Consider the following 72089-nt stretch of genomic DNA (forward strand, 5'->3'; position numbering starts at 1 on the left):
TTAGTCTCCTAGGGCTGCCTGAACAAAATCCCACAGACTCAGTGGCTTAAACAATGGAAACTTATTTTCTTACCGTCCTAGAGGCTGGATGTCTAAGACCAAGGTGTTTGCCGAGAGCTTTTTTTCTGCCTTGCATATGGCACCTCTCTGCTGTCTTCTCACATGGCCTTTCCTCTGTGCATCCAAAGAGAGAGGGAATGGAGGAAGAGAGAGAGAGAGGGATCTGTAGTGTTTCTTCCTCTTCTTCTGAGGACACAAGACCTATCAGCTTAGGGCCCCACTAATATGACCTTATTTAATCTTAATTACACCCTTAAAGCCTCTAACCCCAAATACAGTAACATTGGGGATCTGACTGTAACATGTAAATGCTGGAGTAACACAATTCAGTCTATAACAGCTTGTTAGCATAGACTGATGATGATGATGATGATGAAAATAGATAATTACATACATACACACATCCATACATATAGCTAGCCATCAAATTATTAGTCTTCTGCATAATTGGTTTTTGACATAAGAGAAAACTGAATTTTCTATTCCAGCAACAATATTCACCAAAAAAAGAGAAATATTATTATGCCAACACGAGTGTTCACCATCAGTATGTGTTTTTGATATATTTGAAAGCACATTTTATGACAGTAAGAAAATGGATTTACTTCTGTTTAACAATTAATATTTAATGAATTTAATGTTACAAAATCAAAATTTTTTTCTTCTTGTGATTTTACATTTAATTTACAAATAATCTTATTTTTTTATTAGTATAACCAGAAAAAGTATGTAAAAGCTCATAAGTAACCTTTCAAACTTAAGTTCCATTACCTGCTTTAAAATTTATTTATAAACTTAATGTGTTTATTTTTATTTTTAAGTACTTCAATTTTCTAATAAGCTAAGTTTCCCAGGTACTTAACCAACTTTTATAAATTTAATAGATCAAAAGTATAAATACCTTGTAATATTTTTCACAGATATAGTAAAATTGTCTTAGACTATTCAAATAAGAATGACAAGCAAAATCAAATTGTCTAATCCACATTTTAAACTGGAATCAAATTAATCTGTTACTCTAGAATGTCAAATTATACTTTAATATGCCAAGTTCTTCTAAGTTATAAGTGATTAAAATGTCAAATGAGCTCAGGTTATTTCCAAACTTAACACAAAACTATTAGCACTATGAGTTACAATTTGCATCATCATGATCAGAATTAAGTCTAGAATTTCCTGTGGTTAAACTACTCACTCATGCATCAATTCGTTCATACAACCTTCAGAGCCTGCCATGTGCCAGGCACCATCTAAGATGCTCCATCTAAAACAGCAGGGAAAAAAAATCCAGCGTCTCCAACCTCATGAAACTTAAACGCAAAAGGAATACAAAGCAGAAAGACCAACAAAGAACTGCTAATTAAATCATGTGTTATGTCAGAAGGAGATTACCATGAAGAAAGGAACCTTGGATAGAGAGTTTCTGAGGTATTATGGTGGCACTTTTACACAGCACAGTCTGGAAAGAGCGCCTGTCAATGGTGACCATTGAGGAAACACCTGGAGGAGGTAAAGAAGTCAGCCCATGGATATCTGGGTCAGAAGCACTCCAGGCAGAGGGATGAGCAAACACAGAGGCCCTGAGAAAGGAATGCAGCTGGCATGGTGAAGAGTGGCCCAAAGGCCAGTGTGCCCCAAGTAGGGGGAACCAAAGGAAAGGGAATGAGGTCAGAGAGAGAATGAGATCTAGGCTGGCTGGGGTTTTCCTGACCATTGATTCTGAATGAGAAGAAAACTCAGTGCAACGCACTGAGCATAGGAATGGCATGAGGTGGCATGACGTAATACAAGGTTAGCAGGATAACTCTAGCTGCTGTGTTAGGTGAGACTGTGTGTAGAGCGATGGGGAATGCAAGGGCAGAAGCCAGAAGGACAGTCAGAGCATCCTGCGACATTCCACACGAATGTTGATGGGTGTTTTGACCAGGGAAGAAACAGTAGAGGTGATGAGTAGTGGTCGTATTCTGAATATATTAGAAAGGAGACCCAAGGAATTGACTCCAAATTCTAATCTATTAGTGAAAGATGTTTGGTCTGAGCCACCAGAAAAGAAGACTGTAGCAGAAGCCAGTTTAAGGGAAAGGAGGGGATTCAGTTTGGGCTGTAAGTTTAGGAACTAAAATTAAATATCATGTGGAGATATAATGTTGACGTTAGATTTGTGAGCCTGGACAAAAACAAAACAAAACAAAAATGTTCGGTACTTAGCAAACTTGAGATTACCGATTTACCAAGCAAACTGGAGTTTCATATTAACCAACATTTTCACAGACACATAAGAATTAGAGCTGCAGATAGTAGGAGTGATTTCTTTTTTAGCATCTTTATATGGAGAAATGTGAAGAAGATCTCTAAAGCCGTGATCGCCAAATGATGTCTAATAGCTCACATTCCTTGAATTCAAGTTTTAGCTAATCTAGTTATTAAGCCAGTGTTTTGTTGTTGTTATTGTTTTAACAATAGGATATAGTTTGTCCATTTATTGTCTGATCCTATCCTGAATATGTTTTACATTTTTCCTGTCTAGCACAGCTGTGATTCTTACTGACACTTATTTGATTGAGTTTTATATTCACTTCTTTCTCTTTCTGAATTTAAGTTTCTACCTCTGAAAGTCCAGTATAACTTTCATCAGCGTTTCTTTTTCTTTTATTTTGTTTTGATTTTGGAGGTAAGCTCTACCCTCTCTAGGATCCTATTTGAAAATAGCAAATATTGTGGGAAGATGAAATACATTAAGATCAATAATGCTTTACTTTTTCTCCATCTGAGAGTTAAGGTGGCAAGAAATCCTTTTGGCTTTTTCGAAAGTGAACAGAAGTGTTCCATGTGAAGAATTAGGGCATCCAAAGACCAACTATGCCTGACTAATTGTGCTATTAGCCAGATCAGCAAAGAAAACTTTTCCAGGCTATGACATGTACCTTCTCTTAGAGCTCAGTTACCCAAAAGTCTCCATTATGATCAAGATTGTTGAAAGAAAAATGCTTTCTAAAGAGTCAAGTTAGCTTTATATAAATCCATATGGCAAAGGTATATCCTCTACTTGAAATAACTCCCCACCTTCCCAAACTACCATAAGATGGCTTTTATACAAGTTTAACCAAAGCTTGCTTATAAGAAGAAAGACATCAGCTGTTATACAGAAGAGCCATTGGAAGCTGGCAGTCAAATGTGAGCAGAGGCAGAGTGTGAACTTTACACACAGACCTAGACTGTAGAATCACAATAAAACATCATGAATTTCTCAATTCTTGTAAACACAAATTTATTAAGAAGAGCCAAAGGCATTTAGTATCATATACATAAGAAAGCAGAAACCGGATTATAACATGTATATGCTAAAAATAAATCTAGTAAAAATGGCTGAATGATAAATTTTAGCACTGAAATGAGTACATTTTCAATGATATGGAAAATGTTTTCTGAGAATTCCAAATAACCAGAGGTTTGCTATAGAGTAATATATTATTATCTCTAAAAGTATGCTTCAAATTTATTTTCTTACAGTACAAACAGGTCTAAAAAGGTTAGGTGGTGTTTTCAAGATTGCATAGCATGTTAATGTGAATACTTGAATTAAAATTGAATATGACAAGAATATCCAGGATTGAGATTTATTCAATCACATTTTGGGTTAAGATTTAACTTCCTGTTCTTTTTTTAACCACAACCTTATTGTACTGTAATTCTTTATAAGCAATTTAAAATGACAGTTACCATTTTCTATACTTACTCCATAAAATGCTTTATTTATCTTAGTTTGTGGTCATCTGGATGTCTCTTCTTTCAAGGACCACATACCCTTAAACCAATTTTAGACTTGGCTATTTTTACCACATCTTTAGTGTTCTCTAATTAACCAGATTGCTTTCTTTTCATTTTTCTTGTTAAATCCTAATTTTAAAAAGCATTCCGTATGCAGATTAGTGCATTTCTCCATTAAGTAAATCTGCCTTCTGATTGGTTGACTGTACTATGTTCACTCCAATTTCTCTCATGTCAAGTAAAGAGTTTAAGAACTATTTCTTTTAATGATGCACTATGTGTCTTTATGGGCATATATTTTGTTTCATTTACATTCCCTTTCCTTTATTCTTAGTGTACATTTTTCAGGCCTATAGATAAATTTAGGTATTCAAAATATTAATAAAATAAAATAACTTAGCACTATATAGGGTCTAATTTCCGCATCAGTTAGATAAGGGTCTAATTTCTGCATCAGAATTTTTTCATGGAGATATATTGGCAAGTGGGAACATTTACAATGTACAAATCTAACATTTTTTCAAAGATACTGTTTCATTTCATTTTAGGTGATATCTTTCCAGAACATTTACATGTTCCATCTTCTGATAATCTAATGAAAGAGACACAATTAATATAACCAGGAAATTCAAGCACCACAGCCTATATGACAGTACTGAGGACTAACTACACTTCTCACTTCCTCTTCCCCCAAAGTATTCCATTTTTTCATGGTTCTGTATGGGGACTGGTGGTCAAATTGGTCTCAAGTCTGTTTAGAAACCTGTCCTTATGATAACAACAGCAACATCAAAAATCAAGGAGCAGAGAAAGTAATGTTTTCAGTGGATATTATCTAACTACTGAAAGTCCACTTAATAAAATAGATTTTTTTAAACATTTGCAATGAATTCCAGAAGTATATCAATCAGTTCTATGTATTTTTTCAAAATAAACTGCACATGTTGCAACCCTTCCATGATGCCTCAAAATCACAATCCCACACTGTAAGTTATTCTGTCTAATCCTATGTCATTTGTAGCTTCTTTTCACTTAAGCTGGAGATGAGAGCTGCTCAAACCTACATTCTATGCCTTGTGTGAGGTTTAATGTTTTCCTTAGTCAGTACTGGCTGCTATAATAAAAATACCGTAGACTAGGTAGCTTAATGACAAACATTTATTTTTCACAGATTTGGATCTGGTGATTCCAAGATCAAGGCACCAGCCTTGGTGTCAAGTGAAGATCTGATTTCTGGTTTACAGATGGTGCCTTCTTGCTCTGTCCTTACGTGGTGAAAGTTATGAGGGAGCTCTCTGAGGTCTCTTTTTTAAAATCACTAGTTCCATCCATGAGAGATTTACCCTCCTATCCAAATCACCTCTTAAAGGTCCCCCTCCAAATACCATCCCCTTAAGGTTAGGATTTCAACATATGAATTTTGGGGGAACATAAACAATGTATAGCAATGTTCCAACCAAAATGTATGCAGACTCAGAGAGCTTCAGTGTCCTCCCTCTGCTGGGTTCTCTTTCCATGCGATTATCTTCTCTCCACCGTAATCCTGCTCATTTTTCCTCCCAGGCATTTCAAACAAAGAAGGGAGAGAATTGCAATGAGTTTCAGTGCAGGAGTTTAGGAGAGCTGCGTTCTCAGCATAATCAGGTTAGTAGAGTGATTTCGCATTTGCTTACGAGTAGCAGAGGGAGGAAGGTATCTAAATCATGCCTGCCACTGCAGCACTCACTAAAGCAGGGGAAATTGTTTATCTTCTATCCATAAGCCCCATGAAGGTAGAAGCCTGATTCATGTTTTTCAATTCCTGACTTCAGAACTGTCTGATACGCACAAGGGACTAATAAGCATGTGAATGAAAAAAAGAATGAATAAGTAACAAACAGATAGGGTCTACCTCAACTGCTTTATTTGTACTCATTCGGTCATCACAGCAATACTGCAAGGTAAATGCTACTTCTCCTGGTTTTCAGATAAGGAAGTGAGGTCCAAGCATTTTAAGGTACTTGCTCAAGAATATTTATGTATCCAGGACCCAAACCCAGGCAATTTAATCCTGAAGTCTTTTCTACCCTTATCTTACAGGTGATTGTCTCTTCTGTCAATTTATCTCTGTGTTGGCATTAACTCAAGACAACTTGGACATGGCTCAGTCTCGATTTTTACTCACTGAACTCTCAACACTAAACACAGACACACACGCACACAACGCAAACATGCAGTCACACATGCAGAGTTTTATTCAGTTTGTCCTGTTTAAATGTATATGCATATACAAATTATATTTCTGTGTTCTTAGAGCATATATATGATATATATGACATATATATGATATATAACACATATGATATATACGATATATATTATATAACACATATGATATATACGATATATATCATATATAACATATGATATATATAACATATATATATCATGTTATGTATCGTATGATATATATGTATCGTATATATATATCATATAACATATATATGTTATATATATCATATATATGTTATATATGATATATGATATATGTTATATATCATATATATGTTATATATTATATATATCATATATGTTATATATCATATATAACATATCATATATATCATATGTTATGTATCGCATGATATATACGTATCGTATATATATCATATAACATATATATATGTCATATATATATGTTACATATCATATATATATTTATTCTCTCTATTACAGTCAAAGCTACTCAAATTTATTTTTGGGCCTCCATTTTTGTAATTCAAATGACATTCTTGTCAAATGAGAGAATCAGCTTTGTACTAAATAGATTCTTTGTCTTTAAATAATATATTTTATTTTGTGAGTTTGATAGTTTCTGATTTTTTCTTATCATTGTCAGATAGTCAATGTCAGTTTATCATTTCAAACCTAACTCAACTCTTAAATCAGTGATGAAGTTAAAAATATTCATGTGCTAGTATTTGTGGGTTCTATCATTTTCCAGTTTAGCAAAGACAACCTTTCAATTATTGGCTTGTTTTTCTCCACTATTTTTTTCTTACAAGTCTGTTTCTATGCTATAGTGATTTTCGGAATGTTTTATGATGGAAAACTCGGTTTCTGGCAGAGAAGGGCATGATCAGATATCTGGTTTGAATCATGTTATTATTTGCACAGTCATGGGTTTTGTCTTTTGTTTTGCCTTTTATTCCTCCAAGCATAGAGACACTGTTGTTTTGTTGGTTGTTCCAGTCTCTGTGCCTAGAAAGGTGACCGACACATAGAAATCACTTAATAATAAATAAGTCTATTTTTCAACTCAATTTATATTAATTACATGCTTGCTGTTTCCTAACTATGAGCATGGTGAAATTTAATTTGCCCAGAGAAGGAAACCAAGGTAGCAGAATGACCTGTTATTTATTCTGTGCCACTTAAATTTCAAGCACTGTGTTAGGCATATCATAGCTATATATAATGTATAATTTAATTCTAATAACTGTCCAATAAAGTGATAACACTTAGAAATAAGGAAACATTAGCTTAGCTGTATTAGGTACTGTCATAGATTGTAAATGGCAGAATAGACTCGGAATCCCAAATCATTTTTCCTGATTCGTACAGGTTTTTCACACTGACGTTTCTAAAGTGATTACTGTAACAATTCCACAACAGCATGTAACAGTTTTCTGACAGAGACTCTGATCGGGGAGAAAAAATAACCTGTCCAGCATGACATAGCTGATAAGTACTTGAACACAGCTCCAATGAAGACCTTTAATGGTAACCTTGAGTCTTGTCCATCAAAGTGGAGCATATCATCTGTATTAGCAACATGGGGTAGCTTCCTGGAAATATCATGTCTGAAGTCCCACCCTACAAGATGGGGTGTCTCTCAAGAACAAAATGAGTTGTCTGCATGGTATGGATACAAAGCAGAATGGCAGGTAAGTAGGTCAATATGCAACAAGACTCCCAAGGTAACACATCTGCCCCAGACCCATCCACTACAGTGCCTTATGCTGATTCCTTAGAACGGTACACATCTAATCTTCTGTGAGCCAGAACATTAGAATTTAAGGCAGGGAGAATCCTGGCATACAGTTTCAAGACAAGGCACAATTTATTATAGGAATCATAATTTCTTCTCTATCTAAAGTGAGATGAAAAGCTGATGGAAGATGCTCTTGGCACTCTGTTAATGGGTGCTAATTAAAGTCCTGCTTTGGGCAAAAGAAAACAGCTGAAGGAGGATTAACACAATAGAACCTCACAGATGGCTTCTAGAATAAGCAAGGTGGGCCAGAGAGGCTATGTGATTAAGACACAACATTATGGAACTTTTAGCAGCTGAAGCTGTTCTGTTCTCCTCATGTGTACACAGTATGAAAGTAATTATTCATATGTAAATTGTGTGATTTTGTCTCTCTCTCTTCTTTAAAAAATGCTTATTCATTGTAAATGCAAACTCTTAAGAAGTAAATCCAACTGAACATTAGTACGTGGTTTCTTTTTTTAAAACTTCCTTCTCTTTTTTTAATGCCACCTCTTTTTAGACGTGTCTTTACAAATAAAAAGCATGTAACATCTGGAACTGCTTAAAATCAATTTCTTTTCTCCTTTATTTTTCTGTTCTATAACTAAAAATGGACTTTCCAATTTGCATCATGCTTTTTTCCTCCCTTTCCTTTATAAAATAAATAAATAAATAAATGCCATCTGGTCTAACAGCGCGGTTGCCAATTATCAGCCTGAGGCAATCCAAAACTGCCAGATAGTCAACGCAGAAAATATGGTTTCAAGAAGAAATGCTAACAGAGCCTTTACTGTAGCATGGCTTGGCACTATGCCAAATTACCGCCCCATGCAAATACTGTCTTACCTCCTGGGGACTTGCAGGAAATCCTCACAATCTGCATTCTGGTATATCAGCACCTTGACTAATCTTAATGAAGATGTCGTGAAAACCCAACTGTTTCATAGTTAATGAAACATATTGACAGCTCAGACAATCAGATGGGCACTCCTCTGATGAAGCTGTGGAGTTCTCAAGTGAACGGATTTTCAGTTTGTTCGTTTTACTGAGATCACAGTAGTTTTTTGGCCAGCAAGGAATAGAAGTCTTTCCCTGTTGTACTCAGCTGAACTAGGGCTAGAAAACGCAACAGGTATTTTAGTCACAGATAGTCTCATCAAGAAATAAGCAGTTGGCCTATGTGACTTGACTGCTAGTTGGGTTGCTTTTTAAAATTATAGCAGTGGAAGTTTTAGAATCATCATAAAGATCTTGATCCCATGAATTCTGTATATTTAAAACTAATTGAGTCCCAGAAATTCTACTGCCAATACTATTATGCTATTTCTGTCTTCATTGCCACTATTCAGGTCCAAGCTGATAATATCCGATGCCTGCTTTCCATTCAAAACCTTCTATATGGTCTTTTATTGTCCATTCTTCCTCCATAGCCAGTAGGGGCTTCTGAAAATATAAGTCATACCTTGTAATTCTTCTGTTTGAAATGAGCCACTGTTTTTTCATTGCATTTAAGGATAAAATCCAAAACCTTTAAAAATGGGCTCAAGGATCTCTGTGATCTCACCTCTTGAACCATTTTGATTTTCTTCACTATTTCTCTCCACAAACTGGTCTGTTGGATCTAAAAGAGCAAATATTTCTGCTTTGTTCCTGTCCATCATTCCTTTTTGTAAATTTAAAAATAATTTTATTTGTGGAAAGTATAATATCTTTAAAACAACAGATAGATGTATTCAATTGCAATTCAACACGTATGGATCGGGGTCTACTTTGTTCAAGACAAAGTACCTGGGTTTTATTCTGAATTCTTTTTAAGTTTTTGCAATGGACACATAAAAAATCATACATATTTGCACGGTGCATAATGAAGTTACCATACATAAAATGTATAGTGATCAAATCAGGGTAATTATCATACTCATCATCTCAAACGTTTATCATTTATTTGTGTTAGGAACATTTAATAACTTTCTTGTAGCTATTTGAAACTATGTAATATATTATTGTTAATTAGTCATTCTGCAGTGCTATAGAACACTCGAACGTATTTTTCCTATCTAGCTGCAATTTTGAATCCTTAAATCTCTCCCTAACCCTTTGTTCCCCCTCTGTTCTACTGTTTTCTTCTATAAGATCAACCTTTTTTAGTTTCCACATCTGAGTGAGAACATGTAATATGTATCTGTCTGTAGTAGTCACTCAAACTCTCTCTGAGTTAATTCAGATTGAATGTTGATTCTATCACTTACTATGTTTGCAGTTTAGGAAAACATTCTGAAAAATCTAAGCCTCAGTTTCCTAATCTACAAGATGAGATAATTAATTACTCCTCAAAATTTTGCTAGGAGTTTTCAAGTAGAATATGCTTGTAAAGCTCAGTCAGTTGGTTTCACAAAAATGTTACAGAATAAATTAATCTTAAACAACTCTTTTAATGTCGGCTCTTTCATCTACTATCTCTACAAAAAATTTAGCTAAATCTCCTAGACTTGTTAAGTCTCCTTATCCTTAGATTGGGATAATAACATTTTCAGAAGAGATTTCTTGTGACCAATTAAATCATAAAAATACTGGTAGTAGAGACTAGCAAACAGTAAGTGTTCAATAAATGGTGCAACCACTGTTTAACTGTTATGGATTTGTACCATAAAACAAAAATGGGAGTTCACGTTACCTCACTAGTTTCAGAAAATTTTCCTCTTATACTCCCCCCTGCATCTTTGTCATGCCCCTCACCTCCTCGGTCTATTAAAGATACAAGGCTACATGCAAAAAGCCTGCACCACCATGTTATCGAAAACTTATTCAGGACCCTAGATTTAGATTTCTCCAAATAATCCTTTTTATACTCTCTCCCTGCTTTCTGTTCTTATCCTGCCTCCCATTCCCCAGTCTCCTTGGTTCCACATACATTGTATTCATACCTTGACCCTCATCTGCTTTAAGCTCCTCAAACAGTGACCTGTGAAGTTTCCCAGGTGGGTTTTGCCTTTCCTCTAAGATGTCTCTTTCAGATTACATCTTTTACATTTTGTTAAGTAACCTGCATTTGCAGTCCTGTAGGCGTTCCCTTCAGACACTGTGAGGTGTGCTATATGTGTTTTCCTAGTAGTTCCCCTCCACACCAGCAGGCATCAGACCACACATATATTGTCCACTATGCTATCTTCCTTTTGAGGATAAAGAACTGACCTATCTTGTTCACTTGGCACAGTGCCTGCTACGTGGATTCTAAATAAATATGTGTTAAAAGAATAAAACCACAATCTTGATAGATCCGAACTTTTTGTCCCCAAATACCCATGTGAGACATTCAGTTCTGTCTGAGCCAGTCCTTCTGGCAGCTGATCAAATATATATTTGAACATTGAGAAAAGACTTCTACATGGGAAGGTTAGTATACACCCTACTTGCAATTTTTTAAAAGAGAAAGAGTAGGACTTATGTTACTTATCAGAGCATCATTTCTTCATCTGAGTAACAGAGACTGCAGTGGTAACAACATAAAGTTGTGTGGATTAAAGCATTCATAAAGTATTTAACCGAGACATGTACATTAATTTTGTTCTCCTCTCTTGCATTAGAGTGAAAACGAACGTCTTACAAAGAGTAAAAAAATATGCCAAAAACATTTTAAATTGACCATTGATATTCATATGCCTGTTTTATAATAGAATGAGGTTGAAGTTCCCTCTTCCTTGAAGTGCTGTGAACCATATTGCATCCATATATCCAGGTGGAGATAAAGGATGGAAGAATGTCCTTCCTGCCACTCACAGAGAATTGCTTTGAGCCTCAGGCATAAGACCTAATTATTCTTATGATCTCACTTTGCATAGATAAAATGTTGTGATTGCTCATGAAATGAAGTAGCATCCTTTTCAGTGTGTTGGCATTGATTGGCTTGATGTCTTAGTTTAAAGGATAAAATGAAAATATGAGAACGGAAATGAATTCCTGGCAGTACTTTTTATAACCAGGAATTTTCACATTTCAGGAGATTAGATCATCACTTTGCACACAGTAACATCAGGAAGAGAGTGACAACGACAGTTGGAGAACTTGCATCATGTTTGTTAAGTTATCTGGCTATCATAAATATTATGGCACTAAAAACATTTCAAAACTAACCAAAACCTAAATTCTTTCTTTCTGCAGACAATAATGTTGCTATCCATCATTCACTGTGACACAACTGACTTTATCAATACTATGGCTTTCTATAAGGTGACTATACAAAACACAGCATTATCTCATCCATGAACATGTAACTGGAGAGAACACCTGTTAGGATTGTAGAAATTTTGAATGAAATAATTGGTGACACTTTATTTGTCACAAGAGTATTCATGCACATATTGCAACCTGAACTAACAAATTCTATGTCTTCAATACCTTTTTTTCTTTCTTGACACAGAGTTTCACTGTTGTTACCCAGACTGGAGTGCAATGGCACGATCTCGGCTCACAGCAACTTCCGCCTCCTGGATTCAGGCAATTCTCCTGCTTCAGCCTCCCAGTAGCTGGGACTACAGGCACGCACCACCATGCCCAGATAATTATTTTGTATTTTTAGTAGAGACGGGGTTTCACCATGTTGACCAGGAAGGTCTCAATCTCTTGACCTCGTGATCCACCCGCCTCAGCCTCCCGAAATGCTGGGATTACAGGCTTGAGCCACCATGCCCGGCTGTCTTCAATACATTTTATTGAACTTCTTTACTGATAAAAGACCAGAAACTCAGTAACTAGCTATTCAAAAACTTTTATGTTACCTAGTCTCTCCCAAAACACAGTTCTAGTGTCTGATAATACACAGAGAAGCCATTAAAAATGCTAACAATTAGGAAGTTTACTCTTGGGCTTACAAGAAAATTGATAATAACAGGAATACATGGTACTTTTTTATCATGGATGTAAAATGTAGGAACACTGCAATGTCATCGAAATGCAAGAGGGACCCAGAGATCTGGGAGTAGGACACTGAAGTAGGGGAAGTTTTGGAAAAAATATATTATTTGGGCTGAATCTCAATAACCGAATAGCAATGCCAGGGCTGGTCATGAGAATGGAAGTGGGAAGGATATTTTAAGCAAGAAGAAGAAGAATTCAGAAGGCATAGTTTTATCAATTTGCTATTTTCATGAAATTTTAAATCACTTCTTCTGGCTGCAATAGTACATGTGAATTAGAGACTGGCCGAAGGTATTACTTGATGTGACACATATAAATTATAAAGGGCTTTCCACATTAAGACAGGGAGTTGAAACTTTCCCCAGAAAATTATAAGGAGCCATAATTATTTGCAACAGAAATAAGATGACACTGGATATTTGTTTTAAATTATTAGTTTGACAAACGTGTGCAAGGACAATTAAGAAAATAAAGGCGTCAGGCAGAAGCCCAGTGGAAGGTGGCATTGTAGTAACTCAAGTGAGAAATGATAAGTCTTTCAGTAGAGGGATCAATGCATTAAAGAAATAGCCTACGTACTTTAAACATTGAATGGCTGTGGTTGTATTTGGTAAGACTTGGAATTGCACAACTTGATGGGTACTGCTACAGTTAGGAAATGTGACAGGAGGAGATCCGGATCAATGAGATGAGGAGATTAAATTTTATATCTGAAGACGTTTTATGCTATTAATTATAGCTGCATATAGTTTTTAAAAATTAAATCATAGTATACTTTCCTTATCTTCTCAGGAAATAATTGGGTTTCAAATTAGTGATGCTTTGCTTTTGTTATATAAAAGAATTAGTAATTTAAAGTGAAATGAGCCATCATGTATTTTTTTCAGCCTTATTTTACATATAACCAAATAAGGTTTAAAGAGAGAAAAAATATGTTCAGTTTTCATGACTCCTGAGAATAAGAATAAAGGCTACCACAAATTAAATACTGGCCAAATTATCTACTAATTCCGTGTCAACTAAAGTTCAGGGAACTCTATAGTCTTGTCCTGATTTTTCCCCGCTTTCCAGCACTCTGAACATAAAATTATTCATGCGGTCTTGTCTAGGTGCCATTTTTGTTTCTGAGCCAATCCTGAAGAAAGCTAACAAACAAATGATAGTCCCAAACAAAACATGATGGGACTTAGTTTAAAATCTGTCAGTGCACACAAGGCAAAATTTCTATGTGAGCCTAAATATACCTAGTAGAGTTTGTTTTCTGCAAACAAACTATCTTTCCCCACTTCCATTCTCATGACCTTTGTGACCTGTAGTGTTGCCTCTTTAAGAATAATTCCATTTTTTTCTCTAGATTTCATCCCCATAGGAGTTGCTTGCAGAGGGTGGAAGATACAGACTGCAAGTTTCCGCAGGTGAGAGTACAACTCCCCAGGGGTGATGTTGGGTAAAATGCTTAACTTATCTAAGCTTCAGTTTCCTCTTCCATAGAACAAGAATAATCAAGGTGTATGGCTCTCAAGAAATGCAGCTGAGATCATATATGTGACATGACATAAGTTTTGGAAAAGGGAAACTGCCCATTCCCTCACTTTAACACCACCCATTAACTAATATTTTAACTCGGCACAATATTTTTGTTGCTGTTAAACCCTTAAGTTAAAATCTCTCTCTGTGTGCTTCCACATTGCCCTGCACATATTCCTATCACGGTACTGATAAGACATCATTGCAGATATTTGTTGATGGTTTCAGACCTGGCATTCAGGAGATGAACTTCAACACAGAGTTTCCTGATCATCTGCTCAACCCATTAGTCTGTGTTCCAGAAATAATACCAAGTCCCTCTTTGACCCTGATTATAGTCTGTGAGATCATTTTTCTCTTTAATATTCCACTTTCTAGTTTCGTCCTGTTGTGAGACTGGATCTCTACCTGGTTGTCCAGGCCCTGAAACACCAAATGTATCTGCCATCCTTGAGGTCATTTCAGTTCCCAGTGAGTCCAGGCACAGGAAGCCACCACATCAGGTATGGTCAGATTATCATCATTACAGCTATAACCAAAGCTAACCTATGCTAGCTGCCCTTATGAACAGTGCTTCCTTTCCCAGGGATTTCTTCAGCTGCACGTAGTTTTTACAAATATTCTTTGGATAGTGCATTGCACTCCTGGTTTCCATTGCTGATGCTATCATGAGGCATAGCAGCCTCAGCATCTTCTGAGCCTTTGGAGAGTCTTGTCTTCTCCCAGAAATGTCAGAAAATCAAAGGCATGGGCTTTGGAACCAGACAGATCTAGGTTCAAGTCCCTACTCAGATTGTGTAACAGGACAGTGGGCAGCAACTTCCCTTAGTTAAAATGCTAAATCACTTTGAGCCCGTTTCCTCATATTTAAATTGGGGAAAATGAAGCTACCTCATAAAGTTATGATGAGCACAAGATATGAAGCTCTCAGTATTGTCCATATACTTATATGCAGCAACACTGCCATAGGCGATTCAAATCATCGTCTTCGTAATGCTGGATTTCACAATGAAGTCCCAACTGGCTTTTGGGGTTCTAGTCTTCACCCAGAAATCCATTATCCATACAACAGTGTTTAAAAAATATTAATAATGTTACTTTACATCTGTCTTTAAGCCCTGCATTGTCTTTCCATTGCAGTTGCCAAGAAAGACAAACACACACCAGGCCAAGGCTCCTTCCACTGGACTCTGCCCCAGCCTGTTTCTATGACTCCCCACCCTGCTGCTCACTGTGTCTGAGGCACACAGGTTTATCTTCCTGGGGCTTAAGCATCTCATACTAATGAGATCCCAGACATACCGATGCCTGTTGGTCCTCCAGCAGGGAGGCAGCCCACCTGGCTGACTCTCTTTCAGGTCTCACCTCCTCTATGGCCCATGCACCCAGCCTTTGCTGCTCATCACCCTCTATTCTATCTCCTTGCATTAGCCTCTGCAAATAACTTCCCATTCTGAATTATTGATTTTTCTGGAAAGTACGCTTTATTACATACTCAATTGTTCACTATCTATTTCTTTTTCCTTTATGTGAAAAGGGGCTTGGTCTGGCCTGTTCCAGGATAACAGAGCTATTAAGGACGTAGACACAGGAGTCAGATTTTCCAAGATTAATTCCTAGTTTCACCTCTTAATAATTTTGTGGCTCTGGGTAATTTCCTTTCTCTATAAAAAAAAAAAAATCAACTTATTGGCTGGGCGCGGTGGCTCAAGCCTGTAATTCCAGCACTTTGGGAGGCCGAGGCAGGTGGATCACGAGGTCAAGAGATCGAGACCATCCTGGTCAACATGGTGAAACCCCATCTCTACTAAAAATACAAAAAATTAGCTGGGCATGGTGGTGCGCGCCTGTAATCCCAGCTGCTCAGGAGGCTGAGGCAGGAGAATTGCCTGAACCCAGGAAGCAGAGATTACAGTGAGCCGAGATCGCGCCATTGCACTCCAGCTTGGGTAACAAGAGCGAAACTCTGTCTCAAAAAAATCAACTTATTATAAAGTGCTTATTGAGAACAGTGCCTAGTACATAGTAAATTATTTATAAATTGTATTAGAATTGTTACTATCATTGTCCCACCTATAAGAGATATAGGTAAACAGAGGTGCTCAATGAATATCTATTAGCATAATGTTTGAACCACAACTGGTAATCAGAAAATGGAGTTTGCTCATGTTACTGTCACTGAAAACAACAACAATAATAACAACATAATAGGACCTTTATATCCCCATCAGCAGAAGCAGCATTAACTATGCTGAGTATGAGGATGTTGAAAAGGTGCACAGAAATCATGAAACTGTACTTTTTTTTTCATTTTTCTTATTATCTTTGCAATACACAGATATTCAATACCTACAAGATGTTTTCAAGAATCTGGAAATAAAGAGGTTCAGAAAATAGACTCATTGTCCATAAGGATCACACTCCAGTGCAGATACGTGCATTTAGAGTAATCACCATTTCTTAGAGAGATGGGAAAGGTTTTGGACTCTTAAAGGAAGTGATTCCCACTTCTTCCTAAGGGGGGGGCAGAATGCTCTCATAGAGTAGACACCAAATGAATTGTAGTTAAAATAAAAATGAGAAATTCTTCAAGTAAGGAAAATAGAAAGGTGATTCTAGAAGAAAGATAAAAGAGATTGTGATGACATTAAAAAAATCAGGGAAACATTAGCTAGAGGAGGATCTATAACACTGCCTAAAGGTAGAAAACAGACTGTGGGATTCAATTGCATTTCGAAGCCAGACTGACAACTGTCCATGGTTTTGGGTTGAAGTGTTACAATAAATATCAATGGAGCAATATTAAAAATTTTTAAATAATAGAATTCTAAAAAATATGTATAGAATACTTTAATTATTTTAAATTAAATTAATAAATTTAATTAATTAACTGTAATTAGTTAAATAATGTGTTTGTTTCGGACAAAGACAAAGAGAAGAATTTCACTTTGGAAACTTTTCTAATATTCATAATTAGAATAGTTGGAAGGCAGCATCTATGAGGAAGACAGGAAGGAAGCAGATTTTAAGGGATTTAGGACAGAAGGTCAAGCACACCCAGCAGCGCTGAGGATGTGAGTATTGAGGCAGGAAGCAATCCAAGGAGATACTGCTATGTCTATTCTGGAAAACAGATTTTTTTTTTATACCAGACAAGTATATAAGGACTACAGGTTAGTAATATCCGAGTGGTATAATAATCTGAATTTGAAAATGTTACTTTAGATTTGTGATGAATTGATCTATACATTTTTAATGTTAGTAATTTATTAATGGTTTCCTATGTGAATACGTTTGTGCGAGGGCTTATACGTAGAGTAATTATGCCAACTTAGTTAGGACAGTCTTGGTTTTTGACTCACCATCCCTGAAATAATTATTAGTATCACCCCATTTTCTTTACAAATGTTTTCAGCTGTGGATCATAAATTATATGGTGACTCAAGTTATAAGGAAATTCAAAGCTAAAAGCTTGAGAGGTCCCTGCCTCTTAGGAATTTATAATATAGTGTAGAAGGCAGACATCTTTGAATAATATATTTTTAAAAAATTATTATTAGAATAAAATAAAATGTGTGAAGATTCTAAAGTCTGGAGTAACTGTTAATTTTTATCCTGGTTTCACGGGCGCTGCTACCTCAGTGCTGAACAGGCAGATGACTTTTTTTTTTTACAAGGACTTCTCCTTAAATGTCATTCCAGGAAGATGGCCTCAAGTCAGGGCTAGCATGATGTCCTAGACACGCTGAAAATCCTCACAGAAACAGTGTGAGGTAGGTATAATTACCTCCACTTAGAGAGCTGGGACCCAAGAAGCTGAGCGATAAACCAACTTGTCACATGGAGGCAGATTTGAATGCCTGAAGGCTGATATCAAAGATTCTTACCTTCCACTTTTTTCTTCTACTCCAGAGGATTACAGCGTTGTCGGGAGAAGCTACGAAGAAAAGCGTGAATGCAGCCCTCTCCAGTGAGGATCCGAACAGTATGTCCGCACAGGAGAAGGAAAGCAGAAAATCACCCTCTCATCAAGAAGGGTGATTGCTGTTGAGCAAACACAAGTGAAACCCATTTAAAGTCGATTCAGCTAAGCTGACATAATATTCAAAGTGATCCAGGAGGATGTTATAATCAACAGGGTCAAAAGTAGCATTAAGATCAAGCAGAATTAAAATATTCAAACTGTCAGATGCCAACCGCATTAATAAATCATTAAAAAGAAAATCTCGGGCAAGTGCTGGTCTGCTGTGAAGTGATAAAAAGCTGGATTCAAATTGCTTGGGGAGAAGATGTCTCTTCCTTAAAGAGAACTTGTTATGGCTGGCTGTGAATGTTCTGGTCCAAAGAGGCACATTTAGTACCTGATCCAATGGCTACGAATAGCACAGCAGTTTCTTTCTCAAGACTTAATTGTACTCTTGAAAGACTAAGGAGAGAAATTCATCCACTGAATAACTGTTTATTGGTTTTTGACTCAGATGAGCAGGATTACAGGTGCTGTGTGTATAGAAATTGTTAAGATACAACCCCTGGCTTCTGGGTACTTATGGTCAAGGGGACTCAACATTTTCACACACCTATATATATATATCCATGGATATGTGTGTGTGTGTGTGTGTGTGTGTGTGTATGCGTGTGTGTGTGTGTTGTCCAGGGTTTTTAACTGTAATTGGTGGAAAAAATAAGAAAAGTACATGAATTTCATCTTCCTGGAAGTGGAAGTCTTTCAGTGTGTCTACATAGGAAATACAGATTCCCAATATCTATCCATAAATTTGACTCAGTAGCACTAAATCAGAATTCATGAATTTGCAGTTGAAACAGTCTCCATCAGGTTATCTAGTGACATCTAAGTTTGGTCACTAATCTTTGATTCCAAATATTTTAAAGAATTACTTGATTCTTGCAATTTATGGATAAAGGCTCACCTTACTTGCAAATAAGCTCAGCACGAGGAACAACAAATCGGTCAAATGAATTCCCATCAAGACCAGGCTACTTTCATAACCTTCAGCAATTTTTCACATATATTTGTTTGATTTCTCTAATGACTTTATAACTTTTCTAAAGAAAAGGCTGGATATCATGTTAATTCTATATTTATCTTTGCCTGTTCTCTCCTTTTAAATTTACTAAGTACACAGTAGATGCTTAGGAAATATTTGCTTAATTAATAACCTCCAAATAACTCTCATCTTTACACTATCAAGCGTTTTTCAAAAGTCCAATCCATAAAAATACAGCACCTGCCAAAAAGCCTTCCCAGAAGACTTGCAAACTAAAATTAGCCAGAGAGAAATTAAAATGTTGCTAAAATGACAATAGACATTAAAATTAGTTCCAACAGATAAGTAGAGATTGACTCTGAAGGGTAGGATGTCTCACCGTCTGGTGATCATGTCACCATCATGTCATATTCCACATTCACCTTCTGTGATCCTCAGAGTCTACACTGATCAGGAAAAGAAAGAACACTGCCATTTCTCCTGCTTTGCCCCAGAATGCCACCATCATTCTTTCCGCAGAAGTTTAAATACTAGCAGAGTCTAGGCAGTCAGACAAGGTACCGTCATGATAATGCAGGATAGTTATGAAGTATGTTCTATTCTTATAACGCTGTATTTAAAGTGCACAGCAACTTTTAGAGATAGATGGCCAGGGTTTAAATCTCTATTTCAGTATCTCCTATCTTTGAGACAAAGCCAAGCCATTTTCCCTTGAGACTCCATGTCTTTATTTGTAGTAACTTAATAATAATTGTTTCTACCTCATATGATTGTTCTGAGCATTGACTTCATGTAAGGATACTGATATATGACCAATAATCAATAAATGTAAGGTTTTTTTTTCATGACTGTCTTCCATTAATTGGGAGTCTTTTATAAACCTAAAACTAAACCATCCCTGGTATGTGGAGTTAGAAGGAGAAAGTTATTGGTTCAGCCAACAGTAAAGTCAAGTGACATGGGTGGCTTGCAGCAGGCATGCATTTAGATACTTAGACAATTTGTCTTTCTCAGCACCTCTGCATTGTTTCTCCATGTGGAGTCAAAGATGACTCAATTTCTTAGCATGTGCTCTCATAATGGGGAAAAAGCAATCTCATTAAACATGCTAATCACTGCAAAAAGAGTGTAATATATTTGAATTCATCCCTGAGACCTGGCAACAGGGTAGAGCAATAAAGTTCTCTCCCTGGAAAGTCTGAATGATAGGTGTATCCACTACAATGGAGGGAAAGTTGGGGGTACTATGATTGATAACTCTGCTTGGTGAAGTCAGACAATTCCAAAAAAGATGCAGTCAATTAGTTCAGCAGGGGGCAGTTCTCAGGAAATCACCAATCAATAAAGTAATTTAAGTCTTAAGCTATTTAGAGCTATCTAAATAGCTCTAATTTTTGGAAACTGTGTCCTTGTGTTATAGATGTGTAATAACACCTCACAGTGTAGAGACAGATTTAAACAGCTGAAAATGGTAAACTTTCACACTACTTCCTAGTGCTTTTAGCTAAACAAATGAGAGACTTTTTTGAGACAGGGTCTCACTTGGTCGTCCAGAATGGAGTGCAGTGGCATGATCACGGCCCATTACAGCCTTGACCTCCTTCCTGGCTCAGGTGATCCTCCCGCCTCAGCCTCCCGAGTAGCTGGGACTACAGGCATGCACCGCCACACAGGTTAATTTTTTGTAATTTTTTTTGTAAAGACAGGGTTTCACCATGTTGCCCAGGCTGCTTTCGAACTCCTAGGCTCAAACAATCCACCTGCCTCAGCCTCCCAGAGGATTGGGATTACAGGTGGGCCCAGTCCAGAGACTTTTTAACAGCTCCATACTTTCCTTCTTCAGGTAACTCCAAAATGATCTAGCCAGTCAAGTCCAGACCTGATTCCCTTCTCTTTAAAAGTTAGACTCTGGCAGAGCACGATGGCTTACGCCTGAAATCCTAGCTCTTAGGGAGGCAGAGGCGGGAAGATAGCTTGAGCCCAGGAGTTCGAGGCCTGCCTGGCCAATATATAGCAAGACCTCATTCTTTACAAAAAGCGGTGGGGTGGGGGAGACAAAAAAAAAAGATGCAGGCAATAAAGGAGGGGGATTAGTATCTGAAGAAACTGAAGATAGGGATGTTGGTTAGGAATCAATTACAAACATCCATTACAGTCCACCTGTAAGTCCTCTAGCATAAACATACCATTCTGTCCAACTATATGATTTCTTAACAGTCTACCTAATATAATGAAACAATTGCATGTTAAAACTAAAAAATAGTTGATCTATTCTCATAACAGACAAGCTAAAATCAGCTTTGAGATCAGGGTTCAGGCTTTCCGGCACATGTATGTTGAATTACTTTACAACATCCCATAGACAGTGGCAGAAGAAAACCAGAAAACACCTCCTGTTTGACAAGGGGAGAAAGGGACCTATGCACCATGCCCCAGCCCATGGTCCAGGTGGTGCTGATAAAATGACCGCTTGATCAGGCCATCCACCATGCCTCCCAGCTCTGCTCTCTTTACTCCATTTTTCTGCACATCATTATTTGAGGGGCCTATTGGGGAGGATTTTTGTAACTGAAAAGAACACCAAGAAGTCTATGTCCTCCCTTTTGGAGGTTGTGCTGCTTTAAAACCCATTTTTACTGTATGTTTGGAATTTGGAGGCTGCTTACCATATAACAAGATTATGTGTGTGTGTGTGTGTGTGTGTGTGTGTGTGTGGTGTGTATATGTGTATACACATGACACACAGACACAAAGACACATTTGTATACAAATATATTGGTCTTTGTCCCTGGTTTCTGACATAGAGTTCCTAAATGCAATTTTCATAAGTGCTTATGTTAATAGGAACACCTTTATTATGATATTTGTTTTTTACAAAGCTTCTAAAACCCTTGAAGTTTTCTAAGTGATGGGACCTTTCCACTGTTACTCATAACAAGCCTTTTGGTCACACCTGCCCTTACATTAATGGTGGACTTAGAGTGAGACCTTAAACAGCCTTCGGATGGGGCTGGTTACCAGAAAAACCAAGTGATTAGAGTCTAAGAGAATAGACTCTCCCTCTGCCCATCTCCAGGAAAGGTAGGGGCCGGGGGCTGGAAATCAAGTTCTATAAAGCCTCTTAGACAATGAGATGAGCTTTTGAGTTGCTGAATGCATCTGTGTACATGCGGGCTGTGTACAGTCACCTTAGCAGGGACAGAGGTCCTTCTCGACCTCACCTTATGTACCTCTTTATCTGATTGTTCATTTGTATCCTTTATAATTTTTTTTAAAGATAATACACTGGAAAACCTAAGTGTTTGATTTCTCTGAGCTGTCCTAGCAAATTAGTCAGACCCAGGAGGGGGCAGTAGGAATCCTTGTTTGAGCACCTACTGTATACCAGAAATAAAGCTAAATGCTAGAAAGAAAACAATGAGGAAATAGAAAAGAGTTGTATTTTTGTAAATTTCTAAAAAGGGTTGAAAGAAAACAGACAAGCAAATTGATACATTATAAAATTAACAAATTCCATATATTACTGATGTAATGCAGGAAATGGGGGGTTTCAAAATCACAAAATTTCTACAACAATCTGAGAACTGTTCTGTTAGCTCTTGATGTTTTAGTCTGAAAGTGAAATATAAGAAGGGGTTAATCATGGAAAGAAGTAGGAAGAGAGAATCCTACAAAGAGGGAATACTAACTTAAAAGGCCACGAGCAGAGGGAAAACTTAGCAAGAGAAGGTCATTGTGACTCAGCCACATGAAGTGACGGCAGCTCTGGAATGAGAGGGGCAGGCAGATCAATTAAAAGTGAAGACATACACTGACCTTTCAGGATGTGTGGGCCGGGTGACCAGTTCCAGGTGAAGACTTCCGTGATATTTGTGGAGTCACCCGAATCCCCTAGCCCTCATTTTCCTTCTCTCTCAATTGTTCATCGCTTGACCCAATGCCAGGGGTTTGAAAGTTAAATACAAGATCATCTCTCTGCAAAAAGCTTTCATCCGGGGGATCTTTGCAACAACCCCACCATCACATCAGGGTGTAGTTGGGTGGTGACAGTTTATACAGTTTATAAAAACGGAAGGATAAAACTGCTGCAGGACTTTTTCCTTAGTTCAGCTAAGAGCGGGGTTCCTTATCTCACAGCCAGGAAAAATTAGGCTTGCAGATGACTTGAAGGGTGAGAATAATGGGATTTATTGGGCAAAAAGAATAAAAGGGGGAACAGGAACTCTCCGCAGGGCCAGAGTTCCTGCTAGTGCAGGCTTCCTACATTTCAGACTGAATTCCAGGTTCCACTCATGAAGAGGAAGGGCTAGGCTGCTACCCTCTGCAAAGAGCATGAACTTCTGTGGCTCCGCCCCAGTGCGGATTCCTCCCAGACATAGGCCAGTTGGAGTTTTGCAAGGGAGTCTTTCCTACCTGACCGTCTCAAAACCCCACTGACGGCCGTTGCAGTGGCTCATGCCTATAATCTCCCAGCACTTTGGGAGGCCGAGGTGGGTGGATCACCTGAGGTCAAAAGTTCGAGATCAGCCTGGCCAACATGGTGAAACCTTGTCTCTACTAAAAGTACAGAAATTAGTTGGGCATGGTGGCGAGCAAACATGGGAGGCGTAGGCTGCAGTGAGCCGAGATTGGGCTCAGCACAGCACTTCAGCCTGGGTGACAAAGCGAGACTCCATGAAAGAGAGAGAGAGAGAGAGAGAGAGAGAGAGAGAGAGAGAGAGAGAGAGAGAGACCTCATTGAAAAGTTATGTCTTAGGAGGAGAGGTTTGTAGAACCTGGAAGGTAATGGAAGGAAGGAGGTTTAAGAAACTATACCTATCTGTGCCCCATTTGCCTGGTGTGCCCCTGTACTGGGAAGGTTCCAGGATAACTGTGAAGAATTAGTAAAAAGACCAGAGGCCTCTGAGATCTTTGCTAAGAAATTCTGCCAGCACTCTGAGACCTGAGGAATTCATTCCAGGGCACTGCCATGGAAGGAGCAAAGGAAAGCATGGTGTTCACCAGTGATTAAAGACCACACCCTTTTTAATTTTGGAGAAATATCTTTGTTCCGAAGAATTATATCCCCCATTTGACAGGCTGAATTAGCCACTGACTTGGTCAGTGAGGGCTCAGGTTTAATTTGATTTAAAGCAAAGAGAGAAACTATGTTTCCATGGATCTAAATATTATAAGATATATTATTGTGATCTCTTCAAGGCAAACTAAGACATTTTTCTGGATTATGAATATTCTCAAATAAGGTAGGAGCAAAGCATGTGTACACTCAATTATCACCTTTGAAAACTAAAAGATTTGTCAGTCAATAGGGGAGGATGGGGACAGTTGAGCACGAAACTAGTTTTAAATTGCTAGATAGGAAGATGGGCAGAGCAATTCCGAAACAAGTTCCCTATGATAATACCGGGGACAGAAAACTCCTCTGATTTCAGGTAAGAAAGCAGAGATAAAGAAAATGATCAAAAAGCCATTTTTATCTGTAAGAAAATAAAGAGAAATACAGAAAAAAAATTAATTCTTCTCTTGCTAAAGTTCTATTTCCTACTGAAGGAGAGAGAATGTAGCGCCTCCCTCACAGACCCCTTTAACATGTAACACTCCAGAACCTACTAGTCCTTCTGATTTGAAGAATAAAAACCAACTACAGACCCATCAACTGTCAGACAAAATTGCCTTGTTCCAAATGGGCTATCTTTAGCCACATTTGCTACAATCTATTACTAATTCTATGGACAGTGCATAAATTAGCCTCTCCTTAATTGGCACTTGCAAAGAAGTCTCCCCAGGAAACTTCCTTCTAAGGGAAGATTTAAAATTCCATTAGTAGCAATGACAACATTGCAGTGGAGAGGAGGTGGAGCTGGTGTTATCTTTTGTCTAAAATATTCCGAGTAATTGATGAGAAGGCTAGAGAGCCAGCGCCTGAGCAAGAGTGAGACAGAAAGCAAGAGTGAGAGAGAGGCCTTTGGTTGAATGATTGATAATGGAACCTTTCTAATTACATCAGCCCTTTCCAGAGGAGACAGGTCATGCAACTTATAGATCCACAGCTACAAATTTAAGACGTTTTTGACAAATATCTATAATTTAAAATACAATTGTTAAAATATAAGATGGATGTGAACAGCTTGTTTCTTTTTTTCATAATAGGAGTCAAAGAGGGATAGGGGAGACTTTGCCGGCATAATGGAAATACGTGTTATAACCTCAGTGACAGGGTTTGGGGTGGGTAACATCAGATTACAAAGCACTAAACTAGTGAAACTGAGATTACCTTTAACTCCATGAGACAAGTGTAAACCCTCCTATTTTCTGTCCTCTCGGTATGACTTACTTTAAAATGGTGTTTTATTTTCCAATTGTAAATAGCATTCATGTTCCTTATAGAAAAGTTTAAAATAATAAAATAAAATCTCTTCCACAATCAGCTGTCACGGTGAACTTCTGCCAAAGTATTGTTCCCCTTTATAAATAGTTTTAAATAGTTAAGGTTTATATAACCCATGCAATAATCTGATTTTGTTCCTACTTGGTATTAAAATACATTTTGTAATGGCATTAGAAACACTTTACACATTTATTTTTAATATACACTCAGTCCTGTGTGTACTGTTTTGACATTTGAGTTTCATAAGTCTGTTTTTAAATTAAATTTAAAAAATCAGTGCATTTGTTTTTAAGATTTGCTATGAAGAGTTTCATTTGTTTACTACTGTAAATAATTATCTGATAAATTAACTTTATTGGATAATATCAGTTTTGCCAAATTGCTTTTCACAAAATCTTTGTATCTGTTCTGTGCCTTCACCATACCACAATAAGCAAGAATTAATTTCATATTTGAAGTCTTTCCGGCTCAGGATTTGATCTTTACAAAATCACACAATGTTTCCTCAACCCAAGACTTATATAAATTCATCTCAATGGTGAATCACTAACTAACAAAGGCATACTCAGGTTTGGAAAATGTCTCCCTTTCCAACCAGCTGAGTCATCAGGTTTTCTATTTCAATCCTATTTCTCTTCAAATCCCACTGATAATGGGAGGGGAGCAGGGAAGTTATGGGTAGAGAAGGGCAGGGTTCCTGGTGAGGGCTCCACCCCCGGCCTGTGCCCACATAAGTGAGAACAGGCATTACTGTTTTTGCCCCCAAATGTTGCATCTTCAAAGACCACTTTGACCCAACACATCCCGCCCCCATCCTGTGCCCATATAAACCTGAGACCTGAAGCAGACACAGATATAAGTGGCTTGGCATTGAGAAGAGCAGAGGAACACACCAGCAGACACCAGCAGACATTGTCAGACCAGGCTGACATGGATGCCAAGGGGAGTTCAGCCAGGGGTGACCAAAGGAGTGCAGCCACTGCACGACCTGAATCCAGGGGAAGAACATCTTCCCACTCCATCCCCATTATGACTCCCCATCCATCTCCTGAGAACCACCTCCACCACTCAGTAAACCTTGCTCTCAACCTTCCAGCCCACATGTGATCTAATCCTTCCAGTATGATGGGCAAGAATTCAGGCTGTCACACTGGATCCCTATCCCTGTAATAAGGCAGAGGGTCTATTGAGTTGACCAACACCAGTCATCTACAGATGGCTCAGCTGAAAGAGCACACCGTAACACATGCCCACTTGGGCTTTGGGTGTCTTAGACACTGCCGTGGGGACAGAGCCCAAAATACTCCCTATGTCCTCTGCACCTGCTCACCTGCATGCTCCCCTTAGGGGTTTGAGCAGTGGGGCACCCCACCCAAAGAAGTGAGCCACACCCCTGTCACATACTTTCCCTGTGAGGGGGATATGGGAACTCTCCAGTTCACCATGTTTCCTTCAAAGTCCTCCCACATCAACCGTAATAGAAGCAGTACAGGCTCTTGGCCCTCCCTCAAACCATCAGAGTTTGCATGATCAGTCTTCTAATTTTGGAAAGTATTTTTTTTTCCTCTGTGAGAGAGAAAGTGTGTGTGTATGTGTGTATGCGTATGTGTGTGTGCATTTGTTTTTTTTTTTTGTTTGTTTTGTTTTGAGATGGAGTTTCGCTGTTATTACCCAGACTGGAGGGCAATGGCACGATCTTGGCTCACCGCCACTTCCGCCTCCTGGGTTCAAGCAAGTCTCCTGCCTCAGCCTCCTGAGTAGCTGGGACTACAGGCGCACACCGCCATGTCTAGCTAATTTTTGTATTTTTAGCAGAGACGGGGTTTCACCTTGTTGACCAGGATGGTCTTGATCTGTTGACCTCGTGATCCACCCGCCTCAGTCTCCCAAAGTGCTGGGATTATAGGCGTCAGGCACTGTGCCCGGCAGTGTGTGCATTTGTATACTGCTTGCTGTGTTTACTGTTGGACAAATGGTAATTGATGATTTGTGGGAATATTTTCATTGATAAATATTATTTTTCCTGCTAATACTAATACCAATAATAGCCAATTTGCACTGAGTGCTTATTATACATAGGTTGTGAAGCTGGTTTTACCAACCTAACTGTGGCTTAATACCTTTGAACAAATTTCTATACCTCTCTCTATGTCAATTTTGTACTCTGGAAAATGGGAGCAATACTAGATTTCCCATGAGTTATGCAGACTTTACAAGACAATGAAAAGGAGGATGTTTTATAAAGCAAAGCTGCGTGATAAATTCTTGTTCAAAAGAAAGATGATTGGATTCTCTCATTTTGCTGAGTAGATCCTGGCATTCATTCTGACAAATGCACACGGCACATGCTATATTATTTGAACTTCACAACGCTGTCTAACATATACCCTTATATAGACTGGAAAATTGAGGCTCCAGGTCATAAAGTTACATGCCCCTGTCCTAACTTGTAACCAAAACATTCTCCTGCATTCGGTTTTCTTCTAATATGGGGCCAACTACTACCTTTGATTTGTATTGGCATGGCAATATGGCCGCCTAGTAGATTTACCTTCCCTACAGTGTGTACCCCCTCCTCTAGAATTGGGTTCTCATGCCATTTCAGTTGTAGAAAACATTCTCCTTGCCTAAGTTTTGTCTCTGCCTGCACAAAACCTCTCAAAATAATGGAAACTCTCCCATGAGACATAGGATCTGTCTCTACCACAATCACCTGGGGTATGAAAGCACAAGGGGCCGGCCGCGGTGGCTCGAGCCTGTAATCCCAGCACTTTGGGAGGCTGAGGCAGGTGGATCACGAGGTCAAGAGATTGAGACCATCCTGGTCAACATGGTGAAACCCTGTCTCTACTAAAAATATAAAAAATTAGTTGGGCATGGTGCTGTGTGCCTGTAATCCCAGCTACTCAGGAGGCTGAGGCAGGAGAATTGCCTGAACCCAGGAGGTGGAGGTTGTGGTGAGCCGAGATCATGCCATTGCACTCCAGCCTGGGTAACAAAGCAAAACTCCGTCTCAAAAAAAAAAAAAAAAAAGAAAGCACAAGGAAATAACATAGCCAGTCATGGGTGAATCAGAAGTTTTCCTGCAATGTTTACCTCCTACATTAATTCTCTAAATTAGACAATTATACTTCATATTCCCATAAGCCCAGTTCAATATATTAAATTAAATTTATTGTTTTTAATATGTAGTTCATATTTGGAATTTTAATAGTTGCTGTGGATAAAGAGGCTCAAGACAGGTGAACAGAGAGAAAATCCTTACTTTCCAAAGTCATATTAAATTGCTTCTTTGGAACATCTAGTTCAGGTCCCTAGATAATACCCAGTTTCCTCCAAATATTTCCTGATCTACAGTCCAATGCAATCATCCTTCTACAAAAGGTTTTTAACAACAACTTGCCATCCATGTACTCAGGTGGTCATCTGAGTAAAAAAAATCCTGAATAACTGTTGTGCCAGACACTGTTCTAGCTGCTGAGGAAATAGCAATGAACCAAACAGACACAGATCCTTTTCTTTCAGAACTTATATTCTAGTAGAGGAGAGGGACACATAATTATCAGGCATGATACATGTGAGAATTAAAAACCATGTCAAAATAAATGAGTGCTTTGGTAACTATGTGGTGGAGTAAGAGGCATCAAAAGACAGGTTGTAGAGCAGCTTACAGTGGTAACTAGAATGGGTCACATGAGTCTAATGGAAAGTTTGGGCTTGAACAAAGACTTGATGAGGACAGAGAGGAACTTCAACTAGGAGAGAGCTGGGAAAGAGCATGCCTGGCAAAGAGAAGACCAAGGACAAAGGCATAGCACGCTAGAATTTGTGGCCATGATGGGTAAGGCATGCTGAGCAAGATGGCATTTATTCTGAGTAAAATGGGGCTCATTAAAGATTTTTTAGTAGAGCTCTGAAGTGAGCTGATTAATATTTTATCGTTGGAACTCATTGGTGCCAGGCTGCTATAGACTGAATGTTTGTGTTCCTTCCAAATTTATATGTTGAAGCTCGATCACCCAATGTGATGGTGTTGAAGGTGGAGCCATCAGGAGGTAATTAGGTGGGATGGATTTGTGAGGGTGGGACCCTTGTGATGAGATCAGTGTCTCTTTAAGAAGGTGAAGAGAACAGAACTTGAGCTTAGCACTTTTTCTACATGTGAGGACACAGCAAGAAGGCACCTGGAAACCAGAAAGAGGGTGCTCACCAGGAACTGGATTGGCTTGGCACCTTGATCTTGTACTTCTGGCCTCTAGAACTGCAAGAAATAGATTTCTGTTGTTTACATTACATCATCTATGGTTTTAATTTGTTATAGTACCTGAACTGAGTAAGACACAGGCCTGAATTAAAGTTATTGATTTTCAATCATCAATAATCCTATGAGACAGCAATAGCAGCTCCTCTTACAGATAAGCAACCAAAGATTTTAAGAGATAAGATGCCCAAGGAATGATGCTCAAGAAGTCACATAAGCAAATCTAAACTACAGCAGAAACTCACTAAAGCTGCACCCCACAACACTGCTTCTTACCCTTGTCACTTCTCCGTGTGTTTCCCCAGACATATGCACCCCACCTCCCAGCTTCTTCTGGGGTCTCCTTATGTTTCAGAGCTGAGCTTGAACTGAGCCTCCTCAGTAGAGTCAATTCTAAACACCTGGATAGTGCTACACGTTCTCCCCTATACTGGGCATGTAACAACCACCTTTTTGTTTTTCATAGTTGTTATCACAATCTGTATCTATTTATTTGTTTACTCATTGGTATTCTATCTGCTACACCAAATATAAGCTAAATTACTATAATTAATTTGTGAATATTGCAAATCTAGCACAATGCCTGATATTCTGTGGGTGTTAAATAAATATTTATGAAAATAAAAAAATTAATATTTAAAGCAATATTACAAAAATAAACAAAAAGTTTCATTATTCATTTACAACGAAAACAAAAATGCTTCTTGTATTAGTCTGTTTTCATGCAGCTGATAAAGACATTCTTGAGACTGAGTAATCACAGGAAAAAAGGTTTAATGGACTTACAGTTTCACATGGCTGGGGAGGTCTCACAATCATGGCCGTTGGCAAGGAGGAGCAAGTCACATCTTACATGGATGGCAGAAAGCAAAGAGAGAGAGAACTTGTGCAAGGGAACTCCTCTTTATAAAATGATCACATCACTCAAGACTTACTCATTATCCCAAGAATAGCATGGGAAAGACTTTGCCTCATGATTCAATCATCTCGCACTGGTCCCTCCCACAACACATGGGAATTCAAGATGAGATTTGAGTGGGATCACAGCCAAATGGTATCAGTTCTTTACTGTCTACAGACCAAAGGTTCAAGCCCTTCCTATACATACAACTCTCACAGTCTACCACCAAATCCTTGATCTCCCTACTGAAAAATATATCTTATATGTCTGAGCCATTATTTATCTTTGATAAAGCATGTGATTTTTGGTGCATTAATTTCTTTACTGAAATTAATTTTCTAAGGTACAGAATCTATGGTTTAGTTTATACTTCAAATTTTACTAACTCAATGCACATAGAAAAGTACACAGAAAAATACATTATATATAATGTATATAATGTATAGTATTATCTGGTATACTAATATTGTATATAGTATAACACATATGTACATATACACACATATACACATAGTCATACTATATATAATATAGCATATAGTGTATAATCTATACTGTATAAATATAACATATTTTATATAGTATATATGCTATGTTATATATAATTATATTTATAATTATAATTTATATTTATAATATATATTATATAATATCAAATTGAAATGTTTAAAATTACAAAGACTATATTATATTAATGTTGGGCATTCATGTTATTCTTCCATAAACTCAGGACTTTGGTTACTCTCCATTAAGTATTATATGGCCACCATTGATTAACCCGAGAGTTCTCTGCAGTAGGCACTATGATGGTAACCTTGTCTTAGAAGTGGGGAACCTGAAGTGAAGGAGGTAGACACTTGCCTAAGAATACCTATCTAAGAAGCAGTGGGGAGGGCATCTGAACAGAGGCTGTCTGTCATAGGAGCCTATGCAGCTAAACACAATGGAACAGCTGCCTCCTCATTACACTTATAGCAGAAAGTAATGCTGTCCCTGTTTCCCAGATGTGGACTCTATCGGGAATGATAGGGGACAAAAGCCCTTGTTGTTTCTGTCAAATAAACTTCCCTGCCCTGGCTTCACTTTGTTATTTTTGTCTGAGAATTGTAGATTCTAGAATTTTTAACAGTAGTTACACTGAAATTTTATCAGTATGTCTAGGAGAAGCAAATATACTAAGCTCTATGCAAGTTTGTGTAAGAGCAAAAAGCCAGTGAGATTTACCCAACCCCCCCACCCAAGAACGCCCAATATAAATAAAACTTGCTGAGCTAAATGAGACTATGTGTTAAAAATGAAAGGCTGGGCCCAGTGGCTCATGCTTGTATTGCCACCACTTTGGAGGCTGAGGCAGGTGGGTAACAAGGTCAGGAGTTTGAGACCAGCCTGACCAAGATGGTGAAACCCCATCTCTACTAAAAATACAAAAAATTAGCTGAATGTGGTGGCAGGTGCCTGTAATCCCAGCTACCTGGGAGGTTGAAGCAGGAGCATTGCTTGAACCCACGGGGCAGAGGCTGCAGTGAACCAATATTGCGCCACTGTACTCCAGCCTGGGTGACAAAGGGAGACTCTGTCTCAAAAAAAAAAAAAAAAAGAATATGAGCGTGGAGGCCTGGAGAAAGCAAGAAACTTGTCGTGTGTCACAGCCAGTGAGCTTTCTCCTGCCTGGGCAGCCAGTTCTTCTGACTTTACTGCCTTAACCTCTACTCTTCCCTGAAGGAGCCAGGTAGATTTGAAACCGTTGGTTTGGTATTAGAACAGGCTGAGTCATCCTCTCAAAAGTGACGTTAAAGAGATAGACATGTGCAAAAGGTCAAGTTGCTTAGTTGAAACAGAGACTTTCTTTTATTTGATTTCTATGATAATACTGACAGTTATAATAATCTCTGCCACAGAATTGATGCTGGCTATTCAATAACAATTGAATAATGTACCACAGCTTTTTGACACTGCTGCCCTGCTGAATGGAAACAGTGTGTAGAAACATACATATACACAATTATGAAGGTCTGGCAAACGAATTACTGCAAATGTGGAAAATCAAATAGTGCAATGTTAGGCCTTCAAACTACCTAGGGGTTTGAGGAAGCAGGGGGTCTAGGTCGCCCCTACCACTCCTAGTATGAGAAATCGTACGTAAGTAGATAAACGATCCGTGTTCAGAATACCTAATATGCTCCTGTCCACTGCTCTTGGCTACTCCAGAGGAAACTCGCTACATTCCATCAGGTATTTGTTGGAGCCCACCGTGGGCTGAGCAGGTGGAGAGGCCACACCTCCAGGAAGGGAGAATCTAAGTGAACACAACAAAAACATGTGGACATGTGTGATGGTCCACAATGAAGAACTAAAAGGAACACTAAGAGCGACGGTGCTGAATGAAACGCTATGGGAAGATGTTGTAGCTTGAGAGGAAAACGAGTACAGGTTCAAAACTAGAAAACATATTTTCCAATCATTTTACAAACCCTAAATTAACTTTATATTAAGCTCTTTCATAGAATACAGATCAAAATATAAGGCCCCATCTTTAAGGTTATGACAATACAATAATGCATAGAGAGAAACCTAAATATATGTAATATAACACAGTCTTTGCAATACAAAAGTGATGCTCTGTGAGCTTAGAGAAGAAGCCCTTCAGTCTGCCTGAGAGAATAAAAAAAACGTATTTTTACACTGGAGATGAGAAGCTCAATACTGAGTTGAATCTAAGACCAAATCAGATAAAAAGGAATGATTTTGAGCATGCAATAACATAGCTGATAGAGGTGGGCGGTCACAGACCATTGCATGGGATAGCGGCATATATTCGGGGTGGGGAGTGGCTGGTAATTGGGCAGAAGGACATTCTAGAAGAGTTGGGGCCACAGGTAGAGGCCTTACATGCTTTCAGAAACAAACCTGCTCTGCTCAAGACAGACTGTGGGAGGCAGGGCCAGGGAGACCAGACTAACTCCAAAGGGGAAGTTGAGGATACAGATGCTTTTAATAAATGGAATTTCATTTTATACACCGTATATTTTAAATCCATTACAATGTGAAGATATAAAACTTTTTACAGAAGAGACGTTTTTATTATTTTCAGAAAAAAATCACACCATGATGGAAACATTTCAAAGGATCATATACAATATGCTGTGTAATTCATGAGTTCTTATGAAAAAGAGATATTCATCACTAAAATGCCATCTTTTCCTCAAAGATGTGGCTGTGAATACAGAGATACAGATACAGAGATATACATGGACAAATGTATATAGATATGGGAACTGATATAAATTAAAATATAAAGATTTAGATGGATGTGTAAATAATTATCTTTAAGTTCATATAAACATATATAGGTAAAGACAGAAGTATAGACAGAGAAAAAGGATACATATTTATCATTACATAGACATAGATATATACTGTATCAGTCAAGCTTTCCATAAATATAGGGAAAAGATAAAGAAAACAGATAGAAAAAGAATGAGATTTCTCTTAGGAATTATTATTGGAATTGTTAAGAGTGGCAAGTACAAAGTCTACATAGTGGGGCAGCAGATTAGAAACTCATGCAGTTTTTCCTGAGGCAAAATTCAAATCTTGAGCCAGAATTCCTTCTTTTTCTAGAAAACTACATGTTTTGCTCTAAAGCCTTCTAAATGAATGGGTGATACCCACCTGTATGATGGAAAGTAATTTTTTTTACTTAAAGCCAGTTGATTATAAATGTAAATCACATCTACAACATACCTTTACAGCAATATCTGGACTTGCGTTTGATCAAACTGGCACCATAACCTAGCCAAGTTGACACACATTTAACTATCACATACATTGCTAAATATAAGACAGAGATATAGACAAATATTTATCTGTTTATATCAGTTTTTAGAGTAATATAAATTTCTATATATTTGTATTTATACACCTCTGAAATAAATATTTAGATCTCCATTTTTACTGTATTTAGATAGAGACATAGACATGCAGACATGCATAGATATCTTGATCTATCAAGATTTGCATACCTACATCTATCAAACTATCTGTCCATATCAGTATGGAAATAGATAGATACATAGATATAAAGATAGATAATCTGATTTTTTTTTTTTTTTTTGAGTTGGAGTCTGGTTCTGTCATCCAGGCTGGAGTGTGGTGGTGCGATCTCAGCTGACTGCAGCCTCTGCCTCCTGGGTTCATACAATTCTCCTCCCTCAGCCTCCCGAATAGCTGGGATTACAGTCGTGTGCCACCATGCCCAGATAATTTTTATTTCACCATGTTGGCCAGGCTGGTCTTGAACTCCTGACCACAAGTGATCTACCTGCCTTGGCCTCCCAAGCTGCTGGTATTACAGGAATGAACCACTGCACCCATCCACGTAATTTAATCTTAAGAAGCATACTAGTAATAACTACATCTCACCACAGAAAACACCAGCCAGAGTGGTATGTTTGTATAGAATCAGGGTTTCTAGTTGCCAATCAAAGCTGCTCTGGCATGTTAAATAGACATAATTTATTAACATAGCCTTGACTGGACTGCAATATTTGGGAGAGGGTTTGAGAGCAGGGTTTGCATCTCAGCTTCTGTGAATGATGTCCAGTAAACACAAAGTTCATGTGATGATGGTCCCACTGGTGCTTCTTGTATGCACTAGACATCACAGTTTGCACAGCTGCCACTTCTGGGCCAGGGCCTCAGCTTTGCAGTCATGGACACTCCTGAGACTTCCAAACAATCTTTCATGAGATAATCAAACAAAGGTCACACAGTTTAAAGGTTTTACCTCATTGCCTACCACCTCATTTAAAGTTCCGTGAAATATCTACTGTTTATTGTCCTTGTTTTTATTACTGTCACCATATCGATGACATACTGTGAAACTTAAATGGCTCTGTGTCAAAAGAGCTCAAAAGTGGGTACATGAGCAGCCCCCAGTAGCTAGACAAGCTTGTGGAATTGCCATCCTTCTTTCAGAAGGGGTGGCTTATTGTCAATTTTTGTAGAATTCTTAATATGGACTTTTCTTAATTTTAGATTTAAAATACAAATCAAAGCCTTCTTATTTGCTCCCTGCACAATTTAGAGAGTTGTGACTTGTGCTGCACCACAAGGGGCCTGCTGAATCTGAAGGCTTGGAAGAATACTGCCACACAAGCAGTATGATAGGATGGTTATGGAGAAGCCCGTGGGGAGAGAGAGAGGCCAGGACATAAAGATATTTGGACTCCAGGTTAGGAATTTTAATTTTGAATGTGTGTGAGGGGCAGGTAGGGGTTCCAGGGTAGACTCTTTCTGTATTTTCTGAGGTCATACTGGCCACAAAGTGCATCTTGTGGCTAGAGGATATTTATCAGGCTATTATAGTAAAACAGGCAAAAGAGGAGTTGGAATGTAGGGCAACCCTGAGGCAGAGAGCTCAAGGAGCCACTGGAAATCTTATGTAATGAGGAAGCATACTGTGACTGGTTTTTACCTGTGTTTTATGAACTTTGCCGCTGCTTTAACTAAGACGGTAATAGACTCTCCACTTATATGTTATGCATATGGTGGCACAGTGCAATTTCCAAAGTCTCTAGGTACTTGGGAACTTTTTCAGAAGAGTTCCTTCTCTATGGCAGACAAGAACCATAAACATCAAAAGATGTCAGGTGCTTGCTGAAGCATGGTGTTGGTGGCTACTGCCATGACTTCTCCACCTGGAATAGCACCTAGTATAACATTGGACTCTACAGTCTAATGTAACAGTCCCATCTCTTGCTCTGGCATTTATTAGGATTACGATGTTGAGTGAGTTTTATTCACTTTTCTGACCATGTTTTTTATCCTCTGACATTCCTTACACAGTGCGATAAGAATTTAATGGACTGATGTATTTCATAGCTATCACGATATCCCACACAAAGGATGTGCTTTCCACACCAGGCTCTATTTGCACTCCTTTCTTTAAATTTTATTCATATTATATCAATAATCTCACCTTGGCCGGGCACGGTGGCTCAAACCTGCAATCCCAGCACTTTGGGAGGACAACGTGGGCAGATCACCTGAGGTTGAGTTCAAGACCAGCGTGTCCAACATGGAGAGACCCCGTCTCTACTAAAAATAAAATTAACTAGGTGTCATAGCACATGCCCGGAATCTCAGCTACTCAGGAGCTTAGGCAGGACAATCACTTGAACCCAGAAGGCGGAGGGTGCTGTCAGCGGAGATTGTGCCATTGCACTCCAGCCTGGATAATGAGAGCAAAACTCTATCTCAAAAAAATATTTTTTTTTTTTTTAAATCTCACCGTATGTGATTAGAGAAAAAAATATCAGAGAGTTGCACAGTCTGCCCACAGAACAAAACTCTTTTTAGAGAGTCACTAAGATTGAAAATCTCCATCTTAATTAAACAGCAATGTGCTTGTTTATGCACACTTAGCAATGGACTTAACCTGAACTTCATTGTCACAACCCAATAAGTCAAACTAAACAATTACCTTTTTATAGATGTGCTTGTAATTGCAACAAAGATTTAAGGTCAGATTCTCAGGGAGACCTATGCTGTGAATATTAAATACATAGATTAATCATAAAAAATGCTATTTGTGTTTGTTAAAACAAACAAATATTGGAAATATGGGGTAGATTAACCTGCCTCCATCTCTAAGGTGGATTCTGACAATTATGTCAAAACTCAAAAAAAAAATAATAATAATGACCTTTCCCTCACCTACATACAGTTTCTTTTGTTAATTTTTGGGGTACATAGTAGGTGTACATATTTATGAGGTATGTGAAATAATTTGATACATGATGTATAGTAATCACATCATAGAAAATGGAGCATCCAAACCCTCAAGCATTCATCCTTTGTGTCAAACAATCTCATTATACTCTTTTAGTTATTTTAAAATGTAGAATTAAATTATTAATGACTATATTCACCCTGTTGTGCTATAAATACTAGGACTTCTTCATTTTCTTCTGCCTATTTTTGTATTCATTAGCCATCTCCAAATCCCCTCCACTCCACCCAAATATTCTTCCCAGCCTCTAGTAACCATGATTTTACTCCCTGTGTTTATGAGTTCAATCATTTTGATTTTTAGACCCTATATGAGTGAGAAAAGATGATGTTTGCCTTTCTGTGCCTGGCTTCTTTATGCATAATGATTTCCAGTCTCATTCTTTTCATGGCTGAACAGTACTCCATCGTGTATATGTCCCACATATTCTTCATCCATTCATCTGCTGACAGACACTTAAGTTGCTTCCAAATCTTGGCTACTGTGAACAGAACTCAAACAAACACAGGAGGCAGATATCTCTTCCATATACTGATCTTCTCTATTTGAGGTATATTTCCAGCAGTTGGATTACTAGATTATGTGGTAGCTCTATTTTAGATTTTTGAGGAAACTCCAAACTGCTTTTCATAGTGTTTGTAGTAACTTACATTCCCACCAACAGTATAAAAGGGTTCCCTTTTCTCCACATCCTCACCAGCATTTGTCTTATGCCTGTCTTATGGATATAAGCCATTTTAACTGGGTGAGATGATATCTCATTGCAGTTTTGATTTGCATTTGATGATCAGTGATGTTTAGCACCATTTTATATGCCCTTTTGTCATTTGTAGATCTTCTTTTGTCAAATGTCTCAAATATTTTGCCCATTTTTTTATCAGATTATTAGAGCATTTTGTTTGTTTGTTTTTGTTTTGTTTGCCTATAGAGTTGTTTGAGATCCTGATATATTCTGGTTATTACTCTCTTGTCACATGGATAGTTTGCAAATATTTTCTCCCATCCTCTGGGTTGTCTTTCACTTCATTGTTTCCTTTGCTGTGCAGCTTTTTTACTTGATGTGATCTCATTTTGTCCATAGTTGCTTTGGTTGCTGTGCTTGTGGAGTATTGCTCAAGAAATTTTTTCCCAGACAGATGTCCTATCGAGTTTACTCAATGCTTTCTTTTAGTAGTTTCATAGTTTGTGGTGTTAGAATTAAATATTTAATCCATTTTGATTTAATTTTTATATAAGATGAGAGACAGGAGTATAGTTTTATTGCTCTTCATGCAGCTATCCAGCTTTCCCAGCACTATTTATTGAAGAGACTGTCTTTTCCCCAATGTATGTTCCTGGCACCTCTGTTGAAAATGAGTTCACTGTAGGTGTGTAGATTTGTCTCTGGGTTCTCTATTCTGTTCCACCAGTCTACATGTTTGTTTTTATGCCCGTACCTCATGCTGTTTTTATTATCATAGCTCTGCAATATAATTGGAAGTCAGGTAAGATTATTCTTCAAGTTTGGTGCTTTTTGCTCAGGATAGCTTTGGTTATTCTGGGTCTTTTGTACTACTAAATTTAAGGATTTAAAGTTAATAAATTTAAGGATTGTGCTTTCTATTTTATAAAGAACACCATTAGCATTTTGACTGAAATTTGCATTTGAAATTTGCATTGAAATAGTAGAGTGCTTTGGGTAGAATGGATATTGTAATAATAATAATTCTTCCAATCCATGAACACAAAATATCTATCTTATTGTGTCCTCTTCAATTTCTTTTATCAGCATGTTATAGTTTGCATTGTAGAGATCTTTCACCTCTTTGGATGTTAATTTCTATGTATTTAATTTTATTTGTGGCTATTGTAAATAGGACTACTTTTTAAATTTCTTTTTCAGATTGTTTACTGTTGGCATATATCCTCCAACTTTATTAAATTTGTTAATTTATTCTAATAGTTTTGGTGGAGACTTTAGATTTTTTGAAAAATAAGATTGTATCGGCCGGGCGCGGTGGCTCAAGCCTGTAATCCCAGCACTTTGGGAGGCCGAGGCGGGTGGATCACGAGGTCAACAGATCGAGACCATCCTGGTCAACATGGTGAAACCCCGTCTCTACTAAAAATTACAAAAAGTTAGCTGGGCACAGTGGCGCGTGCCTGTAATCCCAGCTACTCAGGAGGCTGAGGCAGGAGAATTGCCTGAACCCAGGGGGCGGAGGTTGCAGTGAGCCGAGATTGCGCCATTGCACTCCAGCCTGGGTAACAAGAGCGAAACTCCGTCTCAAAAAAAAAAAAAAAAAAAAAAGAAAAATAAGATTGTATCATCTATAAACAAGGATAATTTGACCTTTTCCTTTCCAATTTGAATGCCCTTTATTTCTTTCTCTTTTCTGATTCCTGTAGCTAGGACTTCCAGTAATACATTGAATGAATAATAGTGGTGAAAGTGGGAATCCTTGATGTGTTCCAGATCTTAGAGGAAAGGCTTTCAGTTTTTTTCTCATTCAGTATATTAGCTATGGTCTTGTCATCTATGGCTTTTATTAGGTTGAGGCATGTTCCTTCTATAGTCATTTTTTTTAAATGAAAAGATGTTAAATTTTATCAAAGCCTTTTCAGCATCAATTAAATGATCATACGGTTTTTGTCATTTATTTTGTTGATATGATGCATTACAGTAATTGATTTGCATATATTGTACCACCCTTGTATCCCTGGGATAAATCCCGCTTTGTCATAATAATTGATTTTTTAAATGTATTGTTGAATACTAGTTTGCTAGTAGTTTGCGGTGGATTGTTGTATCAATATTCATCAGAGATATTGGTCTGTAGTTTCCTTTTTTGATATGTCTTTGTCTGATTTTAGTTTCATGGTAACACTTTAAGGAATGAAGTATTCCCTCATCCTCTCTTTTTCAGAATAGTTTGAGTCTGATTGGTATTAGTTCTTCTTCAAAAGTTTGATAAAATCCAGCGGTGAAGCCATCAGGTGCCAGGCTTTCCTTTCTTGGGACAATTTTGATTATGGCTTTGATTTCATTACTTGTTATTGGTCTGGTCAGGTTTTGGATTTTTTTCAGGGTTCAATCTTGGTAGGTTGTATGTATCTAGGAATTTATCCATGTCATCTGGATTTTCTGATTTATTGCCATATAATTGCTTGCAGTAACCACTAATGATTCTTCGAATTTCTGCTGTATCAGGTGTAATGTCTCTTTTTCATCCCTGATTTGAGACTTTTCCCTTTTTTATTATTCTTTAGTCTGACTAAGATTTGTCCATATCACTTATATTAAAAAAAAAAACACACGTTTTATTTTTGATCTTTTGTATTGTTTTATTTCAAATTCATTTATTTATCCTGTAGTTTTTATTAATTCTTTTTTATTACTAATTTGGGGTTTAGTTTGCTCTTGCTTTGCTACTTCTTCAATATGAATTGTAAGGTCACTAATTTGAAGTTTTTCTTCTTTTTTAATGCAGGCACTTATAGCTACAAAATTCCCTCTTAGGACTGCTTTTGCGCATCCCATAGGATTTGATATACTGTGATTCAATTGTCATTTTTTACAATAAATTTTTCAAATACTTTCTTAATTTCTTCATCCACCCACAGGTCACTTAGGAACATATTGTTTGATTTTCACGTATTCGTACAGTTTTCCAAATTCCTCCTGTTATTGGTTTTGAATTTTATTCCATTGTGGTCAGAAAATATGTTCGATACTATTTCAATTTTTTTGAACATTTTAAAACTTGCTTTATGACCTAACATATGGTCTATCCTTGAGAATGACCCATGTGCAGAGAAGGATGTGCATTCTGGAGCTGTTCAATAAAATATTCTGTAAATATCTACTAGATCCATTTGTTCTATGTCTCTTTGTATTGAGGTTTGTCTTTCTCTTTAGTTTAGTTTGTTTGTTTGTTTGTTTGTTTGTTTGTTTGAGACGGAGTTTCGCTCTTGTTACCCAGGCTGGAGTGCAATGGCGCGATCTCGGCTCACAGCAACCTCCGCACCCTGGGTTCAGGCAATTCTCCTGCCTCAGACTCCCTAGTAGCTGGGATTACAGGCATGTGCCACCATGCCCAGCTAATTTTTTGTATTTTTAGTAGAGATGGGGTTTCACCATGTTGACCAGGATGGTCTCGATCTTTTGACCTTGTGATCCACCCGCCTCGGCCTCCCAAAGTGCTGGGATTACAGGCTTGAGCCACTGCGCCCGGCCCTCTCTTTAGTTTTAATAATATTATCTTTATATACCTAGAGGCTCCAGTGTTGGGTGCATATTTATTTACAATTGTTTTACTTTCTTGTTGAATTCACCCCTTTATCATTATATAATGACATGTTGGTGTCTTACAATTTTTGTCTTGAAATCTATTTTGTCTGATATAAGTTTAGCTACTCCTGCTTTTTTTTTTTTATTGGCAGGGACTATCTTTTTGCATCCCTTTATTTTCAGTCTATGTGAATCTTTCTAGGTGAAGTGTGTTTTTTTATAGGCAGCTGATCATTAAGTCTTGTATTTTCACCCATTCAGCCACTTTATGTTCTTTGATTGGACAGTTTAGTCCACTTATATTAAATGTTATTATTAAAAAGTAGGGATGACTCCTGCCAGTTTGTTATTTATTTTCCTGTTGTTTTATTGTACTCTCTTCATTTTTTTCTTTCTGTTATCTTTTTGGTGAAGATGATTTTTTCTTCAGTGGTATAATTTAATTTACTGTTTTTTATTTTTTGTGTATCTGTTGTATGTTTATTGATTTGAGGATTAAACAACAAAAAAAATAAAGGAAAAGAAAGGCCAGATAACTTGATGAATATAGATGTAAAAATTCTCCACCAAATACAAATAAATCAAATTCAACAGCACATTTAAAAGATTATTCATTATGATCAAGCAGGATTCATCTCAGGGATGCAAAGATGATTCAACATAAGCAAATCAATAAATGTGATTCAGCACCTCAACTGAATAAATTATAGAAATTAAATAATCACTTCAGTAAGTGCATAGAAAGCATCTGACAAAATTAAACATTCTTTCATAATAAAACCTCTCAACAAATTAGGTGTAAAAGAAAAGTACCTGAACACAATAAAGGCCATATATGACAAATTCACAGTTAACATACTGAATGAGGGTCAGTTGAAATTTTTCCCTCTAGATCTGGAACAAGACAAGGATGTCCACTTTCACTATTTCTACTCAACATAGTACTGGAAGTCCTAGCCAGATCAATTAGAAAAGAGAGAAGAAAACAAAGAGAATACAAATTGAAAAGGAGGAGGTAAAATTGTCCCTGTTTGCAGACAACATGATCTTATATTTAGAAAAACCTAAATGTCCAAATCTCCCAGAACTAATAAACTAACTCACTAAAGTTACAGTTCAAAAAAAATCAAAATACAAAAATTATTAGTTTCTATATGCTAATTGTGACCTATCTGAAGCAAAATTACAAAAACAATTTCATTTCAATAGTTACAAAAATAATAAGATACCTAAGAATAAACTTAACCAGGGAGGGGAATAATCTCTGCACTGAAAAGTATAAACTAGCAGTGAAAGAAATTGAAGAGGAGACATAAATAGAATAATATCTATGTTCATTGATTGGAAGAGGTATTGTTAAACTGGACACACTACCCAAAGTAATCAACAGATTTAATGAATTCTTATAAAAATATTAATGGTATTCTTTAAATAAATAGAAAAAAAATTTCTATAATGTATATGAAACTACAAAAGACCCTAAGGAGCCAATACAATCTTGATCAAAAGACCAAAGCAGGAAGCACCACAATACCTGGCTCAAAATATACTACAAAGGTATAACAACCATAATACCATAATCCTGGCATAAAAAACAAGCAGACTGACCAATGGAACAGAACAGGGGACACAAAAATTTACAGACCTACAGCCAACTGATTTTTAACAAAAGTGTCAAGAACGCACATTGGGGTAAAGATATTCTCTTTGGTAAATTATGCTAAATTTTGAATGTCTGTGTGTGGAAGAAAAAGTTTATGTTCCTACTTCTCATCACATACAAAAATCAACTCAAAATGGATTAGATGTAAAATATAAAATTATTTTTTATTTTTTTGAAACAGAGTCTTGCTCTGTCACCAGGCGCTAGGCTGGAGTGCAGTGGTGTGATCTCGGCTCACTGCAACCTCTGCCTCCTGGGTTCAAGCAATTCTCCTGCCTCAGCCTCCCAAGTAGCTGGGACTACAGGCGTATGCCACCACGCCCAGTGGATTTTTGTATTTTTAGTAGAAACGGGGTTTCACCATGTTGGCCAGGATGGTCTCGATCTCTTGACCTTGTGATCCGCCCGACTTGGCCTCCCAAAGTGCTGGGATTACAGGCATGAGCCACCATGCCTGGCAAAATCTAAAATTATGAAACTACTAGAAGAAAGTGTAAATGAAATGCTTCCTAGCATTGAATTGGACAAGGTTTTTTCAATAAGACCTCAAAAGCACAGTAAACAAAATCAAATATTGGAAAATGAAATTATGACAAGCTAAAAAGCTTTTACACAGCAAAGAAAACAACAGAGTGAAGAGACAATCTACAGAACAGGATACAATATTTGCAAGCTATGCATCTTACAAGGGGATAATGTCAGAATAGATAAGGAACTTAAATAATCCAACAGCCACAAAACAAATAACTTGATTTTTTTAAAAATGGTCAAGAGCCATGACTACACATTTCTCAAAAAAAAAAAAAAAAAAAATAGACAACCAAATGGCGAACAGGTTTATAAAATTGTTCAAGAGTAGGGAACTACAACCATCAGGAAATGCAAATCAAAATCACAGTGAGGTACCACCTCACTCCAGTAAGAATGGCTATTATCATTATTATTATTATTATTTTAAATAAAACAAGTGTTGGCAAGGATCTGGAGAAGAAAGGAAACTTACACTGTTGGGATTCTAAATTAGTATATCCATTATGGAAAGCATTATGGAGGTTCTTCAAAACATCAAAAATAGAACTTTTATATGATCCCTCAATCCCACCACTCAATATATTTCCAAAGGAAATGAAATCAGTATGCCGAAAAGATATCTTCACTCCCATATTTATTACAGCACTATTCACAGTAGCTAAGATACAGATTCAAAATCACACATTGATTTTCGTTTCCAATATGGATAAAGAAATGTGGAGCACTACAGGAGGGAGGACTCAAGATGGCGCTGTGAGAACAACCCAGGATTGGAGCTCTCGTTGTGTCGGCGGAGAGGTGAGTCTGAGTTGCATTTCCAGACTGATCTTTGTTGCCCACGGGGAAATTCGCAAGTGAAGAGGACATGCGGGATGCCAGGCAGAACCTCCGCCTGGTGAAGCTGGCAGCCGGGGTGGCGGTGGCTGGCCCTACCCAGTGCTCTCCACAGGGCGCGCTTGTCCAGGTGCCCCGTTGAACCAGCAACCAGAGACGTGAGAGGGCTGGACTTGAGACTGAGCTAGACTTGGACAGTGGGCCAGCCCAGGGGATTGCAGGGACAGAGCGTTAGGATTGGCCCAGTGGGACGAACAAAACCGCGATTTCAAACAAGCCCTGTGCAGACGGCCCGAGACGCTCTGAGGGGGAGGGGCGTCCACCATTACCGAGGCAACCCGCCCCAACTGAGATACACGCCCATTGCTAACGCAGCCAGCCATTGCCGAGGCAACCCGTCCCTACTGAGATACATGCCCATTGCTGATGCAGCCTGCTGTTGCCGAGACAAACCGCTACAACAGAGAGACTCCGCCGCAGGGCGTGGCAGAGAACACAGCGGAGCCTGCAGGAACATGGCGAATCACACAACAGCAGGGCGGAGCCTCGGCAGCCAAACAGTGGCTACTCTGCCTCCTAGCTGGGCAGGACACCTCAACGGACATCGAAAAATAAAGCCCGAACCCCCCAACACAGAGCATTTGAGAAAAAAAAAGGGTTTTTTAATGAGCTCTGTTGCAGCAGAATCAAACATAGCAGCCTAACAGCCCTGAATGAACAACAGAGCTCACAGCTCAGCAATTAAGCCCCTATAAAGTACAAAGTGTCTCCTCAAGCAGCTCCCTGACCCCTCTATATCCAAAAGACTGACATTAGGCAGGCATCATCCTGGGACAAAGAGAGCAGGAAAAGAAACTGGTAGCATCCCTCGCTGTGCCACAGCTGCTAGAGGTGCACCCCAGACAAGTAGGGTCTGGAGCGGACCTCAGCAGTCGTACAGCAAAGGGGCTAGACTGGTAGAAGGACAACCAAGCAACAGAAATACTTCATCATCAATATTCTGGGTGTCCACCCAGAGACCCAATCGAAAAGTCAGCAACTAAGCAGACGACCAGTGGACAAATCCACAAAGATGGGAAGAAACCAGCGCAAAAAGGAGGAAAACACCCGAAACCAGAACACCTCACCTTCTAGAAAGGACCAAAACTCCTCACCAGCAAGGGAACAAAGCTTGACGGAGAATGACTGTGACGAAATGATGGAATTAGACTTCAGAAGATGGATAATGAGAAACTTTTGTGAGCTAAAAGATCATGTATTAAATCAATGCAAAGAAACTAAGAACCTTGAAAAAAGATTTGAAAAAAGATTTCAAAAAAGATTCGAGGAAATGATAACAAGAATGGATAACTTAGAGAGGAATATGAATGAATTAAAGAAGCTGAAAAACACAATACGAGAACTTTACGAAGCAAACACAAGTTTCAATAGCCGAATTGACCAAGCAGAAGAAAGAATATCTGAAGTCGAAGACCAACTCAATGAAATAAAACGAGAAACCAAGAATAGAGAAAAAAGTGCAAAAAGGAATGAACAAAGTCTCCAAGAAATGTGGGACTATGTGAAAAGACCTAACCTACGTTTGATAGGTGTACCAGAAGGGGACGAAGAGAATGAATCCAAGCTGGAAAATACTCTTCAGGACATCATCCAGAAAAATTTCCCCCACCTAGCAAGACAGGCCAACACTCAATTGCAGGAAATACAGAGAACACCACAAAGATATTCCTCAAGAAGAGCAACCCCAAGGCACATAATCGTCAGATTCAACAGGGTTGAAATAAAGGAGAGAATACTAAGGGCAGCCAGAGAGAAAGGTCAGGTCACCCACAAAGGGAAGCCCATCAGACTCACAGCAGATCTCTCGGCAGAAACACTACAAGCCAGAAGAGAGTGGGGGCCAATATTCAACATTCTTAAAGAAAAGAACTTTCAACCCAGAATTTCATATCCAGCCAAACTGAGCTTCAGAAGTGAAGGAAAAATAAGATCCTTTGCGAACAAGCAAGTACTCAGAGATTTTGTCACCACCAGGCCTGCTTTACAAGAGCTCCTAAAAGAGGCACTACACATAGAAAGGAAAAACCAGTACCAGCCATTCCAAAATCACACTGAATGCTAAAGAGCATCAACATAATGAAGAATCTACAACAACTAACAGGCAAAACAGCCACTTAGCATCAAAATGGCAGTATCAAATTCACACATAACAATATTAACCTTAAATGTTAATGGACTAAATGCACCAATCAAAAGACACAGACTGGCAAATTGGATAAAAATCCAAAACCCATCAGTGTGCTGTATCCAGGAAACCCATCTCACATGCAAGGATACACAAAGGCTCAAAATAAAGGGATGGAGGAAGATTTACCAAGCTAATGGAAAGCAAAAAAAAAGCAGGAGTTGCAATTCTCATCTCTGATAAAACAGGCTTTAAAGCAACAAAGATCAAAAGAGACAAAGAAGGCCATTACATAATGGTAAAAGGATCGATACAACAAGAAGAGCTAACGATCCTAAACATATATGGACCCAATGCAGGAGCACCCAGATACATAAGGCAAGTTCTTAATGACTTAAAAAAGGACTTAGACTCCCACACAATAATATTGGGAGACTTTAACACTCCACTGTCAATACTAGACAGATCAACCAGACAGAAAATCAACAAGGATATCCAGGGCTTGAACTCAGACCTGGAGGAAGCAAACCTGATAGACATTTACAGAACTCTCCACCCCAAATTCACAGAATACACATTCTTCTCAGCACCACATCACACCTACTCTAAAATTGACCACATAATTGGAAGTAAAGCACTGCTCAACAAATGCAAAACAACTGAAATCATAACAAACAGCCTCTCAGACCATAGTGCAATCAAGTTAGAACTCAGAATTCAGAAACTGACCCAGAACCGCACAGCTTCATTGAAACTGAACAACTGGCTCTTGAATGTTGACTGGGTAAACAACGAAATGAAGGCAGAAATAAAGAAGTTCTTCGAAACCAATGAGAACGAAGACACAACATGCCAGAACCTCTGGGACACATTTAAAGCAGTCTCTAGAGGAAAGTATATAGCAATAAGTGCCCATATGAGGAGAATGGAGAGAGCAAAAATTGACACCCTGTCGTCAAAATTGAAAGAGCTAGAGGAGCAAGATCAAAAAAACTTAAAACCCAGCAGAAGACAAGAAATTACTAAGATCAGAGCTGAGCTGAAGGAGATTGAGACACGAAAAACCCTTCAAAAAATCAATAAATCCAAGAGCTGGTTTTTTGAAAAGATCAACAAAATAGACAGACCACTAGCCAGATTGATTAAAAATAAAAGAGAGAACAACCAAATAGATGCAATAAAAAATGATAAAGGGGAAATCACCACAGATTCCACAGAAATTCAAACCATCATCAGAGAATATTACAAACAACTATATGTGCATAAACTAGTAAACCTGGAAGAAATGGATAAATTCCTGGACTCCTGTGTCCTCCCAAGCCTAAACCAGGAGGAAACTGAAACTATGAATAGACCAATAACAAGGCCCGAAGTTGAGGCAGCAATTAAGAGCCTACCACACAAAAAAAGCCCAGGCCCAGACAGGTTCACAGCCGAATTCTACCAGACACACAAGGAGGAGCTGGTACCATTCCTTCTAAAACTAGTTCCAACAATCCAAAAAGAGGGAATCCTTCCCAAATCATTTTATGAGACCAACATCATCCTGATACCAAAACCCAGCAGAGACCCAACGAGAAAAGAAAACTTCAGCCCAATATCCATGATGAACATAGATGCAAAAATCTTCAATAAAATACTGGCAAGCCGATTGCAACAGCAAATCAAAAAACTTATTCATCATGATCAAGTAGGATTCATCCCAGGGATGCAAAGCTGGTTCAACATTACGCAAGTCTATCAACGTAATTCACCACATAAACAGAACCAAAAACAAAAACCACATGATTATCTCAATTGACGCAGAGAAGGCATTTGACAAAATTCAACAGCCCTTTATGCTAAAAACCCTCAATAAACTCGGTATCGATGGAACGTATCTCAAAGTAATAAAAGCTATTTATGACAAACCAACAGCCAATATCATACTGAATGGGCAAAAACTGGAAGCATTCCCTTTGAAATCTGGCACTAGACAAGGATGCCCTCTCTCACCACTCCTATTCAATATAGTACTGGAAGTTCTAGCCAGAGCAATCAGGCAAGAAAAAGAAATAAAGGGTATTCAAATAGGAAAGGTGGAAGCCAAATTGTCTCTATTTGCAGACGACATGATAGTATACCTAGAAGACCCCATCGCCTCAGCCCAAAAACCCCTGAAACTGATAAGCAACTTCAGCAAAGTCTCAGGATATAAAATCAATGTGCAAAAATCACAAGCATTCGTCTATACCAATAACAGACTTAAAGAAAGCCAAATCAAGAGCGAACTGCCATTCGCAATTGCTACAAAAAGAATAAAATACCTTGGAATACAACTCACAAGGAACGTAAGAGACCTCTTCAAGGAGAACTATAAACCACTGCTCAACGAAATCAGAGAGGACACAAACAGATGGAGAAACATTCCATGTTCATGGTTAGGAAGAATTAATATCGTGAAAATGGCTATACTGCCCAAAGTAATTTACAGAATCAACGCTATCCCCATCAAGCTACCATTGACTTTCTTCACAGAACTGGAAAAAACCACCATGAACTTCATATGGATCCAAAAGAGAGCCCGCATAGCCAAGTCAATTCTAAGCAAAAAGAACACAGCGGGGGGCATCACACTACCGGATTTCAAACTATACTACAAGGCTACAGTAATCAAAACAGCATGGTACTGGTACCAAAACAGAGATATAGACCAATGGAACAAAACAGAGGCACCGGAGGCAACACAACATACATACAACTATACAATCTTTGATAAACCTGACAAAAACAAGCAATGGGGAAATGATTCCATGTTTAACAAATGGTGTTGGGAAAACTGGCTAGCCATGTGCAAAAAGCAGAAACTGGACTCCTTCCTGACACCTTACACTAAAATTAACTCCAGATGGATTAAAGACTTAAACATAAGACCTGGCACCATAAAAACCCTAGAAGGAAATCTAGGCAAAACTATCCAGGACATAGGAGTAGGCAAGGACTTCATGAACAAAACACCAAAAGCATTGGCAACAAAAGCCAAAATAGACAAATGGGACCTAATGAAACTCCACAGCTTCTGCACGGCAAAAGAAACAGTCACTAGAGTGGATCGGCAACCAACAGAATGGGAAAAAATTTTCACAGTCTACCCATCTGACAAAGGGCTGATATCCAGAATTTACAAAGAACTCAAACAGATTTACAGGAAAAAAACAAGCCCATTCAAAAGTGGGCAAAGGATATGAACAGATACTTTACGAAAGAAGACATATATGAGGCCAACAATCATATGAAAAAATGCTCATCGTCACTGATCATCAGAGAGATGCAAATCAAAACCACATTGAGATACCATCTCACGCCAGTTAGAATGGCGATCATTAAAAAATCTGGAGACAACAGATGCTGGAGAGGATGTGGAGAAAAAGGAACACTTTTACACTGTTGGTGGGAGTGTAAATTAGTTCAACCATTGTGGAAGACAGTGTGGCGATTCCTCAAGGCCTTAGAAATAGAAATTCCATTTGACCCAGCAATCCCATTACTGGGTATATATCCAAAAGTCTATAAATCGTTCTACTATAAGGACACATGTACACGAATGTTCATTGCAGCACTGTTTACAATAGCAAAGACTTGGAATCAACCCAAATGCCCATTGATGATAGACTGAATTGGAAAAATGTGGCACATATACACCATGGAATATTATGCAGCAATCAGAAATGATGAGTTTGTGTCGTTTGTAGGGACATGGATGAATCTGGAGCACATCATCCTCAGCAAACTGACACAAGAACAGAAAATGAAACACCGCATATTCTCACTCATAGGTGGGTGATGAAAAATGAGAACACATGGACACAGAAAGGGGAGTACTAAACACAGGGGTCTATTGGGGGGAAAAGGGGAGGGCCAGTGGGAGGGGGAGGTAGGGAGGGATAGCCTGGGGAGAAATGCCAAATGTGGGTGAAGGGGAGAAGAAAAGCAAAGCACACTGCCATGTGTGTACCTACGCAACTGTCTTGCATGCTCTGCTCATGTACCCCAAAACCTAAAATCCAATAAAAAATTAAAAAAAAAAAAAAGAAATGTGGTGGCCAGGTGCGGTGGCTCAAGCCTGTAATCCCAGCACTTTGGGAGGCCGAGGCAGGTGGATCACGAGGTCAAGAGATGGAGACCATCCAGGTCAACATGGTGAAACCCCATCTCTACTAAAAATACAAAAGATTAACTGGGCGTGGTGGTGCGTGCCTGTAATCCCGGCTACTCTGGAGGCTGAGGCAGGAGAATTGCCTGAACCCAGGAGGCGGAGGTTGCGGTGATCCGAGATCGCGCCATTGCACTCCAGCCTGGGTAACAAGAGGGAAACTCCGTCTCAAAAAAAAAAAAAAAAAGAAAGAAAAGAAATGTGGTATATAGACACAATGGAATACTACATAGACACAAATAAGATTAAAATCTTGTCACTTGCCACAGCATGGATGAACTGGAAGTCATTACTTATGTGAAATAAGCCAGACACAGAAAGGTGAATACCATATGATCTCATTTATATGTCAAATCTAAAAACAAAAGTGAAGTTTATTTCTAGGTATTTTATTTTTTGTAGCTATTTTAAATGGGATTGACTACTTTTAGCTAGTTTTTTTTGTTTATAGAAATGCTACTGAATTTTGTATGTTGATTTTGTACTTTGCAACTTTTTTGAATTACTTTTTCAGCTCAAAGAGTTTTTTGATAGAGTTTTTAGGTTTTTCCATATCTAAGATCACACTGGCTTCAAACAAGGACAGTTTTACTTCCTTCTGTCCAATTTGTATGCCCTTTATTTATCCCAGTTGCTGTGGCTGGTACTTTCAGAGCTACGCTGAATAGAGGCAGTGAAAGCGAGCATCTTTGTTTGGTTCCTGTTTTTAGAGAAAGAGCTTTCAGTTTTTTCCCATGCAGTACAATGTTAGTTTTGGGTTTGTCATATATGGCCTTCATTGCATCATGGTACTTTCCTTGCAAAATTATGTATAGCTTGAAATATCATGGTACTTTCCAAAAATCATGTGATCATTTTCATAGATACGGAAAAAGTGTTTGACAAAATTCAATATCCCCTCATGATATTGAGAGTTTTTCATCATAAAGGGATGTTGAATTTTGCCAGATACCTTTTCTGTATCTACTAAAATGATCACATGATTTTTGTCCTTCGTTCTGTTGAGGTGATAAATCACATTCATTGATCTGTGTATGTTGAACAGTTCTTGAGTTCCTGGAATAAATACCACCTGATCACGGTGCTGTGCATTGATTTTTAATGTGTTATTAGATAGTTCACTAATATTTTATGGAGGAATTTTGCATCTGTTTTCATCAAGGATATTGGCCTGTGCTTTCCTTTATTTTTCCTTCTCCGGTTTTGGTATTATCAATGTTATGTTGGCCTTGTAAAATGAGTTAGAAAATATTCCTTCCAAGTTAATTTTTTGGTATGATCTGAGATGAATTGGTAATATTTTTTCTTTAAAACTTCAGTAGAAATCAACAGTGAAGTTATACAGTTCTAGACTTTTTTGGGGAGACTGTATTACTGATTCAGTCTTGTTACTTACACTTTGAAGAAATACTAACAGTGGCTATATGTCGGAGAAAAGGTAATAATTGTATGTACAAAAGCTTCCTAATTGAACAGGATTGGGGCACATATTCTTCAGCTGTTATGCATGACAATAAAATCCTTCTGAGTCCTGCTTGTTTGAGTAGCCTGGTTTTTCAGCCTTCCCATAATTATTTTGGCTACCAAAAATCCTTTCACTAAATTTCTTTTTTTACTTCAGTTAGCAAGAGTTTCTTTCAATTGCTTGCAACCCAGAAACCTAATGATAAATGTCATTATTTAAATGTAATTAGAGTGTGGCAATCAGTGTGCTAGGGCTTTTACAAAAGTTTGCACATTTAATCCTCACAAACAAATATTGCATAGTGGGAATTACTCAAGTGGAGAGGTGGTGTTGCTTAGAATTTAAAGTCACAGTCTGGAGCTGAGCTACGTCAGAGCACAGTGAGTTGCCATCATTTTTTTCTGGATTGTTTTCATTGCCTAAAAAATGTAAATAAAAATAGCATTAGTCTGAAAGGGGCCTTATGAAAGTTAATTGCTTATACATGTAAACTGATTAGATCAGTGTCTGGTAATTATAGCTGCTTGGGAAGTGTCAACTACCAGTCTTACTGGATAGTTTGGCGAAGTTCTTAGCTGAAAAATGTCAGAACTGATGTCAAATATGAATCTTCCTAACCCCAAAGGCTGGTCTTTGTTCATGATCGTTTTCTAAGAATTCAGAAGTCTCGCATTCAAGAAAGCACTTTCCTGACTAGACCGCTTGCCTCCCTGGAGTTAAAGTTTAGGGGAATGACTCATGCTGGTGTTTCCCTGATTTATCCATAGAGATGACAAGAACAGGAAGAATTTGATAAAATACCAAAACGGATAGCAAAACATCCAGAGAAGCAGCTTACACTTATTTATTCTTTCTATGTGTCAGGATATATTAAAGAGACCTACAATTAAGTTTTATAATAACACTATGAGGAAGGCTTTTTTTTTTCTTGAAAGATACAAGTGTATTACTAACTATAACTCTTGTACATTTTTTACAAAATTCTGGCTAATTGACTTATGTCAAAAAGACACACCTGTAATCCTAGCAATTTGGGAGGCCCAGGTGGGAGGATTTGTTGATGCCAGGAGTTTGAGACTATCTTGGGCAATTGAGACCCCATCTCTACGAAAAATAATATAAAATAAATAAGTTAGCCAGGCATGATAGTGTGTACCTCTAGTCCCAGATACTCAGAAGGCTGAGCTATGACCATGCCCCTATATTCCAGCCTTGATGACAGAGTGAGATTTTGTTATCAAAAAAAAAAAGAAAAAAAAAAGTAAAACTGTGAAGGCCCAGATGTACCTCTATGGCTAATAAATCTGATGATGAAAAATGCCCTTATTTATGCAGGAAGGTGGACTTTCTTTCACTGAACTCGAGTTTAAACAAATTGATACACCACGTAGTTGCCGACCATGAAGGAGGACTTGAGTGCAGGCCATGTTGCTCTAAACTGCTCTTACTGTTATGGCATATGCTGTCTGACAGCTGTAGTGGATGGGGCTTCACTCAGAACACAAAGTTGCAGACAGAAGACCATGCTCAGAGAATAGCCAAGAAAAGGAACACACAGTCTTCCCTTGACCATCTCCCCACGGATACCTGAATTCCACCTGTCTACTCTGAACAGAGCTCTGAAAGTAAACTCTTCCAACTCTCAAGGTGCTTTTCCCAAAGCCTCACTTTCTGCCCCAGGCCTTGCCTCTTCAAAGGTGGTTAAGTTCCCACTGTCAAGTGCTAACCGAGACACACAGGTAGAAGCTTATGCAGGAGTGGAGCAGGCCCAGTGAGTGGGACACGCAGATGCCCTAGAGTCATGCTGGGTAACTGAACCCAGTATTCAGACCATTAGACTCAAACTAGAACCTGTACTTGAGTTAGACTGTTTTCCTTATTTAGGACTGTCTCAAAAAGCCGGCAGCCTGAAACCAGAGGAAGAGGACATTCATGTCTGTGTCTGAGAATAACTCAGAAAGTCCCAACCGATGGACGTTTGCATTGCTTTTAACTGTTTGCTTTACACCCAAATGAGAAAGTTACAGAAATATTTAGCTCATGGAGATAATGCATCTCACTGCAGGTAGAAAACCTGGCAACCCAAGATTTGCAGATTTGTAAGTACAGTAGGTGACATTTATGGAGATAAATAAACACATCAAAAACATCAGAAGGAAGCACACTGAACGGAAAGCTCTCCTTTGTCCAAGCCACCTCCACTCAGTCATCTTCAATACACCACATGAAGCATGAACACCATTCTCCCACAGTGTTTGCAATTAGTATTGATCATCTTCAAACAGTTAGAAGCATGGGCATTTGTGGAACACTTATTTTAAGAATAGAATTTTTATTTTGAATCAAGTAAAGCATCATAAGCAAGACTTCTTTATGTATTTGAAGGATTCCTGGTAGATAATAGCATAGTTTTATCCTTTGACCAGGTCTGATAGATTTCTGGCAACATCTTAGAGGTGAGAAGGGATGCAGATTTCACATCACTATATAAATTCGCCATCTTGTGTGCTGTGGTTTAAAAGGATCCCTTCTAGCTCCTCAAGGTTGGCCAATGTGAAGGTGTGAAGAGGCGGGGTCTTTAAGAGGTGATTAGGCCATGAAGCCTCCTCCCGTGTGAATGGGATTAAGACCTTGATTAAAGAGGCCTTACACAGTAATCAGCTCATTTCCCCTTTGCTTTCTGCCATGTGAGGACGCAGTGTTCCTCCCTCTTCCCTAGAAAATACAGCAACAGGCTCCCTTTTGGAGGGAGAGACTCTGCCCCTCAACAGACACTGAACACCCATGCCTGGACCTTGGATTCCCCAGCCTCCAGACTGTGAGAAAATAAGTTTATGTTTTTTGTAAATTACTCAGTGATATTTTGTTCTCGAAGCACTAACAGCCTAAGACAAAAATTTTACTCTTCTTTGCTTACACAATAAATGTTCATGTCCTATTGTTCACATTTTATTAGGGGACACACTTTCTTTAGAAAACTTGATAAAAATTAGCTGTCATTAAGTGCAAAAATGTTTCCTAACTTTTCCTGAGAGTTTCTCAGGACACAGCCTCTTGTCTTCAGTGAGAAAAAGCAATCTCCCAGGTGCATACGTCTTCCTGTGTTGCTGTTCTGCTGTTGCTGCTGCTGCTGAGGGCCATCGTGGGCTGGCTGCCCTGCTGAGCACATCTGTCTCTACTGGTGATTGTGGTCACTGCCCTTACTCTAACCAAAGGTTACTCATCTAGCTCCTTGTCAGAGGACTCTCAGACAGCTTTGCTTTCTAAGATGTGAACTTGTCTAGGAACTGGATGTTTCTCTGCTTTGCTCATGTTAATTCTGTCATGGAAGCTGCCAGTAAGATGGGTGGAGAAAGATAAAGATAAATATGAAGGTAAGAAAAAGATTAAGAAGAGGTAGAGGAAGGGAAGGAGAAGGGGAAGGGAAGAGAAGGGGGAAGAGAAAGGGGAAAGGAAAGGGGAAGAGAAGAGAAGGGAAAGGAAAAGGAAAGGGAAGAGGAAGAGAAGGGGAAGGGAAAGAAAGGAGGGAGGTGAAGAAAGGAAGGGAATGGAAGGGGAAAGGGAAAGGAAGGGGAAGGAGAAGGAAGAGGAAGGGGAAGGAAGAGGGAAGGAAGGGGAAAGGAAGGGAAGAGAAAGGGGAAGGGGAAGGAAAAGGAAGGAAAGGAAAAAGAAAGGAAGAATTTTCAGTTGCCATCAGCTTCCAGTCTGCTTTGAAGAAGTCGGGTCACGCCTTGATGCAGTTTTCACAGATTCTGGACACATTCATCTCCAGAACCAGGCCTATCACTGCCCCTCTTACTCTCTTTCTTTAGTTAATTGTTCAGTCCAGACCAAGCTGAATGGGTGAGTTCACAAGATTTAGGGAAAGCAAGAAATTCTATTTGGACTTCAGGGCTAAACCACAGCACCAACCCAGGCTTTCTAAGACTCTGCATGCAGGCATTGAGTTTGGACTCTTCTATGTTAGATCAACTTTTCATTTTTCTCCTGTTATCATCTTCTACATCTATAACTACCTTATAAATCCCGAAAGAAGGCAGATATATCTGTCAGTTGCTACCATAATAATATTCTATAATGAGCAAGACAAATTCAGCAGCAGAAGACAGAAACCATTTATTCTCACTTATGTATTTGCTGATCAGTTGACTGCTCAACTGCGGTTTTTAGCCCAGATCTACTTGGTCCTCCTTGACCCAGTGGCTAATTGGGGTCCATGTTTTTATGGTAATAGTAGAAGTGCAGGAGTAGTAAGCAGAAACACTAGACCTGGTCTTAAAACGTTTGACCGGCCGGGCGCGGTGGCTCAAGCCTGTAATCCCAGCACTTTGGGAGGCTGAGGCGGGTGGATCACGAGGTCAAGAGATCGAGACCATCCTGATCAACATGGTGAAACCCCATCTCTACTAAAATTACAGAAAAATTAGCTGGGCGTGGTGGTGTGCGCCTGTAATCCCATCTACTCAGGAGGCTGAGGCAGGAGAATTGCCTGAACCCAGGAGGCGGAGGTTGCAGTGAGCCGAGATTGCGCCATTGCACTCCAGCCTGGGTAACAAGAGCAAAACTCCGTCTCAAAAAAAAAAAAAAATATATATATATAAATCACTGTCACTCTTAACCTGATAGAAAATTGGGTAGGTTAATGAATCATAGTAAAACTTTCATTACTTATGAACAATCATTTCATTGAGGATAATTACTGAGCTTTACTATTATAGCCCTAATACTTTAAATATATATTTTTAAAATATAAAAATTTTATATTTAAATATAAAAATATATACTCTGCAACATATAGTGCACATAATAAAACACATTTAATTATTATATGTAGTATATAAAATATAATAATTATAATATATAATATATTTAATATATAATTGGATACATATAAGCAATATTTAATTATATGGAATTATATGTAATATATATTATAAACAACTGCTATATGATTATATATATTTCTTATATTAATCACATATAACTATATATAATTGTTATCTATAATAATCATATATAATATATAATTATTGTATATAACACATATATATTATTTAAAATATATATTTAATTATTCTATAATGATTATTATAGAATATATAAACATATTACCATAGTATGTTAATATATAATATATAATTAAATATATGTATTATACATTCTATTTACATTTAATACAACCAAATTATAATGCTCATATTATAATATGCTAACATTATTATAATAGCTATATATAACATAATGTATTATATATGATAAATGATTTTATATACCTATTATATATTTTCATTATATATTATATATTACATATATAGTATATATTACATTTTACATGCATATTATAAATTATATATTACATGTATGACATTTTATAATATAATGGGTATATGACTATTACATAATATATTTGTTACATATAAAACCATTATATATAATGCATCATATTACATATAATCAATATATTATATAATATATACTATTACATGTAATATATAATCCTCTGTAATATACATATTATATATTTTTGCTAAGACAATGAACTAAAAACCAATTTACTAAAGAGTTTCTCCCTTTTTCTGTGAACAGCTATTCTTTTAAATAAATAATGAACAATATTCTTGGGTAACATGGAAGAATATATTTTTCCAGCTGTTTACGTGTGCCTATTGGTAATAAAGAGAACCCGCCAGTGAATTTGACTAGTCTCAGAAGGACTCTAAAAAGTACATCAGTTGGATAATTAGAAACATCAAATATAGATTGTACAATGTTAAATGAAAACTTCATAAAGGCAAATTAAACCTCTCTTGATTTGTTGGCAAGGAACCTAGATACTATCGAGGAAAATTAATGTCTTCAGAAATTCAAGGGTCCATCTCATTCACAGCACACTTTTTCTTTACTGGTCACTATTTGAACATCCATGAAAAAGGAAGACCCTTTCTTAAGCAAAATAGACTGGGTGGGTAAGTAGGTTGTATCCAGAAGAAATCATTAGAGAATAGAAAGTGTGATATTATATCATTAAATATAGCAATGTGAAAGAAATAATGTTAAAAGCATAGTGGAAGGAACAGGTTCTTACCTAGATTATATCACCTATATTTAGATTATGGATTTGGGTGTAACAATGTATTTATCTGGGCAGAGAGATGAAGTAAAAATTTACTATATAAACCTCAAATCCATTTTATTAAAAATTCGACCTCCCTCTAAGTTTTCCACTTAAAACTTGCTTCACTTACTTCCTGTGTTCTTAAATCAGGGTAGAATGCTACCTTCCAGTTAGTCTCCCAAATAAAAGGATATGTGTGTGTGTGTGTGTGTGTGTGTGTGTGTGTCCTTTTATTCCCACTGATTTATCCTTCTGATTCCCACTTTCAGGTATGGCCTGGGCTTCACTCCTAAGAATGCAATAAAGAAATATCGTCTTGGTTGTATTTTGGTAGTGGAGCCCATGCATACCTGAAAGTGAGAATCAGAAGCCTTTATTGAGTGGAGCAGGGGAAGTCTGGGTTAGGAACCAAGAGATATCTAAGCAAACAGAATAGATGACAAAACATTATATGTCTTTAGGAGTGATAATATAATTCCACTAAGGGAAAAATAGGGTTATTTCAGTGATTTGGGTTTAGCATGTGTACTTGAATTTTCAATTCTCTTCATTAGTGCTCCAGACCCCTATACTGTGTCAGTGAGAGGGGAAGATGCAGGACTCCCACATATAACCTGTGGGTCACCAGTGTGTGCGCATCCCTCCGTTGGTGAGGGAGTAATTAAGATGGACTTGAAGTTCAAGGCAACTTGAGTATAGTTTAGACAGCCTTTTTTTTTTTTTTTTTTTTTTTTTTTTCTGGCCCTAGGCTCCTGATCTCCTCTTTCTTAAAGCATTTACTTGAGAAAAATTTCAATTACAAATTTGTTACCTGCTCCCTTTGAGAAGTAAATCTTCTTCCAACCTACTGCCAGTTGTGCTGTCCAGTAACATCTTTCTTAGGGAGTAGGAGTTATCTCTTTGAAATGTAATCATGCAAAGAGAGAGCACACCCTACCTTCTGGCAGGAGGGCAGGAGCCTACTGATGAGTGCCAATTAGCAAACACAGCCTAATCACACAGACCAACCTCCTTCCTCACTTCCTCTGACACCTTTCCACTAGTTCACACCAAATGGCAATGGACTAATTCTGGAGTGAAATAAAGGAAGTAAACTTGAGTGAGATGAATGATCTTCCCGTTCCAACGTGGAGGACAAATAGATGATCAATGAAGTGAATAAGGGAATGTAAAAGAGGGATACACAGACTGACACTGAAGCATGGGCCATCCACATGCCAGCTGAGAAATTGCTTCTGTTAACAAAGTATCTCTGCAATTTTGCTCAAGTAAGAATTGGTTTTGACAGTAGAGAAAATATACCAGATAAAGTTGACGCACCAACAACATAAATTAAGTGGTGTGGGTGCTCAAGCAACTAACCTGAGGCTCATCATCTTTCCAGCAAACTCTCCTTCTCCCCATGGGTCTGCAGTCTTTTAAAGGCATCTCTCCATCTGTGCAGCTTCTCAAATGGAACCTCCAGTCATCCTGAGCTTTTCTCCCTCCTTCTCTCCCACCTAGGGCTTCCTCTCATTCCCCAGCATAGCTTCAGGGTGATGCCAAAGGAAAGATCATCACAACCCTTCTGGATTGTGCTTTCTGGACTAAAAGACACATGGATGAAAAGGGAATCCTTTGAATGAATAATTCCAGAAGAGGTTCACTTCACTTACACATTAATGGTTCACTTCTTGTCCAAAAGCAAAGAATCTGCCTCCCCCACTTCCTCCTTGCCTTCTTTATGGCTCTGGAAGGCAGAGTGGGAATTTGAGTTTATGAAGAACTATGGTGCCAAGGCTGTGGATATAGTAGTTTTCATACATCATATTTATTTCTCCATTTATTCTGGGGAGAAAAATCATCACCTGTTTCAAAAGGAAGAAATTAAAACTCATAGGAATTAAGTAACCTGTTAGAGGTCATAGAGGTTGTAAGAAGCTGTGTCAGGATTTAAAACCAGGTACTCTAGGCTCCGGTGCCAGTATATTTTAGAACCCATATGTAAGTCTTTTTCTAGGGTAATTGCCTTTTCTAATATATGCAGTTTTTCTCTCTACCTCTTTTTCTTGTATCCCCAGCGATACCTGGGTTCATTAGGATGCTGCACCTTTAGCTGCAGGTGACTTGTTAGGCATTTGAGTGCCTTGCATTTGTCAGCAATTCAGGTTAACTTGCTCTTTCTAGTAAAATCCTTTCTAGCAAAATTCTTTCCTCTTGTAAAAATTCAATAAAAGCTGAAAGGCGAGGAGCAAGATTAGAAGGCTGCAAAAGGAAACTAGATAACTAGGGAAGAACAGTCCCTACAAGCCCATATTTCTCTCTCATTGGAGAGTTTGTGAAAGGGCCAGATTGGCAGGAATGAAAAGAAAAGTCCTTTTTTATTAAGCTCACCTGTATAGTATTATCTCTTCAGAGGTGTTTATGAAAACATTCACACACAGTAAAACATGCCTCTATAGACCCACTTTTTATTGAATTTCTTCAGCTCTCCATCAAATTTTAAAATCCCTGTCTATTACTCCATCTCTACATAAATCATACCTCATGTCCATTAGATTCTGGCTTAGGTGCAATTCTCTCCAGCTCCTGGTAATTTGATATAGAATTGTGTATCATGCTGAAAAGGCACCTCTATCCTGGGCTTTCAAATCACGTGGGGAATGTATGGCAATTGTCTTGTTTCATTTCATGGGGGGCGGGCGGTAACAAAAACTAGGATCTGGAGGAAAAGAAGAAAATTCACTGGCAATTTTATTACCACAGAGCCTCAATTACTTAGGTGCTAATGACTCATCCTCCTACTTAAAAACTGTCTTGAGCCTACTGCTGAGAGTACTCAGATGCTGCCTTGGCCTTTGTGTGGCTGATCTTCACACCCTCAAGAAAGAGGAGGAATAGCAGAGGTGGGCCATGGAGCATCACCATAGTGAGTGAGGGAGTCAAACATCGTGACTTAAAGGTGGTACCACTATGGATTTCAGAAGCCGAGAGTTGAAAGCAACCCTGAATATGATTCCCTAGTATCACGCCCTAAACCAGATTTTATCTTAAAGGGCTTTGATGGTATACAATGGGCTGCTAGTCATCAAAGTTTTACAAATTAAAAAAAAAAAAAATCCTAGTTATTTCTCTCCCAGACCTATCATGTTCTTATGCTACTTTGCTCATTCATTCATTCATTTAATCAGTTAACAACAACAACAACACAACGAAGCATCAACAGTGTGCCTGTGGAATGTAGGTGCTGGGACATTGGTGAATCAGATGGACAGGGTCATGTCCCTGTGTATGTATATTTCAGTGAAAAATGCATGCAGGAAAAATAATTGACATACGTAAATTCAGCATGTGAATGTTATATAGAAGTCATAGATAAGGCAAATATGGTAAAAACTTTCAAAGGTCTTAAGTTCAAAAAAATAAATTATTATTTGGGGGGTATAGTAGAAATCTAACCTGAGTGAGGTCACATATTGGCTTATGGATTTCTTATTTCCACCAAAAGTGTCCATCAAAACAAGAAGGTCAGTGTATCAGTGCAGATGTTTATCAGTGTTTGAATAGTGAACTGGCATAAATCATAGATACCACTATTGATCCACCAGAAAGAAGAGCTGCTGTTGTGGGTAAGGTCAGGTAAATCATAATAGAAATCAAGTAAGCACTGACCTCCCTAACTGGAACAGCCCCTGTAAGTCAAGTTCTCCCGTCTTTTCTTAATATTCTGTTTTATTATTGTCACTGCCTTGGGTAGTAGGAGCATATTTTTCCCTGGCAAATTATTTCAAGACAACAGTCACTCACACTTCATGAACACTTTGATCTCTAGAGGTTATTTTCCATGAGAATGAGTCTCTCCTCTGGTCTTCATAGCTCTACTTCCACGCTCTACATGTTTCTTCTTCCAGTTTCTCCCATTAATGTGGTGTTCCCCGATGCCTCCCTACATCTGTGCTGTCTCTTCTGGAGCAATCCGCTGCATCCCAGGCACTGGGATTGACCAAGAACTTGCCAGCTGCTCTCCTCTCCTTCCTCCACTTCCCTGGACTGAGGCCTTTCCTGTTCCTTTTTATCTTTCTACACATTGGAGAGTCATTTTTTAGAAAACTAAAGTTTCAAAGGACCCTCAAGCAGAGGTGCACTCTGTCTCTCATGGTTCTCTTCACAAAGAAGACAGGATGATAAACAACTCCTAAGAGGATCTCCCCCCAACACCCAGAAGTGATTTAGTGGAATGTCTCATAATAAAAAAAGAGATTAGTAAAATACCAAAGCACCTCAGGAATGGATTTTCTCAAATAAGTGTTTGTGGGACTTAGAAAACAAAATTTGGAGAAACAACTTTGCCAAGTACGATCAGGCTCTATCCAGGCAAGAAAAAGTTTAGCATGAAAGCCATAAGCAACTTGGTCAACACAAAAGGATGTAGTACATTTAATATCGTTTAGGTATAGCCTTCCATTTCCATTTTAATTTTATTCTCCAAGTAAAATATGTAGAAAGTGTAAATATTTCCATTGAATAACTCAGAGAATTAAAGTTCAACGACTTAATTAAATATGTTAGATGGTAGCACTAGTAGGCAGCAGAACTAAAATGTGAATGTATCTCATGGGGTTACAGAGAGAATTAACTCTGTTACAAAGAGGTAATTACTATGTGTCCAAACTAACAAAGTGTGTTTTGCATGCACTATTTCTTGGGGTAGCTACAAAACACACTTTGTTAGCTTAGACACTTGCTATGATTGAAATAATTGTTCACTATTATTGCAGATATGCACACTTAAGCTACTTTAGATTAATCAATCCTTTGGAAATTTTAAAAAATTTGTTCTGGGCCAGGCGTGGTGGCTCATGCCTGTAATCTCAGCACTTTGGGTGGCAGAGGTGGGTGGATCATGAGGTCAAGAGATTGAGACCATCCTGGCCAACATGGTGAAACCCTGTCTCTACTAAAAATATAAAAAAAAAATTAGCTGGGCATGGTGGCGCACACCTGTAGTCCCAACTACTAGGGAGGCTGAGGGGGGAGAATTGCTTGAACCCAGGAGGCAGAGGTTGCAGTGAGCCAAGGTCACGCCACGGCTCTCCAGCCTGGTGCCTGGTGATGGAGTGAGACTCTGTCTCTAAAAAAAAAAAAAAATTTTGTTCTGCCTGATTATTTCCTTTTTACCTTTCTCTCTGGGTTTAATATCATGGCACTCCAGCTTCATGGACTGTGATTTATTCAATGTAGGGTGACTATCTCCCTATGCAGTATGCAGCACTGAATAGTGAAAAAAATGTGGGTTTGGGGGTCAGACACTTCATATACTAGCTCGTTCATCTTAGGAAAAGCCTTGGGATTCTCTGGGCCATAGAAAATGTAAAATAGGAAATTTTACCTATCTCAAAACATTGTTGAGAGTTTTCTATCTCGAAGTGCCTCCCCAATCTTTATGCTTAGTAATACGTGTTACTTCCACTCTCAGCCTCATTCTTACTTGGAAATAATGTTCAGAGACTAAAAGACAGTACAATAGCCATTGAAACCATTGGTGATTTTTATTTAATGTATTTTTTCCAGTTCTCTTTCTGAGAACACAGTATTAATTGCTCTTTCCTACCTCTGAAAGTTTATCTTGTCCATGTGACTGGTAGACGCCTATAAATTCTAAATGGAAGCTTTACACCTTATTCACCGCTTCTCCCTCCCTTCATGGCCATGAACTCAAAGTGTGTATCAAATTGGAGTCTCTGTCTGTGGGTACTTGAATAACTGCAGAAGGCAGGATCCCTCAATGAGCTGGATTGACATGAGGTATGAATAAGAATAACACTGGTGTTGGGATAATCCACTGAAATTTGATTTAACCACAGTATAACTTAAATATTCTGGCTGAAACAGGCAACATCTACCACGACTTTCCCTTCCATTTCATTTTTCACTGAAGAGGCTGGTTTTAAAGACTTTTTTCTGTTTTCTGAGCGGCCCAGAGGAGCACGGAAGCAATCTGATCAGGTAAGTAAATGATTTATCACTCCCTTTCGGCCCTAAGCAAGCATTTGCCCTGTACTGTTCATCTCTCAAGATATAATTGGACTTAAAATTAAAACTGCATTACCTTTCAGTTCATTGAGAGGAAACGGGTGGTTTTGACTTAAACAGCAATTTCAAGCAAGGTATCTATTAAGAAACTGTGAAAAATTATTCCAGCCTGTTATACTGAGAGCCCGCATGGGAAAAGAATTGTTTTTCAAATGGTACACACTGCACTTAAGGCCCTGAGGACAAACTTTATGATTAGAGGCGGACAGCAGGCTCAGCTCTGTGCCCACCCCCAATGTTAACTCAAACTGCTTTATATAAATGTAGTGTGTTTATTTTGTCATGAGATTTTCTTCGTTTAAAAAAAAAAAATTTCATTGCTTATATGAACCCCCTGCAAAGGGCATGAAAAAGGAGGTTAGCTTTCAGGAACCAGATAACAAACATAGGTCAGGATTGGGTCCAAACAAACCATGACAGTTAAGAAGAGCGACGGATCAGGCCCCCTCCTTGTCTCTGTTTTAAGCTTGTCTTGGTCTGTGCCCTGATTTCAGGGATAAGACTAGTCCACTAGGAATAGAGTAACTGCCTTTGGCTGCTTCAAAATTTGGGAACTAAGATGTAGGCTTCTTGACTCTAAGTTTGGGTAACAAATGGGCCTTTTAGATTCTCCAGAAGGCAAGTGCCAACATAAATTTCAGAGCGAAAAAAAAGAGTAATACCTATGAAAGGAAAAGAGGGGGCCTAAGAAGGTCAGTGGGAGCTTAACAGGACATACAGCAAAGTATGCCAACGCAATGGGAGTGCAAGGAGAAAGGACTCCGTGCCCTGGACTCTTATCGTAAGTAGATATAGCCAGACCCTTGTCCTATCACCATGCTGCCTCATTGACTGGGGGTGATGCAACTTCATTTGGACAGTCGAGGTGGACTTTGATGAAGCTAATGCTGGTGGCTACCAGCTGGACACATTCTTCAGCAGTGAGTAGTGAGTATTCTTTTGAAGGGGTATCTGCGCAGCACCTGTGTCTACCACAGAGAACCAGTGGCCTCACCATCACCTGGGAGCTCATGTTTCACTAGACTTCCTGCATCATAATCTGTAGTTTAACAGATATACAGTCACATTATTTTGCACTTTAGGATTTGAGAAGCACATAATTTGATCTAAAGAATAAAAGGAGGAAGATTACATGCTACGGCCAATCAGGGACAGTCAGAGTTCCTAGATGTCATTTTGATGATTCAATCAGAGAAATCCTTACCAATTTTAGGATACATGAGACTCACTGAAAGAGCTTGCTAAAAAATGTAATTCCCAGACCTTAAACCCAAAGGTACTGAAACCCAAAGTGAGCACGTCTGGAGTGGACTCCGCACTGGTGCATTTCAACAAATGCCCAGGTTCTTCTGAGGTCATTACTGTATGTTTTATCCATGGACAAATGCTGATCTTATGAGTGAAATTCTATACTTTCCATTGCCACATACCAGTGGCTGTGAGGCTTTGAACAAATTAATTACATTTTTTGTGTTTCAGTATCCTCAAGTACAAAAATAGTCCCAATGGTTGCGGTTAGGATTAAAAGGGAAAACATTCATTTTTACGTTGTTAAAGAGGAAAATAAAGAGCTAAAAACAAAGCTGAATTGATTTATTTTTCAATCCAGGGTTCGAGGGTCACTTGAGAGATGAGTTTTATCAAGTCTCTGCAGCCAAAAGCTAAATATAGAAGCAAAGAAGAGAGTGGATTCCTATTTAATAATTATTCTACCAGTGAAGTTTATAAAGTCCCTGGGACTTTCCATTACTCTGAGGTACAAAAGTGCAGGCATCCATTACCAAGGGGTGCAAGAAGGAGTCTTTCAGCATATTGTGGGGCTCAGCATTTTGTGGAGTCACTTTCAGATGCACATTTGGTATGGTGATTTTTTATTATGGCAGTCTTTATGCAAACTCCTAACAGTTACTTTATGTTAGGCCTGGAGCTGGGTACCAGGAGTTCCATAGAAACAGCTGTGCCCCTGCACTCATGAGCTCACAGTGTGTGCTGTGATTTGGATATGGTTTGTTCGGCCCTGTCAATTTTGATTGTGTTGAAATCTACCCCCAACCCCCAGTGTTGGAGGAAGGGCCTGGTGGGAGATGTTTGGATCATGGGAGTGGATCCCTCATGAATGCCTTGGTGCTATTCTCACAAGAGTGAGTAAATCTGCACTCTTAGTTCCTGCGAGAACTGGCTGTTCAAAAGAGACCTCCTCCTCCTCCACTCTCGCTTGGTCTCCCTTGCCATATACTCTCTTCACACAGCTACTCCTGCTTGCTCTCTGGCATTGAGTAGAAGAAACAGATGGCAGTGCCATGCTTCTTAGATAACCTGCAGGACCGTGAGTAAAATAAACGTTTCTTCATAATTAGTCAGTCTCAGGAACACCTTTCTAGCAACACTAAATCAGGCTAAGACACTAAGGAAGTTATGGATACAGTAGGAACAGGCCACTTGTCCGAGGGGAGTTAAAAGGAAGTCACTTAAGGCTGAGAGCTGAGGTAAAGAGATCAGATGCTAAGCTAGATTCCTAGCCCTAAAAGATGGCACAGACACTTTTTAGCCAAGTGACATGGGCAAGTTACTTAATTTCTGTGTCAAAGCATCCTCAAATGAGAATGATAGCAAGCCTAGCTCACATGACTTTTTATGAATATTAAAGATGCAAATTTACATGAATGACTTACAATAGTACCTAGCATGTGGTGAGCACTTAATAATTAGTTGTCATACTAGCAAGCATCCATTCATTCAATGGAATAAAATTCAGCCACTGCAGATTATACTTCAGAAATATTCTGGGTTAAGACAATACACTGATGAAATGCTCATGCAACACGGGAAAAGTCTCAATACAAAATTGCAAATACTAAGTGCTCAGAAAGTGTTAACTATCCTTGTTACTTAAATCAGACTGGGGAAGTTGTCTCTGGCAGGTATACAATAGATGTTCCATAAACAGTAGTTTCCCTTCCTTGCTTTTTTTTTTTAAATTTATTTAACTTTTATTTAAGTTCAGGAGTAAATGCGCAGGTTTGTTATATAGGTAAACTTGTGTCCTGGGGGCTTGTTATACAGACTAATTCACCATCAAAGTGGACTGCCTAGCACCCATTAGTTATTTTTCCTGATCCTCACCTTCTTCTCACCCTCCACCCTCCACCCTCCGATAGGCCCCAATGTGTGGTGTTCACCTTTATGTGTCCATGTGTTCTCATTACTTAGCTCCAAAATAGCCAGTATAGAATAGAACCAAAGCTTCCTTGGTTTCAAGCATTAATCTTCCTGGGTATCTCTGGTTTTGCATTTAATGGTCCAGGGACACCGAGCAGCTTTCCGTTCCCATTGCATACTTCCTGCTGCCTCCTCTTTCCATGCCTTGAGCATCAATTCTTCTCAAGCTTCTGGGAGGGCTAATTCTTTCTGGCCGCTAAGACTCCTTGAGAGCATAGTGTAGAAAGCCTGTAGCTAGCCCTCCTCTGAGTTTCTTGTAGCACTTGGGAACTTTGACATAAGTAACACTGAAGCATTGCACGGGGTTCTCTCTGAGAGTCTGTATCCACCCATAGGCCATAATCTTCCCAACAGCAGAACTATAGTTCAGCACTTTCACAATTCCAGGGACAGACATTGGACTGACATATTTTTCAGAAAATGTTGAATAAAGGAATGAATCTTACTTCAAAGAAGGATGGCCTTCACTATTCCAAACTTTCCTTCTTCATCTGCATCTTCTCAAGTTGATACTGCTGGCCTATTTTACTATCATATTTCCCATTTTCCCACCTTATTTCAAAACCTAACCTTTCCTTAGAAATCTTGTCCACAGTCTGTCTCCCTATAAATATAGGTTTGGGAGTCAGTCAGACCTTGCTTAAAATCTGGCGTTAGCCTGTTCTTGCTAAGTAGCCTTGTGTAAGGATTCTCAATTTCTTTCTATTCGTTCAGTTTTTCTAAATAGGGAAAAAGTGAGAAATACAAGAAAACAGAAAAAAAGGGGAATTGAAAATACACCTATATCATGTAATGAATATTGATATTTAATTGAATATATATTTAATAGAAATATGTAAAAGTATAAAGATAACAATAGTACAATGTCCAGCACATATTAAGCACATTTGCATAGCAACACTGCTAAAAGGATGAATCTACGACTGAGTTTCCATAGCAATGGTGCCGCATTGTTCTTCCTCCTAATTTCCATGTGAATATTTCTCTGCCTAGGTCACAATTACCTCAAATGTAATTGTCTAAAGCTACTCATAATCACTCTTTCAAACCAGTTTTACCCAACTAGCCAATGTCATAATCTCTGCTGCTTAGACTTGACAACTATACTTGTTAACACCTCTTCCTGTCTATTGGCCAAAGTTCTAAGCTAGAGGTATCATAATGTACTCTAGCAATTTTATGTGGAAGAAATTTATTAAGGGACACTGACGTAACAGCTTTGGGTGACATCTGTAGAAAATATTTTTTCCAGGGAGAAGAAGTATTTTAACACTGGGGTTGTTTGGAATTGCTCATATGTGATGATAATAAAAAGCAGACTAACTGTTGGTTAATTTCATTATTGATTTTAAATTCTCTGCAAATATTGTACCTGAATCTGGGGCAGACTGTTTCTTTCTGCCCCTGCACCTATGGTATGATGTTGATAAGAAATATTTGCTAGTTCACACAATATTAGGATGAACTTATGCATGTATACCTAACCAGAGCTTCGAGAAACAATGCCCCTGACAATCTGGTCTTGTAAGGGTGCTATTTTTGCTAAACCCCCAATAGGGAATACTTCTGCTATAGTACAAAATTGAGCAATGGTACACACTACTTCTAATTATAGAGACCCTCTGCTTTATATTAGACATGGTACTGTGTCAAAGCAATCCCTGTCCTATGCTTAGTCTATATTTTCAGAAAGCTTATTTCCAAATTAAGGACTCCTAGAGAAGATCCAGCTGGAATGACCAACATCTTGTACCTGCACACTAGCAGCATGAAATTTAGAAATGCAATATGCACATGCACACAGGAAGTTCTTACTTTCCATAACATTTTATTATATTAACTGAGGTTTGTACACATTAGAACTCTCTCTTCGTGTTTCATCATTCCCTGGTCACTGCAAGAAAACCCGAAAATCAAGAACGTAACTAGGCTATGCGTGAGTTTCCATTAACATAGCGTCCTGCAAAAGTGAGGACTGCCTGTATGTATACACAGATTAGAGGACAGGAGTCCCATGTGTTGAACTACCAAAACATGGAAAAGGGTTAATACAATTTAGAACATTCATAAATGATAAATTTTTACTATATACTCCCAAATATCTTCCAAATATTTGTCACATTCCATCAGCTCGACCTCCAACATGTCCCTCTTTTTCTGGACTCCCCCCATGGTTGCAGGTCAGACCCTCACCCCACATCTCACTGACCCCTGCAGTAGCTTTCTGTCTTGCCTTTCTGCCTCCCTGCTTCCAGGGTAAATTTTCTAAATCATGATTGTGATTATGCCATATGCTCAGTGCTATAACTCTGTTTCCTCTTCATTATCTGTGTAACACCATCTGTATTAGCATGACATTGAGTATCACACTTTATTTCTTTAAGTAAATCTGCCTTAGTCAAAAAAATTAAGGGTGAGTATTGTAAGGATTGAGTAGCTCACAACAAAAACACTTATTGAATAATGAAACATCAAATAATGACAAATAGTGTAGTCCAGGAATCTCAGGGGCCAGAAAAGGAGGCTAGATGACTTTCAACTCTACTTCTGTCTATCCAGTGGTTCTAATCCTTTCTCCATTCATCCTGTGATCTATGTTAATAAAGACGTGCTTCCTCCTTATGAAAAGTAGACCATATCTCCAGCAACACCTGGATTATATCTCCAGGAATAAAGAAAAGGGTGTGCTTACTTTGTTTATTTTTTTGCAATAACAAACACTCCAGGAAAAATATCAAAGGTATCTAGCATTATGTAAGTGCTTGCCACTGTTTTACATTTTTTAATCTACGTGGGCTCATTTTTTCTTTTTCTTTTTAGTTGACACATTATACTTGTACATATTTACGGGATTCAGAGTGAAGGCTTGATACACGAGTGCAATGTGTAATGATCAAATCAGCATAAATAACATATTCATCACCTCAGATATTTATCTTTTATTTGTATTGGGAACATTCAGAGTCTTTCATTCTAATATATTAAAAATGTACAATAAATCATTAATGCTATCCATGCTGTAGTGCTATTGAACATCAAAAATTATCTCTTCTATCTAGCTGTAATTGTTCATTAACCCAGCGCTCCCTCTCCTCCCCTTTAATGAAAACAGTTCTACTCTATACTTCTATGACCTCAACTATTTTTAACTTCCACATGTAAGTGAAAACATGTGCTGTTTATCTTTCCGTGTCTGACTTATTTCACTTAACACAGCATCCCCTAGGTTTATCCATGTTGCCATGAATATCAGTGTTGCATTGTTTAATGGCTGAATAGTATTCAGTGTGCGTTTATTACATTTCTTTATCCATTCACTTGTTGATGGACATTCAGGTTGATTTCATATCTTCACTCTTCTAAATAGTGCTGCAGTAAATATGGGGGTACATATATCTATTGAATATACTATTTTGTTTCCTTTGGATAAATGCCCAGTAGGGGGATGGCTGGATCATATGGTAGCCCTAGTTTTAATTTTTGAGAAAGTTTTATAGTGTTTTCCATAAATGCTGTACTAATGTATAATCCTACTATCAGTGTATCAATGTATGAAATTTTTAATCTCTGCATCTTCTGCAGAATTTGTTCTTTTCTATTTTTTGATAGTAGTCACTCTAATTGGGGTTAGATATCTTTTTTGTAATTTTCTTTCTTTTTATTTTTATTTTGTTGAGATAAGATCTTGCTCTGTCTCCCAAGCTGGAGTGCAATGGCATGCTCATAGCTTTCTGTAACCTCAAACTCTTGGGCTCAAGCAATCCTTTCACTCCAGTCTCCTGAGTAGCTGGGACTACAGGTGAGCACCAACACAACTGACCAATTATTTAATATTTTATTTTGCAGAGATGAAGGTCTCACTATGTTGCCAAAGCAGATCTCAAATCCAGGCCTTAAGCTATCCTCCTGA

This window comes from Callithrix jacchus, chromosome 16 (genome assembly GCF_049354715.1).
Source record: "Callithrix jacchus isolate 240 chromosome 16, calJac240_pri, whole genome shotgun sequence".
NCBI classification, from domain to species: domain Eukaryota; kingdom Metazoa; phylum Chordata; class Mammalia; order Primates; family Cebidae; genus Callithrix; species Callithrix jacchus.